Genomic DNA, 72,089 nt, shown 5'->3' on the forward strand with positions numbered 1-72,089 from the left:
ATCTTCAATTATAATTTATTATTTTGTTTTAACTTTTTTTTTGCTTGTTTTATTTTTGCATCAAAGAGCAAGAACAAACAGCAACAGAAAACAATATTATTTAATTGGATTAAAAATAATTTTTAAAAAGTTATTAAATTTTTTTGTTTAATTTCATTTTAAAATATTTAATGCATTTTAATATAATAGAATTGAATATAATGCAACATTTCCTTTTGGCCATGACCCTCAAAGTTAGATTTTTGTCCCTTCATATTAAAAAGCTAATATTTTACATACATATATATATATATATATATGTCTAAAGTAATAATAATTTAAAAAAACAATTTAATTAGTTTTTTAATGTGTTTTTAATTAGCTTTAATTTTAATTTATAATTAGATCATTTTGATATATCAAGATATGTTAAAGTCATCATGCGGCCCGTTGGAAATTTGCTGGGGCCCTCGGATAAGAATCACTTAAGTAAATTGTATAGTTTTACTTTGTGTATTTATTAATTTTTGTTATATATTGAATTTATGCTTTTAAAAAGGCACCACAGATGTTTCACATGGTGTTATTCTATTGACAAATGTCAAAAGTGCATTATTGTAACAGACATTTGTCATTAAAATTATACCATATAGGGAAGTATGCAAATTTGGAAGAAGGGATACCGTAAATTGCTGAATGCACCTTTAAGTGCACAAAAATATGTTCTAGTAGAGACTGTTGTGGGTATTTTAATTGGGGATAAAGCCGTGAGTCACCTGCGGGATATTATTGAAGAAAACAAGAACAACGTAATTAGACTCTAAACCCCGAAGCCTTCAAAAGCCCAAAGCCCCACTGAGAGCCAAGCTCTTCTTCTGCTTATTAATATAAACATGTGATTCATCTGTGAGAAGGAAACGTAAAACAGGTCAAAGAGCTTTTTACTGAACGTGTCTTCATGAACAGTTATATTTTATAGAAGTAACTTCAAAGAGTTACATTTTTTAAGGTCATCAGCAAGATCGAAATGTTGAACAAGCCCTTGTGTCCTTCAGGCAGATCAGAATATGCTGGAGAAGCGCTAATTGAGCAAAGTAATACAATTAAGGCTAAATCCTCCATTAACGAGGTGTTCAAGGTTGCTTACTCTGTGCAGAATTGACTCTTGGCTGGAGACCGTTATCATGCTGATTTCAAAGGAGCAGTGTGTTAACGAGCAATCAATTATGCCCCTCAAAGTGTAATTGTGTATGTTTGGCAGGGTGCATGCATGATGAAGGGTTAATGCATTTCAATTTACTACAAACCACTGGGGTGTCGATGCAGGAAATGTCAGTGGGCACAACAGAATTCACCGATTTGTCGCCTTCGTTTAGATGTTTCCATTCTGCTAACCTCGCCTGTAAAGTCATGTACACAGAAGATCCAGTTCTGCCTAGAGGTTTTTAGACAACTAGCATCTGTAGCACGTTTGCTTGTTGGTTGACCAGGTGATGCTGATTTATTCTTTACTTTGGTTTCTTTCATTTGATTGCCATAAATGTAGATGTTTTAGCCAGCAGGTGTCACCCTGCATCGTTTGCTGAGCAGACTTAAGACTGTGTGGTTGCAGTGATATTTTGCCCACAAATAAAAGATCTGTCAACATTTACCCTCATGTCGTTCCAAACCTTTATGAGTTTCTTTCTTCTGTGGAACAAGAAATCTTTTGAAAAATATTTTATTTGGTGTTCTGCATAAGATAAATTAATATGGGTTTGGATGGAATGAAATGAGGGTGAGTAAATGAGGACAGAATTAAAATTTTTCGGGTGATATTTAATATCCTTTTAGTGTAGTGGTTGTAAACCAGGGATCTGAGGCCCCATTGGGGGCCTTAAAAATTTTTTAATAGGGCCTCAAAATGACTTAAAAGGACAAGCATTAAAATGTTAAAGCAACAAGCTATTTCTTATCTTAATTCACCTTCTCAACAACTGTTTGTTTTTCTGTAAAGAATTAGAAAAATGCAATTTCTAGACCTGGAAAATCCATAAAAGGCATTTTTTGAGTGTGCAGTTATGTCAGACAGGAATAACTTGAGTAAAGATTATAAAAAAAAAAAACGTTAATACTTTAACCTAAATTCTTATCCGGTAAATCAGGAAAAATGGGAAAAGTCATAGGGCCTTTGAATGTTGTTGTGGACAACGGGAAGCCTTATGAGTCAAAAGGGTTGAGAACCAATGCTTTAGTAAATTATTCCTTTCTAATGCGATGTAATTGCTTGGCACAAGTGCAAAATTAGAATGGTTCAAAATAAGGATTTTGGAGCGCTTGTGATAATGAAGAAGAATGACATTTGGTAGATGTAGGGTTTAGGTTAATGACTAGTCAGGACTCTTCTTCTGCTATTCATCATTTTAATGGTTTCTCTGTAGCCAGTTATGATCAGATCCATTATAAGCAGACACATTAATAAATAACAATGAATTCAGATTTGTGTGTGAAAGTAGATATATTGGCTTGAGAAAATTGTGAATAGTGGGTTAAAAGACACTGAAAGTCACTATAGAGCAACAATGGGAGTAGTTTTTAGTTTATCACACTTATCTTGCAGAAGCTGTTCAGAAGATTTGGTTTCTGCTGATCATAAAACACATTTTGAACACTGAGCCCCTTCCATAGGCCTTTGCATTGCAGGATAGACAGTGAACAAGAGAACACTTTTGTCAAGAGAACTCTATTCTGCTCTGCTCCTTGCTTTTTTCTTTTTTTGATTACTTGTTTGCTTTCAATTTTAAAGATGTGAATGCTTAAGTGCAGTATCCAGCTACACTTCTGTCTGTTATCTCTGAAATCACAGCATTACCCTCCTTCTCAAAGTCGCAAAATGCATCACTAAGAAAGACAGTCTTTTGCCCTTTCAGTTCTTTGTAATTGTCTACACAAAAACAGTGTGAGAGAAAGAAAGAGAGTCAGTGGATCAGAAAGAAGTTGAGCCTGGTGTATTATTTCACTCATGACACTTCAAATGAATGCAGATGGTGGTTGGGTAAAATTACAACAAAGTGTGGGTTTCCCTTTTTTCTCAGGTCTGTGACTGATATGTGGATAAGATGTGTAACAATGAGCCTGCTGGTCCTGACGTTCTCTGTCTCTCTAAAAAAAGTCTTTGTCAATCAAATACCTACAGAGGTAGTGCACATGCTCAGGGTTATAGTGCTTCTGTGGGGACACAGCTCTGAAAGATGGTAGAAAAAAGTAGAACCATTTTACGTTATCTTGTGCTTCCATGTTCCAGATGTGTGACCAGGTAGCATTCAGCCATAAAAAATCTGCCAGGCATATTCTTTAGGCCCACATGGTATCTACATCTGCTGAGCTCCACAGAAAGCTTTGCAGATTTCCACAGAATTGGAATGGCTGCCAATCAAAAAATTCTTAAAATCCCTGTTCCCTTGCCTGAATGTTTATTAAATATTTTGGTTATTTAGTAATGCTTTAAGTTATAGTACTTCCGTCTACCACATTTTCCCTTAAAAACAGTGCAACATTTTTTCAAAAACAAAATTTCGGCTAAAATTTCTCGATTTTAATCAATCTTCATTTTGTTGACCTGTTATGGATTCCTAATTTCCAAGCACAATCTTAGTCTATGATGTTTTCTGTTGATGCATGAACAAAACGAAACATTACTTGTAGTGCGCCTGCCATCCAATTGTCACTTTTGATATGAAACCGTCTCAAAAATAAAAATAAAAACAAATGTAATGTACTGTAATGTTTTTTCACTCTTTAATATGACATTACAACATGATAGCTGTAGCAACATTTACTAAATATATGTACTATATTTCTACATATTCAATATATTTTTTACTTGACCTGCTAGTGAGGTCTTTATTATTAAATGTATGTCTTCGTTTGTTAATTTAAGTTTTTATTACAGCAACTTATAAATGTTTATATTACAATGTCAAATTGTAGTAGAAATATCTTTACATAATTAAAAAGTTGATAAACTGCCCAATGTGCAATTTAAATGTTCGTATAAAACTATTTTTATTTGAGTGTTGATTATAAATAAATTTGATTAATTTATTAATAAATAAGCCGAAAATTAATTTTTAGGTTTTTGGATGAATGAAAACTTTAATTTCAGTAAAACTTTTAATGCTTCAGTAAAAAGTTCATTTCAGTGCATATAGGATGTATATACTGTATATATTTTTAAACCAAGCACAATTGCAAGCAAGTGAACAGAACATATCAAAAAGTGTATAAAAATAGGAATAAAAAAAGGTAGGATTTAAACACGGAAATATGTAGATTCTGACTTTTAACTTTTTTAAATACAATTTTAATCATTTAATGATAATGATACTTCTTTTTGGAAATTGCATTCATAATCCACTCGTCTCAAAATGGTCTGTGTTTACGAATCATCTGCACACTTCTTTGTAGCACTCTCAAGGGGATGCTGGTAAAAAGATGAAGATGGGTGTGACTGGGTTCCCATGATTCCATTTATTCTACTTGGTATATAGAAGAGCCTCAGGCATCTACTGCATTCATGAGTTGCTGCTTAGTGGACAGCCTCTGATTCTTACTGATGTCATGAAAGAAGCGTGAGAGCATCAGCTGTCCATTAATGTCTCTTTAACACAGCCTGTGTTCATGAGAGAATGGTTCAACCAAATAATACCATTGATCTGCTCTCATAAGCTCGAGGTCCAACAACAACTGCCCTGTACAGGCTGACTCTATTATGTAAATCAGGTTTTTTTGTTTTTAATCATTAAGAAACTGAATCCGCTTTTTTTTCTGGGTGGATCCTAAAAATCACCCAAGTAACCACATAGAAACTCACTTAAATCACTCTGAACCCCTTTGCAAACACATAGCAAGGCTCAGGCAGCAGGCAAGCACTTCACTTTTCTTCAGGTGTAAATATCTACTAGCAGGTTTTAGTGTTTTCATGTGTCTAAATGTGCACTTAAAGGAATTTGATAGGTCAGTCTCATGCAGTGCATTACAGAAAGTCACATGTCCTCATACATACTAATGTGACTTCCTGTAGAAGGATATGGGAAACCAATATAAGGCCATTTTGTGTAATCACATATCTGTATTTGGCCATGTTTGATATTAGGGCTGCACCAGAATGACTGAAAAGAGTTTTCTTTAATGGCATATCAAATCCTATAATGTGAATTTGAATGTATACATTTGTATTATTGTTATTATTATTATAATTATTATTATCATTGTTGTTGTTTCCAACTAATTTGTAAAATTAGATAAATTATAAATGCAAATATAATTAAATAAATCTATAAAAATAAAAATATTTATACAAATATAATCCAGTAGAGAAAAATCCTTATTGTTAAGATCTAGATGGTAGAATAATGTGAAAACTTGACATACTGGCTAAGAAAATGTGCTGTTCCATTCCATACATTAATAAAGCCTAATAAAAACCTTGTTATTCTTTAATAGAAATGAAAACATGGGAGTGACATAAACAGCCAGATGGCGCTGTTGCCAAACAAAGAAATGCTAACGTAGTCTTTCCTCCTATTTTCAGCTTTAACAAATGAAGTAGAGCAGGACCGGCTTTCACCTTGGATTCTTTCTGTATAAATTCAAATATACATCATATGAGACCCAACACCTTAGTCTTCACAAAAGCTGTGAGTTCAACTGTAACTGGGCGATAATATAGCCAAGGTCTACATTAATAACAATTGTTGACTTTGTTGATAATTATTAAGGTACACACTACATTCTTTTATGTATATATATTAGTTAGACATATATTCTCTTTATTTTTATTAAAAAATGTTTAGTTATTGCTATCTTCTAAGTTCTCTCATTGTGATTTTGTGTAAACTTGAACCCATCTGTGCAGTTATGTATATATATTAGTTAGACATATATTCTCTTTATTTTTATTTAAAAATGTTTAGTTATTGCTATCTTCTAAGTTCTCTCATTGTGATTTTGTGTAAACTTGAACCCATCTGTGCAGTGTTCCAACATATAGACTGTATATCTGTATAACTGTATATCATTTGTGGTTACTACTAACTGACAAGATGGCATTATACCCTATAGCAGAGGTACATACTAGAGCTTCATCTAAGCTCACATCAAAGTCTAAAGAAAATATAGAGCATGGGGTGAGATGGGGTCATATCACCCCGTCTTCCCATAATAAAAGGTATCTCAGTGTATAACTATACCATGTTAATCTTAAGTTCAATTAAAGTGGTCATATGATGCGATTTCAATTTTCCCTTTCTCTTTGGAGTGTTACAAACTCTTGGTGCATAAAGAAGATCTGTAAAGTTGCAAAGACTAAAGTCTCAAATCCAAAGAGATATTCTTTATAAAAGTTAAGAGTCAACCACGCCTACCTAAAACGGCTCGTTCTAACACGCCCCCACATGTCTACGTCACGATGTGGGAAGATTTGCATACCGCCGCCCAAATGTTCACGCAAAGAAAGAAGGCGTAACTTTTATTCTCGCTGTAGTATTGTTGTTGCCGCGGCCATGTCGTGAAGGCACTGTGTGTTTCGTTGTGAAAGCTAATCTACTTTGTTTGGCCTTCCAAAAGAGGACGATATCCGCTTCGTCATGCCTAGAGCTGATCCGTGCTGGTCGCTGAGGAAATACATCAACTTAGTGCTGTGGATCGCCGGATCGGCTTTCACCGTGGATGAAGCGTCCAAGCGGTCGCCACATGTGGTTGCCGCAAGCCCGCCGCCTCTGCTCACTCAAGCCGGCCTCCGCTCACTCTAGCCCACCGTGTGTGACACTGTGTTTCGTTGTGAAAGCGAAACTACTTTGTTTGGCCTTCCAAAAGAGGACACGGCTAGAAATCAGTGGTTAAGTTGTATTTACAACAACTGTTCCAGAAAAATTCAACCCATATATTCCGATGTGTGCAGCGCATTTTATGGAGGACTGTTTCCTGATCCTGGTAGAGTAGACTACAATGCCGGCTGTTCTGACTCACCGACTGTAAGTACGTATTTTATATTTAAAGAATTTGCCACTGATGATTAAATCGTGAGTTTTGAGCAGTGTAGAGTAGGGCTTGTTGTTTGTCATTTCTCCGATCACAAATGCAGACATGGTTTTATGTTTATGCGGCGCAATGCAATGCAACACGTAAAAAGACAGTATAAGCCATTATAATCTTCCTCGGCAACCTCGGTCCTTCCTTGGCAACAAAAAGCCATATGGGATTTTCATAAGCTACCTCAAATAACCTTTATCAGTAGCCTTCCACCTCTATGCATTGTTGTGATTGACACATGGGTTTGTTAATGATTATTCCATGTTTCCATTGCTGTACCTCTGTGAGCTAATAATAACAGTTATCAGAATGTGCCACATTAGCCTATATAGGCCTGTTTGTTCCCTTCTTCCCTAATCCCTCCTGAAAAGAGTTCCGCTCTACAGCAAACTGCGCGCCTGCCGCCTTGCCGCAGGACTGACATGAGGGAACACATCCCATTAGCCACCTACGCTCGCTCTTCTCCTCATGGATAAACCAGCTGCACACCACCTCCAGTGCACCCCCAAACAATGGCACTCAAAAGGCACATTCTACTCTATTCATATGTTCTGTAGCCTCATAACACCGCCCATACTTTTCCCAATTCTTTGCATATTTATTATTAAGTATAGCTGGGCTTCCTCTGGACTGCTTGGGCAAAGCCTAAACAAGTCTTGTCATATGATGGCTTAAGTCCTGCTTATCATACACTTTCCCTCAGACTGTCATGGTTGGAGGAACTGAGACTAAAGCCAAACACCATTTCCAGTAAAGCCAATAGATTATGGAGAGAATAGGAGGACGTTATAATTGAGCTAAGGCTGAGCAGAAATATGATCTCTGCTGTAACACTATCTTCCTAAAGTACAATGCTGCGATATAAGAGATTGTTGTCATCAGGGGAGGCAATTAAACATAAAGAGAGAAGAAAAGAAATAGTTGAATTGAACTACGGTATATACCACTTCAATGTCAGTCGGCAAATCGGTGGAATCAAAGCTCCCCTGGGAGGAAGCCAACTCTATTTCAGATGCCGGTTTCGGCTGGTACAGTATATAGGTCTGGCATTAGTTTCCTCTTAAAGGAGTAGTTCACTCCAAAATAAATAAAAAAAAATTACAAACTTTCTTTGACTTTCTTTCTTGTGCAAAACATAAAAGAATATATTTTGAGGAATGTTTCAGCTGTTTTGTTGATATGATGAAAGTCAATGGGGTCCAAAACTGTCAAGCTCGAAAAAGAGAATCCACTGCCGTTCAACAGTGTTGGGTTGGCAAGATATATTTTTAATGTTTTTGTAGCTTGTGCTCACCAAGGCTGCATTTATTTGATCAAAAATACAGTAAAAACAATAATACTGTGAAATATTATTATTTAATTTAAAATAACAGTTTTCTGTTTTAGTCTCTTGTAAACCTTTTTACTGTAATGGCAAAGCTACATTTTCAGAAGCCTTCAGGTTACAGTGTTACATGATCATTCAGAAATGTGGTACTCAAGAAGCATTTCTTGTTATTGTCAATGTTAAAAGAAGTGCTGTTTGATAAATTTTGATACATTCTTTTCAGATACTTTAAAGATAAGAAAACTCAAAAGAACAGCATTTATTTGTAAATCATTTGCAATATACATAATAGAAATATAAATCATTTGTAACATTGTAAATGTCTTTACTTTTGGTTTTGATCGGAGGGGTGTTTGGGGTAGTGTAAATGTAGCATGTAGCATGAAATTAATCTCGGTCTTAGATAAGGATTAAATCCCTATCTTTTAATCTTAGTGTTTGTGTCACTTTGGAAAACTACAATAGCATCATGGATTCAATTCAAACTTCAAACTACTGTCCTTTTTGGAGCTTAAACATTTTGGATCCCATTAACTTTCATTGTATGGACAAAAGCAGGTGAAACATTCTTACAAATATCTTCTTTTATATTCTGCAGAAGAAAGAAAGTCATATATGTTTGGGACAGCATGAGGGTGAGTAAATGACGACATATTTTTCATTTTGGGGAGAACTATTCCTTTAAGGAGATATGTGAGTATCTCAACATGTTGGCAGTTTTGTATCAGTAGGCCATAGCAACTGGCCAAATGTCCTTGTCGATGTGAAATTCTATATTCTTATGTGTTGTAATTTACATTACATTATCAGGACCTGAGCTTTTAAGTTGGCAAACTTGGTCCATAGAAACTAAAAACAGGAGTGTATTTTGATTTAGGCCGATCCCTTCTTTACAAAGTCTTTTTTTTTCCAGGATTACCAAAGCCGTGGCCTGATTGAGAGAAAAATGCTAACATGTATAGGCAGGCGGTTTGACCCCTCCGCTGATTTTTGGGCACACACAGGTGTGGTGATATACAGGAAACTATCCAATGCTGAACAAAAGATCCAAATGCAACCCCAAAGCATAAATGCATCAGCATTCAGGAACACACTGTTGTCGTTCACCGTCCGTGGTTGACAAGCCTGCAACGTAGCTTTCAAATACTTTAAGCATTGAACTTTTTACCCCCTGTTTATACAGAACCAATGCATAATTCTTAATTATTATTAATAAGCTGTTCCCTGGTGGTCTTAAACGGCAAACAATGCAACAATGAAAGGCATGTACAGGATATCAGCCGTTTTAAAGCACTGTGCAATTACGATTATCATGATGGGAAACAATCAAACTTGTCGAGAGCTTTTAATACCCCGTTCTTTGTTGATGCTTCCTGCTAGTCACCCAGTCCCATTGCTGGGACATGTTTGCATAGTGCGACACCCTTATCGGGGCCTATCTACCAAAGCCGGCCGAGCCCAGCGAGTGACAGCAGGAGCACGTACAGTGGAGGGCAGATAAAGGCGGTGCTGTTTGAATAAAGAACGGCGGCAGTAAAGTGGGCTCGGAGGAAGGCCGCATTCTACCTCTAGTACAATGGAATCATTCTTCAGACCTGGGGACAGAATAATATTGCCCTTCTGAAGCGGGTGGCACAGGAAAAGGAGCCTCGAGGGAGTTACCCAAAACTCTCTGGCTTTATTTACAGCCGTCCGGTGACTGACGTACCGCTGGCACCCATGGGAGGGCTGCAGAATCAAAAGCACTGCACGACAAAACACCCTGGCTTCGAATAATGGGCCTTGACTCTGGAAATCTTTTCTTCAAGGCCTCGCAAGTGTGGCTGCCATAACTGAGGAATTGTTGTGCTGCAACAGGATCTTTTGATGGATTTACGGCTAATTGACATGTTTGCTTAAAGATTGTTTTGGAGTTTTATTGAGGAGTACAATGGCTGAGATGAAGATGTTCTTATATGCTTGTGTTTGAACATATAGTGTGTCTGAATTCATTTTAACACTAAATCTTCTGGTTTTCGGGGGTGAAAATGGCAGTTCAGGACTCTGACCAATGGATGGCGCTTATCCCTCATAAAGTTGCAGACTTATCACATCACTTCTAAAATGACTGTAAAGCTGAAAAGTAAGTAGCTATGTGATAAATTTCTTACAGTAGATGAGAATCAGCTTGGAGGGCGTAGGCATCATACATTAGTGTGATGTGAGTATTAGTGTGTATGAGTGTGCCTTATGTGATTAACAGTTTACTGTAAGACCATCTGTGACTAATCAATTTACACTAAACATTAATGCGCAACATACAGGAAGAGATAGGCAGCAAATAAACATCCTTTCCATGTAAATGGTTGTCATTGTGGATGAGAAAATACAACATTCTGTACTGAATTTGTCATGTTTTTTACCGGATCATGACCACCCTTTTCAATCTCAGTCTCTCACTTTTTTCAGAATATGGGAATTTTTTTTTTTTTACCACTGCAGGTGTCTTGCTCACTCTGAGCCAGAGGTGAAAATGAATGCTGGTAGTTCAATAGGGGTGTGAAACTGTTTCTTCACACTGATAATGAATTCTGCCCCATAGTGATTAAAAGAGGTTCTGAATACCCAGATGATTTCTGCATGTGTTTTACACTCACTTTCGATAATGAATGTGATGATGTAAGGCTGCCTTTCTAAGGCTTTCCCCCCCCCAGAACAGCATTCATAATATCTGAGTACTGCTGTATCTACTTTTCTGCATTTTAGCCTTAGATGATTCTGGGTAACATTAAACCTTTAGGTAACATTTTATAATTAGGTTCCATTCATTAGCATTAGTTAACACATTAGGTATTATGGCCTAACAATGCACATCAACATTTATTAAATAGGTTCAGTCAGGACCACTTCGCCAAAGTATATTTATTACAATTATATAGTATACAGTTAGTGTTGGCGGGATGGTTCTGTCCATGCAGTCAAACCCCCCTGGGGTACAGAACAGATCCAGTATATGCATACATAATTACAATTCACAATTCCATGAGTTGTAGAAAATACAAAATACATGATAGAGAATGCTTGTAATATAGTGAACTACGAGAAAAAAAATCTGATTAGATTACAGGTTCAATTAGGTGGGGCTGGAGTCGGGAGTTGATTTGCAAGCAGAGATGCTGGAGAATGGGAATTTAAATGAACCGCTGTGATAATTGTCAAACTGGATTGGTACACGTCAGGAACAGCTGACTATCAGCTGATGCGAGCTTGACTGAAGCGTTTGAATTGATTTAACAAGCAGAGATGCTGGAGAATGGGAATTTAAATGAACCGCTGTGATAATTGTCAAAACTGGATTGGTACACGTCAGGAACAGCTGACTATCAGCTGATGCGAGCTTGACTGAAGCGTTTGACTTGATTTAATGTTATTAAATGTTATTAATGTTTAGTTCATGTTTATTCATAATACATTAGCTGTTTAGTTAAGTTATAGAACTTGAAATGTTCTATGTTAAAATGTATACATATAAATTACCATTAAACAATAATAATAACATTATTCCCATTTCTCAGATGTTGTCAACTTTTTTTATTGCTGGGTAAATATCATCTACTTTAATTAAAACATTTTTTTTAGGCCTTTAATATATTTCTATGTGAGTTTGTGAAAATATTCTAGAGCTTCAAATATTAAAAAACAAAATAGAAAATCTGAAACACTGTTTTTTTTTTATTCTTTATCTGCTACCTGTTGTTATCTGCTACATTTTTGCTACTTTTACCATAATGTTTAATGCTTTTTTATATGATAATAATAACATGATTGATATTAGAAATGAATATTAACCAATAATAACAACAATAACAGTTATTATTGTTGTTATTATTATAAAATACTGAACATAGTTTAATGGTATTTATTAAAAATAATTAAGGTTAATTAATGTTGTTCATAATACATTAGCGAATGTTAATTTATATAACTTGAACTAAATAAAAAATAAATAATGCTGTTTAAGTATTGTTCATTGTTATTACACGTTATTTTAGCTATATAAGCTGTGGAAGAGACGGCCTATTCCTGGTAGTAACCAGGCTCTAGTTTTGTTTAGGGGCTGTTAATCACCTCTTGTTCGTTTTTTTTTTTTTTAGCCAAGCTTCCTTGACACATCATCATATGCAGTGGCTGTTTATAGGGCCACAGTGCCGCTGCAGTCCCTCTCCATGCATACAGTTCTGCAGTGACTACACTTCTGCAGCATGTCATTAACACACCACTGGTGTGACAAAATCACTAATTATTATTCTTAGACTGCAGTTAATGAACCCAGCTGCAACCAAGAGCTCTCTGCCATAGTGCCTAACCCACCTATTACCACCAAATAACTTCATCCACCACAACTATGACCAGCACCGATCTTCCCCCCACCGTTACAGGGCACATAATGGCCTATGGAATTAGAGACAGAACTGCGCTTGCACAGTTGGTTTAGTGTGTCACACTGTGTTTCTCTCTGGTCACCCTTTCCATTACAGCCCCCTGCTGCCGCTGCCGCCGCCCTCCGTAACCCCTCGTTCCATTTACAGGCTGCACCTTCTGTGGAGCGTCTCAGGTTAATTTCTAAGAACTTTGCATGTGTTATGAAAAGATTTGAAAAGATCCTTTTCTTTATAGTGGACACTCTTATATCATTGACCCATATGCAACTGACCTTCAAGACCACAATCTATACGGGATGTCGTGTCTGGCCCGACACCCTGTGAATGCTAACAGAAGGGTAGCAGGCACCTCAGCTAAGTGCATTTCCAGAAGTGTGACCTTTGTCATCTCCGGCAACAACAAATCCCTGCTTGACTCTTGCTGATAAACCTACTGTGCCTAGACTACAAGAGGAGACAGAGAGAAATCTAGAAATATGAAAAGGAGTGTGTGAGGCTCCATGACCCTGTATTCTGTGGAGCCAGCAGTGGCCTGGCTTATGTTGCAGCACCAAAGAGTGTAATTCAGAGTGAAGGGACGGTCCAAACCACAACGACGCCCTGAGGTGCACACAGGGGTGCAGGATTAGCACTCTGTTGGGGCTCCCGAGCCAAAAAGATAGTCTGATAAGATACAGGGGGTCTTGCAGGGGGCCTCACGTTGACTAAAAGGAAGACCGGGCGATCCAGTATCTGTTTTCCATTCAGCTTTAAGAGATAGACTGTGTAATGAGCCATGTCTCATCTCGAGTTATCTTGTGTTCTTATACTTTCACTACTTTGGCTACTTATCTGGATACAGTGCACAGTTTCAATCAAGGGCAGTTCACACAAAAATGCTGCTGCACAGGGCTATATTTACAATGGCTCATATAAATAGCTTCCAAATCCTGTGGCTGTTTAATCTCTTTTGGTACAAAGCATTTTACTTTGTGCTAGAAATAGAGCTGGAGAATAAGAAATAAATGAGGCAAAATATATATATATTTACCCAGGATGTGAATGCGAGTCATTGCCAGTGACTCTTATGAGCCGGTTCTTTTTAGTAATTCAAAAACATACAGCGTGACCAGTGTAGTCTGATTTCCGAATTAATGACTCTGAGTCGGATCTCAAAGCATAGTTCAAAAACACAAGTTACCGGTTTTAATGCAATCTGATGAATCCCTTACTGAATATAATTCATCAGAGCAATTAATAAATCAACATCCAATTCACCTTCTAAATTGCAAGTTATCATTATTTTCAATACTGTCTATTAAAAAGAACAAAGTTTTTGTAATAAATTAAGAAATATTAATATCAATATTCATGCATACATATGAATACACTTAATCAAATCCCATGAAAGGTTCCTTAAACTCTCTGTGAACCACTTCTTCAATTCTGAAACCCACAGCTGTGAACCTCCAGTGTACTGCTTATCATAGACTGCAGCCTTGTTCAATCGACTCATATCAATTGGCCGGGTGGAGAAATAAGGGCTGCGTTTCCATTCCAGTCGCACATTGTTTTGTCTCAAAATGTTTATTTAGATGTAAATCAGCCAGCAAAAGTGTTACATCCTGCCAGTGTATGGAGGGTGGGACTTCTGGCCCTCCAAGGAGGAAACTGGCTTGAAGAGATTGGGACCCTCTGAATGTCCGAGACAGAGTGCCATATTGCAGTTTGGGTGACATCATTCTCTCTTCCTGAGTTTAGCATCAGGGCATCCTGGGTGTTACACATCTTCAGCTCCTCTCAACACCCTCTGGCTTGGGCCTGTATGGCGCTTTTGTGATTGCACTGATTATTGTATTAATGTTAGCAACCACAAACACTGTACCGCACAGTATTGTGTCTAAAGATGTTTGGAAAAGTTCACACCCCGGGGTCTATAAGGAACACGCTGAATTTCCTTGCCGCCTTATCGACTGACTTCCACCCAGCCTTCATCAAAAGATCTAATTTAGATCAAATTAGAAGAACATGTATTTTTCCAGTCAAACTCAGATGATTGGAAGGGCGGGAAAGAGGAACCAAGGGGCGGAAACTGTTTGTGTGGGAGAGTTCTGAGAACTATGATTAGAGGTATGAGAAATATGATTGAAAGAACAGGGTGTATATTGTGGATTGAATTGTCATCACATTAATCACTGTGGTTATACAGAGAAACCCGTGACCACATGAGAAATAAAACATTTGGGTCTTTGTTTTTGGTGTCTTTGTTTATAATATTTGTTTGATTTTTTTTACAGGAGAAGATAAAAACAATAAAGATCTTAAAAGATATTAAAGCCTAAAGATATTGCTGAACATATGGTAGAAAAAGAATGTTCAAGCAAAAAAATATATATAATAATAATATATATATATTATTATTTTCATTCAAATACATCTGATGATTGATGACAATTAATCAATGAAAATAACAAAATGACATAAAATTATATGAAACTAGATTTTTTTCTAGTAAAAATCTGCCTTTCACTCCGAATGCTTGTATTTTGGATGAAAAAAAATTATGTTTAATTTTAAAAGGCATATAGACCCAGGAAAGTGTAAAATAATATATAATTCAGGAACTGCAAGCTAATTTCATGCTCTTTATGTCTGTAACCTTGACCTGGCAGACATATACTGTAGGTCCCTAGGTGATTTCCTCGGTGTAATTAGCAGTTCGCTCCACTTCTGCTGTCTCTGAAATCATGTCAAGCCATCAATAGAATATATTCTCCACCCGTTTATGATGAACCGACTAGATGATGTCATTTCTATATGTGAGAGCTGTGATCACAGACATCTAAAGCAGCCAAAGAAAAACTCTCACCCTACACAGAGGTGACAGTTTGCACTTTGTGTGCATGTAAAAAGATGGTGACAAACAAGCATCCTCCTCTCTGACTTCTTCATTGTTTGAACACTTATTTTATATCATTATTGACTCTTAAAATTTAAAATGTTTAACCTTTCAGCAGTTCCTCAGAGTCTCGATGCTTTAGTGCTGGAACCCCCAAGTGCATCACCTCAAGAATCAACCATTGAAGAAAAAGAAATGAAAGAAAAATAAATATGTTCAAGGAAGAAAGGATAAGCTTCTTCAGCTGGTTTTGATGAGACGTTAGCAGAAGCAGAAGGTCAGATAAGAAACCTGCACCCATCATAATACACACAGCTTACCTCTGCCTTTCTTAAGAAATCCATGTCAAATGCAGCATTCTGTTTCCTCAAACTACATTGAAACCACATGTTTAGATGTTCCGTCATAGATTACTGATGTTTTAAGGGCATCAGATAAGCAGAAAGATTTACTTTGCAATGGTAGATATTTTTTATGTTTTTGTGAGGGTAAAAGAATGAAATACTTCTGCTAGCCTATAAGATGGAATGCAGAAAAGCTGTGTCTAGAATGGAATACTGCTGCTAATCAGTGCTTGAAGTGGGCCGGTACGCACCAGTACGCAGTACAGGCACTTCAATATTTTAGTCTTTAGCGTACTGGCACTTTTTCGTGCGTACCGGCAGTTCTGACATGTAGCCGGTACTGAGTCAAAGCGTCAGTGTCTGGGTGATTAGAAATGACACTATAAAGCACACTACCCAGGAGGTCATTTGAAACCGGTAAACTTCTGGAAAGTTCAAGATTCCAGTAAGGGAATGCATTAGTAATAAGTAGTAATGCAGAGAAAACAAGGACGATTTCATCAGAGATGGCGGAGAGACTAGTGACTCGTGTCTAGATGGCAGTAAATTATTATTTTCAGCGTGTATTTGGCTTAAAATCACAAGTGTTTTATAATGAATGCCGGCTGAAGGTGTTTTAGATTATACGCTGGTCAGTGGTTTAATTATTCTGAATGGATCCATATAGTAACATGTACACTACAGTCAGGTTAAGGCAGCAGGTTTAGTGGTCTTTTGGCGTCTCCCTGTGGTCCTGTTTGGTATTGCAGCTTAACTGGGGCTTATTTGTATTATAAATTCAGTAGCGAACCGTGACTCTTGAACCTAGGCCCTCTCCCCCTACCCTCTTCGGAGGAAAGAACAAACTACCAGCCTAGCTTACGGTGTCCTTTTCTAAGGCCCAATCCCAATTCTACCCCTTAGCCCTTCCCCTTTTTTTGAAGGGGTAGGGGTGTCTCGATTCTCCTTTGGTTGGAGGGGTAGAGGTAAGGGGAAGGGCCAGATAGCCCTTCAAACGAAGATTTTTTGGGACCACACTTTAAACGAAGGGGTATGAATTATCTCAGCGTAAACCGGCTTCAGCGGCAACATAGCTGACTGAGCGAACAAAAAGACACATAAATGTAAGCATTGTTGGGCATTAATAAAGATTTTAATGAAAAGTAATCATTTTTTTATGTTACTTTCAATCGTGAGTTCATATTTACTGTCATGTTACTCAAAGAAATGTTTGCAAAAAATAGCTAAAGTTTGCTAACTAATGTCATATCATTACAGACTGCACGATAGTGCCACAACATATTTTCATGTTTGATCAGGGCGATAACCACCATAGACATTGAGGAGGCTAGTACCCCCAATAATTAGAAATCGCTAAACCCTTTTCTCAAATATTGCCAATTCGAGAGCGAGAGAGAGAGAGATGTAGGAGCTAGACGACGTATGATGACGTGTGACGTATAGTAGTGGTGTCCCAATTCTTAGGGGAATATTTTCACCCCTACCCCTTGACACTCTGTTTCAAGGGACAAAGGGGAAGGGGAAGGGGAATAAAACATAATTGGGATTGGGCCTAAAAGTCATCTTTGACAATTCCACCTCTGAAACAAGTCAGTCGCGGTCGCACACCGGAGGACAAGTTCAGCACTGCATCACGCCACACCATGTCTTTAATATTCGCACACATTGTTTTCTATGAGTGCATGCACACCGGCGGCGCCACCGGCAGCTGTCCGTGGATCCCAGCTGCGACTCCGGGCGCTGTTCATAATCCTGCCGTGCCACTCACATCAGCTTCCATTAAAATACATTATATTTGTCCCAAATTATTGTGAATGTACATAATGACTTCATTCTAGGCTGGAAGTGTATTGTGCATTTTTTCAGCAAAACGTTTGTCTTTCTGTGGCTCCAATACATTTTGTGATTCATTAGTGAGCTATAGATTGCTGTTTTTTCGATCCCCGAACTTTAAACTCATTGACACCACTTGCTCATTCTTGAAGTTAAGTTTTGACTGTTTGGTGACTAGATTAAATGTTGTGGACTGCCGTCTGTGTTGCACCGGGGCACTGCGCTTCTTGTCCGGTGTGCGACCACAACAAAACAGTACAGCGAGAGTGACTGATATTACCAAAATAAAACACCTAAATTTAAGTCAAATTAGTGACAGACATTTCACACACAAACAAGCAATGTTTATAATAAATATTATTGGCACAGCGGCCTAGTAAATGTCCTCACGTTATTTGTGGCTTAAGTTCTATCGTGACGTGAATAACAGCTAGTTAGTTTATCAGCGTAACGATAGAGATCCCACAGCGGGCGGAACTTGTCATAAAGTTAGTGATAACAAGGCCCGCCCATTTCGAGAAATTATATGATTGGTCAATTTTTCTGTCATTTGAAATTACTCTCCCATTGATTTACTATTGCTTGGCCTTCTGTCATTTCATAGCTGGACCTCAAATCACAGAGCCACAAACGCTAGGCGGAAACATTCTAATTTGGAGAAAATGGGCGGCGTTCATTTAACCATTCACTGAATAGGCAGATTTGGAGAGGCTGTTTTTTTTTCTCAGAGAAATTTTATTTAATTTATTTAGATGATGTTTGTCAAATTATGAATTGCTTACTTAAAATTAGTAATAATTATTTTTTATTTAAGATAAAATATTTTAAAACATTTATTTAAAAATTGTAAATATTGTTTTTACAGTAAGTTAGGCCCTCTCTGACGGTTCCCCACTGATTATATATACATTTGGAATTATGAAAATGTATATATTTATATATTGATGTGTTACGGTGGGAGCACTGCTGCTAATAAAAGTATAAAAGAATGTTTCGGACGCTACATTATTGTCACGTGACCTCATTACCTCACATAGGCTAATTCATATATAAAAGTTATTAAAATAAAATTATTTCACTTTTTTAATTCAGTTTTGTATAAAAACATCCAGTGGGTTGGCAGATGAACAAAATAGATGGGTCAAGATTGAGAAAGCTAAGAAGTTTATGAACTCAAATAAATACATATTTTTATATTATATTTTTGAATATTTTATATATAAACATTTTGTTGTTACTCACTATATAATGTATTACGTACAAAGTATTTAATTTCTTGTTAATTTACTCTTTTTCCACATATGGCCTACTACTACAGCCTTACATATTCATTTCCCAAAAGCTAATGCAATGGTTGAATAATTTATTTGTTCTGTCGAGAAAGGTGAGCGGTCAAATGAGACATTCAGGCATTTTTGGGCAGTGTAGGTTTCTTGAGAGATTTACTGAAAATGATTAAGTAGAGTTTTGGCGGTGTATTCAGCGAATCACGCGCTTCCTGAAGTTGGCGCGAAGTGTGAGGTAATGGCTGCACGAGCCGAGCACAGCACACCTGCTGTATCAGTGTTGCCAAGTTGCTGCCGCGGGTTGTTTGTTATGTCCGTGGGTTGAAGCGACCCCAATAACGTGGTATTTAGCCTCTGGAGTGTGAATTTTACCAGGGTAACTCTGCCAAAAACGCGTATTTTACCCCCGGAACGCGATTGTGCTAATTTTTGCCTAGTTTTGAGTAGCAATTCGGCGGGTTTTGTTGTGAAAACCTGGCAACCATGACCTGTTCCCGCGTCAGGCGCGCGCGCGGTAAAGGTGTGCGCTGAACATGGTATTGAGGCGACAGGGTCCGTAGTTTAACCTTTCAAAAATAAAGAAATAAATGTCATCATCCACCCCCAACTCTCGCTGACTGGCCGTTTTCTGCACCGCAGTCGAGCATTACTACAACGCAAAGACCAACAGCGTTCTTATTTTGCCCTTCACAGGCTTCCGTAGACATTTCCCCCTATTCTCCAGTAGTCTGCGGCTCTGTCATCTGAGGTGAGAAGTACCCGTGGGCAGCTATATCAAAGCCATGGAGCAGATCAATAATATTAAGGTGGTTCCTTGCACCAGCTCTAACTATCTGAGACCGTTTAGGGTGCATTATAACCAGGTGAGTCGCTATAGTTTAATCGCACGTTATCATCTGTCAGTGATGCGGTCACACCTCATCATTTTGCTGTCAGCAGCCCAACCCCCATTCAGTCTAGTAATTTCCTTTATCTACCAACATTGCGTCTAATGTTTCACTATAGGCATAACATACAGTGTGTCGTTCAATATGACAAACGATGTATTTCAAAGGAAATGTTGCTGATTTCGTGTAATGTCTTTTTAGCTTAACTAGCAAGACGCTAATAAGCCATAGACAGGAAAGCAGCCACTTTCCCTCGAGCACATGCTTTACATTACAAGCAGCACAGTCGGCTTAGGAACGCTTTATTAAAAGCCTGATGCACACAATATTGTACAGTAGGTACTGAGGAAACGCGATCTTGGACTGAACACGATGGAAACATGCTAAAACACAAGCTATGGTATTAAATCTATCTATCTGTCTGTCAAAACATATACATTATATATTATGTATATATATATATATATATATATATGTGTGTGTGTGTGTGTGTGAATATAATTTTTAATCAATTTTAAAATAAATTTTTCATATTTATATATACAGCAATGCACTACTTTGTATTTTGATAGGCATGGGTAAAGGCAATTATTAGGGACAACTCTCAGTAGAGGCCTTTTTGCTTTTATAAATATTACATTTAAATATAAGGATGAATTATTAAAACATTCATTCAAAAAAAATCATTCATAAAACAGCAAATTCATTAAGTAGCATCCTTCAACTCACTAGAATATATTTCTTGGCATAGCAGAATGTTGTTAGCAAAACAGTCCTCTGTGGTAGCTGTGCAGTCGGGTGGTGAACAGGTGTTTTTTTTATCATAGCTGTTACTCTTTCATTGTTGATTTTAGCATAGCTAGAATGCTACGGTATCGGCCAATCAGGCTGCAGTGATCCTTTTAATGTATATTATTTAGTGAGTTTATCAGAGTTTTTTTTTTACATTAGCTAGTAGCTATACATTAAACAACACTCACCGTAGGGAAAACAATACTGAAACACAATGGGATGTCACTACGAGGTCATTTTTTGTGTATATGTTTGAAATATAATTTTAAAATAATCTTTTAGGCGCTCTCAGTGTCTGAAACTGTGTTTATTTTTGTGACCCTGATCCTGGTTTTATCTTCTAACCTGTTTTGGGGTTGCGTTCCTTTTCTTAATTCTATGAACAGAGTGATAGCAAAAAGCCCATGTCAACACATCTGTAGACCTTGCAATTATATTCAAATAGCCTACGGGTATGGTTTAATCTTTTAACCTGTTGGTACTGACTGTTTTTTGGCATGCATCCCCATCCTTTTCTGTGAAACTGTGGTAGCAAATATGTCAACACATCCATAGTGTTTTCCTAAGTTGACGTCATTTTTCCTTCTGTTGTACTGGCATGCATTAAAACTTTTTTTTTTTTTTTGCAGGGCACCTGTGGGTGTTTCCTCTTTGATTGTTCTCCTCAAGCTGTGTGTATTTTTCGGAGTATAGTAATACTTCTTCCTGTTATAGTTTGACAAACGGACCCTGGGTCCACCGCATACATGAGGTGTCTTAGTCATCCACATCCTCTGCTCTGTGCGGGCATGGATGGAATGTACTGTGCTTTCTGTCCAGATTCTCTTGCTATTAGATTAAGTCTCTTAATATAAAAGTAAAGTAAAGTAAATAACAGCCAATTAATTCTCATGCCCTGCTCGGAGGCTTATTCGATGCTGTTTCAACAATTTGAAATTTCAACATTTCTAGGTTGGCATGGTACTGGCATATTTACGTTGTCTAAATCTGGTCTCAGTCTAGATTTGGACTCGACCCTTTTCCAGTCTTGGTTTTAAAAATAAAGGTTCCAGAATGAGGGCCATAAATGAATCATTCGGGGTTCTCCAAAGAACCTTTCAGAGAACAATTCTAAAGAACCATTTTTTCTTATTGTAATAATCTAAAGAACACTTTTCCCACTATAAACAGGGCTTAAAGTTCTCCGGCACTGTGCCAGATCTCCGGCGTGCAGCATTTGTCTACGGAAAAAATAGTCCTACATTTAAAAAAAAAAAAAAATCTTGTTGATTGATTTCACTTTCGAGTCCATGAGTTTGCCTACCAATGGTATGAGAGGAGCACAGCTTTCACTCTCAACCAGACTAACATTACTAGCCAATCAGAATGTTTTGCTCTTATGAACACGAGACGTGCATAATAGTTTCCAATTGCGGAGTCGCAGCCCTGATGAATGGAGAAGTGCGACAAAAAGCTGCGAGGGACAATGGTCAAAGATGTCCATCTAGCGCATATTTACATTGAATAACTAATTAAAAAGCAGCTGAGCTTTGTAAACAGCTCAGAGTAATCATGTCATCTCCATAAAACGATATGATTGCCTGAACAAATTTAGCGGGATTTTTGAAAAGGTCCTATTCACACATGATCTATTAATGGTAACTTACCGGTAATTTACCAGTACTGTATGTGTGAAAGGGGCTAAACTCTTCCTCTGCATATGCCGTGACTTTGAATTGCTTAACGTTCATCTGATGTATGTAATTTCAAAATAAAAGTTTCTGCATGTGGCCAAATATTAAAACTAAATGGATTTAAACATCGTTTAATCACGCTGTAAAGTGAAACGTCACCAGGCCATTGGCGCACTCTGCAGGTATTTATTTTAATACATAATGTACTTAAAGGATGGGTAAGCGATTTCTGGTAGCCAATGTTGACATTTGAAATCACCAAAACAAACACGCCCCTACCCCAAAAGGGTCTCACCCCTATTTTGATAGCTCCGCCCCACACATACGTACGCAGCCCAGGCAACGATTAGTTCTGTGAAACAAAGCAAAACCAATGTTACACCATGTCTACACCGGACACGAGTGGCGCGGCGTGACAAAATACTATGGAACTCATTCTAATCAGTGATGGTGTCTACACCATAGATATATATACATATCTATGGTCTACACTGGATGCGGCACAACATGACAAATCCCCGACAGAAAACTGCTGCTGCGTTCTATTTATGACGTATTGACACAAATTTCAAATGATTTTCAATGGCCGCTTTGTCCAGTGTACTAGACAGACTTTAGCTGTTGCGGCGCAGACACGGTGTTACTCACCTATCGAGAAGAAACAAAGCAACCTCGGCGTCCGATCGCAGGCCTTCCGCTCCTTGAGTTCTCTCCAGTGCTAGAAAGCTGATCCGATAATTACACGGGTCCTACTTCTTGCCTTATTGCCTTAACCCTTCTTTTGTTCTGCAGACGTTTTCCTCTTTTGTTTTTTATCCGCCATCTCTGTCTTTCTGTTGCTCGGCTCACTAATGTCCGTCATGTGCACTGAACGCTCTTTCCTCCACATCATGAGTAGACACCCTTTACTGCTGATTGGCTACAAGTTTATTTTGCTAGTTGGCCCAAATCAGTTTTCTAAAGCGTTTTTGAAAAATTGCTTACCCCACTTAAGTTGGTTATGTTCATATTATGTATAGGCATATTACTTTATGTATTTTAACAGTGTTGTTCAATACAATCCTGTAATTTCTTGGTTTTGATATTTTATTTGAGCCAATTATTATTGCCTCATCGTTAGTTTATATATAAATAGTCATACTAAAGCCTGGTTTTCATTTAGGTCTGTTTGTTACAAAAAATATCAGATTGCAGATCAGTAGATTACTTGATTACCAAAATAATCATTAGTTACAGCCCTAGATTAGTTAAAATATTTCTAAATACAACTGCATTGTTTTACTTTTTGTAATTAAAAGACAAATATTTTGTCTTAAAAATAGTATTAAAATATTGTCACATTCTAGTGAACCAAGTATCTGTATTTTGTCTCATCTCGTGAGCCAAGTGTATTGTCACACCCCTAGTGTCGATAAGCGGTTATATAGCTCATCATTTTCCAAGTTTATGATACAGCTTTCATTCTTCAGGTCAACCATATATTCATGAAAAAAAATCGTTTTGAATAAAGAAAGCAATAACTTTGCCATAGTATCCTTTCAAATGTTAAAGTTGCCACAGTCATTGCATGCTTTGCATGTGCTGCCCTGTCCCACCCCCGGAAAAAAGTTAAGGCTCAGGATTTTTTTTGCTTTAACCCCTGTTTAAAGTTACATTACAACAAAGGTGGCAATAAAAAAATCTTTGTTTCAGAGTCTTCAGGTCTCAGCTTGTACTTGGACGCTGAGCTGGTCTTGACTACAACACTGTTTGGCACCCTGGAGTATCCTGTAATGCCGAGTTCACACTGCACGATTTTCAAACTCGTCGGATCGCCGTTGTTTTCACACTGCATGACTATCTGGGGTAGCATTCAGTTGCTGCTGTGTTCACATTGCACGATGGATCGGCGACAGGGGGTTTCACATTGCATGACTTCACAATAGGAAGAATCGCCGACAGATCTGTCTGGTGCAGGGTTGCCAGGTTTTCGCTACAAAACCCGCCCAATTACTACTCAAAACTAGCCTGAAAATACCCCAATTGCTTTCGTTGGGGGGTGAAATACAAACTTTTTTGCCGGTGTCCTCCTGGTACAATTCACATTCCAGGGCCTAAATATCACCTTATTGGGGTGGCTTCAACCTGCTGACATAAAAAACAACCGGTGGCAATCGCAGATTTGGCAACACTGGTCCGCAAACTAAGTTTCATATAACTCCTCCCCGAATTTCCCGCTGCCCTGTATTTTGTTCTCTCATTGGTTGTAGGTCATCGCCGATGTGTTTTTCAGTCAGAACTAATTTCACACAGCGTGATTGTGAATCGCCAACAGCTCCAGATATTCAGCATGCCAAATATTTTGCGGGTGTCGGCGATTCCTTCAGATCGCATCTTTGATAATTCACACTGCGTGATTGTCACTCGCGTGAACGAGCACCGATTTGCCTCCGATTTCGGGCATTTGTCGGCGAGTGAAAAATCGGGCTAAAATCGTTCAGTGTGAACTCGGCATAATGTTGTACATATTTTTCCTAGTAAATAACATCTTTGCAAGTCCAACTTATAAATTAGAATTATAAAAAAATATTTTTGTGTTAATGATTTACAAGCACCATGCCAACTTGCAGTAGATAAAGGCATTTACGTCAACATTGTTTAATCAAGCTGTAAATTGAAACGTCACCAGGCCGTTGGCGCCCTCTGCAGGTATTTGTTATAATACATCATATACTTAAGTCGGTTATGTTCATATTATGTATAGGCATATTACTTTATGTATTTTAACAGTGTTGTTCAATACAATCCTGTAATTTCTTGGTTTTGATATTTTATTTGAGCCAATTATTATTGCCTCATCGTTAGTTTATATATAAATAGTCATACTAAAGCCTGGTTTTCATTTAGGTCTGTTTGTTACAAAAAATATCAGATTGCAGATCAGTAGATTACTTGATTACCAAAATAATCATTAGTTACAGCCCTAGATTAGTTAAAATATTTCTAAATACAACTGCATTGTTTTACTTTTTGTAATTAAAAGACAAATATTTTGTCTTAAAAATAGTATTAAAATATTGTCACATTCTAGTGAACCAAGTATCTGTATTTTGTCTCATCTCGTGAGCCAAGTGTATTGTCACACCCCTAGTGTCGATAAGCGGTTATATAGCTCATCATTTTCCAAGTTTATGATACAGCTTTCATTCTTCAGGTCAACCATATATTCATGAAAAAAAATCGTTTTGAATAAAGAAAGCAATAACTTTGCCATAGTATCCTTTCAAATGTTAAAGTTGCCACAGTCATTGCATGCTTTGCATGTGCTGCCCTGTCCCACCCCCGGAAAAAAGTTAAGGCTCAGGATTTTTTTTGCTTTAACCCCTGTTTAAAGTTACATTACAACAAAGGTGGCAATAAAAAAATCTTTGTTTCAGAGTCTTCAGGTCTCAGCTTGTACTTGGACGCTGAGCTGGTCTTGACTACAACACTGTTTGGCACCCTGGAGTATCCTGTAATGCCGAGTTCACACTGCACGATTTTCAAACTCGTCGGATCGCCGTTGTTTTCACACTGCGTGACTATCTGAGGTAGCAGTCAGTCGCTGCTGTGTTCACATTGCACGATGGATCGGCGACAGGGGGTTTCACATTGCATGACTTCACAATAGGAAGAATCGCCGACAGATCTGTCTGGTGCAGGGTTGCCAGGTTTTCGCTACAAAACCCGCCCAATTACTACTCAAAACTAGCCTGAAAATACCCCAATTGCTTTCGTTGGGGGGTGAAATACAAACTTTTTTGCCGGTGTCCTCCTGGTACAATTCACATTCCAGGGCCTAAATATCACCTTATTGGGGTGGCTTCAACCTGCTGACATAAAAAACAACCGGTGGCAATCGCAGATTTGGCAACACTGGTCCGCAAACTAAGTTTCATATAACTCCTCCCCGAATTTCCCGCTGCCCTGTATTTTGTTCTCTCATTGGTTGTAGGTCATCGCCGATGTGTTTTTCAGTCAGAACTAATTTCACACAGCGTGATTGTGAATCGCCAACAGCTCCAGATATTCAGCATGCCAAATATTTTGCGGGTGTCGGCGATTCCTTCAGATCGCATCTTTGATAATTCACACTGCGTGATTGTCACTCGCGTGAACGAGCACCGATTTGCCTCCGATTTCGGGCATTTGTCGGCGAGTGAAAAATCGGGCTAAAATCGTTCAGTGTGAACTCGGCATAATGTTGTACATATTTTTCCTAGTAAATAACATCTTTGCAAGTCCAACTTATAAATTAGAATTATAAAAAAATATTTTTGTGTTAATGATTTACAAGCACCATGCCAACTTGCAGTAGATAAAGGCATTTACGTCTTTTTTTTTTTTACGGGTATCCAGACAGTTGATTATTGGTAAAGATTTACCGATTTGATTAGATTTCTATTCACAAGCACATACGTATGCCCAAAATTAGGGCTGTGCGATATGCACAAAAAAAACCTATCGCGATTTCTTTGATCAATTTTGCGATTTCGATTTTAATCATGATTTTGACACACACAGACATGCTTTACAGTCATTAATGCATTCAGTGTGAATTTGAAACGTATTTCCAAAAGAAAACCAATTAGAGCTTTATCAAAAACCTCTAACATGTCTCTAGAACAGACATAAAGGTGTAACAAAATGTCTCTAGAATAGACATATGGCAGAAAAGAAAAAAATGCCATGCATTGGTCATAGAGCTCTTTGTGGCGTTGCCTCAGATGTTGAACTAGATTTGTTGTCAGGTTCACACGTACTCCGTCTGCAGTGCGTATACAGTATGTAATATAATTCATTCATGCATGACGGCGATTTAAACCTAATTCACTTCAATAAAGATAACTATACATGCTATTGTTGTCATGAGCATCAAGGTGTAGGGGCGCTGCGGTGCAAATTCCACTCATGTTTAGTACATGTTAACTCAAAGATTCGTAGAAAAAATATAAATGTTGGACTCTGTGGTCGATTCTGTGTTAAGGTAAGGCATGTTATTCGCAATTATGTGTTGTGGCTGGGTTGTTATAGGTCTGCTAGACTCTCGATGTCTTAGGCCTAATTGAACGGAGGAATTAGATTAGATGACCAGGAATTATGGTATTCTTCTGTAGCCTGACGACGAGTAACTTTAACCGTTGTTCATGTGAACTCAAAGACAGCCTGATGCTTTGTATATAGAAAATTTGTGGGTGGGTGGCTGTTTGTTGTTTCACCTATCAATTCGTGTCGATAAAGTATAATAGGGTAAATCCTAAATAGTGAGTTATCCTATATAGTGCTTGCATAAATCAAGTAGTGCATACACTTGTAGCTGTTATGTATCTTTGTAAGTCATTGTAAGCCCTCTTTTGAGGCACGCGCAAGCGCACAAACCCAATTTTTTTACTGCGAATAATGCAGTGCCACTTTAATTCAGGACGTGCAGCACAGCAGAAATAGATTCCGTGCGGAAACGATCGCAGCATGAACGCTGCAGATGCACCGCTCCTGGAGCGCACTGCCGGAGCACAATCACATACAGTGTGAACGATCTGATCCGTTAACATGGGCGCGGAAAAAATATGCACCACAGACGGAGTGTGTGAACCTGGCGTTACATTTGTATGCCGCACGGTCTGTTCTGTTCTCGTGCTCCATTTAGGTGCGCTGCATTCTGATTGGTTCGGATAGCATACTGCGGGAGGTCGGGGGCGTGGAAAATCGTGCTTTAAAGCGATTTAGAAATTGCACACGCTCAAATCGCGATTTTATGATGATTTCGATTAATCGCACAGCCCTACCCAAAATACATGGAACCTTCTAACTTGATACCTTTTTCTCCAATTTCTATGTTGGAATGACTGAGAAGTACCCTACCCTGTGAAAATTTGGCAGTGAAGGCATGCTCTAATTTTTTTGCCTTTGTGTTTTAAGGCTTTTATTGATTAAACACTTAAGCATTGCGGAATTAAGGATTCCGCTATGAAATTGATGCTATGGTAGGTCATAGTAATGCATGACATTTGAATAGATTTGCTTTGTGTTATAAATACGGCATAGGTCCATTAAAGTGAAAGAAAAAAATGTTTAGGCCAGTCAGTTCATAGATACAATTTATGTTAATAATTACAAAGTGTTGTCAGGATTGCAAGTGTATGAATTCAGGCCAGTTGAAAAGAATAATTAGGCCTTAATTGTCCTGCTTTTCCATTATGAATGATCGTAGGAGGTCTTAAATGCATTAAAAGTGAGTGCTTTAAAGTGCAGGTCAAAAAACAACTGGCACTTTTTCAGGTGCAACTGAAGATAAGTGCAATCTACGCACCCACACCTCCAGCCTTTGAGTTTTTTCAGCACCAGCCGCATCACTGAGTGACAGCGCTTTGCCACCCACACAGCCCTGCTGCCATGTAACAGTAGACCGTTGCTGCCAATCCATTCCGCCACCTGTACTTTTAAATATTGCCACCACCCAGCACACCTCTCACCTTGACACTACACCTTTTACTCAGTTTTCAGTGACTGTGAGAAAATGTATTTGTACAGTATGGCACTTTCCATCCTGCAAACTGTGTTCTGCTAAATAAACTTGCTCAGTCTCTGTTTAGAAAAAAATAATTCTTAATGTACAAAGTTAGAAGGTTCCATGGATGAGTGTTTTATGCACTGCTTTTCATTGTGTGGCAAAATAAAGTTTTGCACATGAATTCTTCCAAAGTGTGTCGTAGTCAAGACTAGCCCATTTGAGTCGAGAACTGTTTATACGCTTAATATATTGGCATCAATGGTTCCATGAAGAACCTTTAAAGGGGAGGTCTAATGCTATTTCATACATTCTGACTTATTTACACTGTTAAAGAGTTGGATTCTCATGCTAAACATGGCCAAAGTTTCAAAAAGCAAATTGTACATATGATAATGGAGTATTTTTGTGCCAAATACACTCCTTCAGGGTTCGTATAAGTTTTTTTTCCTTTTTTTTTCACTCTAAAGTTTTTTTTGGCAGAATCTGTGTGTTATGTCCCCTTTAACATCCATAGAACCTTTCGTTCCACAAAATATTCTTTATAGTGGAAAAAGTTTCTTTAGAATATTAAAATGTTCTTTACACTAAGAAAACACATTTCTTTTAAGAATTGCTTACTGAATTGCTGCGACACACCCTTTTGTAATTTTTTTTTTTTTGAGTCCAAACAGAACAGAAGAGGGTTGAGTCTGAGACAAGACCAATAGTGGAAGAGGGTCTAACCGAGTTCGTGACAAAACCAAGTCCATGAAAATGTGGTTTGGTCTCAAGTACTACAACACTAGTGCCAAATGATTTTTCGACTGTCTCTTATACGATATCTCTTATGGCAAGTTCTTGTATCGCAGGTTCCTGAATCTTAGGTACAGTAGTCATCCAGTGCTCTCCAATTGGATCCAATGGATTAAGCCTTAATTAATTAGTAGAGTGGTTGGATAATGAAATTTAGCCTGAGCCGGTTTCCATTGTTGTCCTTCTGCAGAGGCCAGAGTCACTCAGGTCCCGAGAACCAGCAGCTGAGCCAACATGGTCAACTGCTCCAGCTGCCAGGCTACTGCTTTAGCAGCAGGGGTCTTGGCTAGGAAAGGGGGGTATCAAAGGAGAGTGTATTGGGGAGAGGAGGGGTGTTGGATTAAAGCAGGGGTTGGTGGGCAGACAACAGTGTGCACTGGGTGGGGAAAAACAGATGAGGAACAATAGGGGCTGGGACGCTGGAGTGAGCAGAAGGGTGAGGAGGCCATGGGAAACGTGTGGCGGCCATAGCCCCAGCACCAGGCCACTGGGCGCGCTCAATAGACACAGGAAATGGGATTTACGTGAGGCAGATGTGCGCAAGAGAGGTAATGAATGCATTAGAGCCCAATGAGCAAGAAAAAGGTGAGAGCGACCAATGTGCGCTTCCCATGAAAGCCGTTAACCCTAACCCTCTGTGTAGACCACCTCTCTTTAGACAGCTTTTCAGAAACACTCTAAAACAAAGAGCACAAGGAGATGAAAAGAGAAAGAAAGGCTCTTGGGCCTTAAGTACTCTTTGTCGCCCAAGGCTGGCCTGTCATCGCGTGGTAAGTGTGTCACAGTGTAGCTTACTACGTTTCCAAACCCATAACACAACCGATGAAAGGACTCTGTCACTTTCCCAAGACTGTGCAGCCCTATATCTCCATTGAACTCCTCTCTTACAGATGTTGGTTTTTTTATGGTGAGAATCTGGAAGCGACTGCACCCAAGAACATTTTCCCACTGCATGGCATAGCTGCAATCTTGTGGCTAGAGGTTTTCAGCCGCAATTCAGGGCATTGTATTTATGTCCTGTATCATTTCCCTGTGAGATTGTGGATTGTTCATAGGAACAATGATGTGTGGTGCATTGAAAAGTTCATAAATCACTCACATAGTGGAGAATATAATATATGCTGCCGTCTTCCCTTACATGCTAGGGTTGTTTTCTGATGCTTGTTTTTCCCTAGTGAAAGCAAAGTTACAAGGATTACAAGTTGTTGTTTTTTTTAAGTAAAAAATACAGAAATTCAATTCGTACAGACAATGACTTGAATACACCCCTTTTATTAAAAGCATGTTTTGGATTTCTGAATTTAAAATATTATTTTGATTTCTAAATGTCCTTATGATAATAACCATGAGGAAAAATACTATTAAAAACAAGAAAAAGAAACTTGTCAAGTCATTTGGCATAGTCTTAGTTTATTTTTTGTAAAAAAAAAAAAAAAAAAAAATTAATTAAATTGTAATGTTTGAAGAAAAAAAGTAAAATAATAAATAATCATATTGCAACCAACATGCAGGGAGAAAACAACATAAAGCAGGAAATGACATCATGGAGAGGATCTTTGCAGATCTTAAAGACTGTTTGTCAAGAGTCAATAAGGCTCTTAAAGTATTGGATAATTTAACCTTTTTATGACAAGGCAAGGTTAATTCAGGTTGTAAAACACTGTTAAAGACAAAACCCCAAACCTAATTGTAATTATGAATTAATAACTCATGATATTTGTACAAAATAATAATAATTAAAAAAATACATTGAAAAAGATTTTATAAAGCAATAATAATAATCTAAAAACTTTAAATAATAAAGATGTGTACATTCATATTTCCAGTGTAAAGTAAATGTTATTTATGTCTTTTTGAACATTTGTATAATTTTTCTTTCTGTTTTTCTAAACCATATAAAACCAACATGAATACAAAGAGTACCTTTCTAAGATTTTGCGTTTAACTAGTTTTTTCCCTTTTACTTTTTGTGGACATGCTTATTTGTCATTGACAGATTACATTTAGAAAAGCCTGTCATAGTCTTCTATATCGTAAGGACCAAAGTTGTTTTTTTATCATCGGTCAACTGGCGGCGTAATCGAGGACCTTTATTTGCCTCCCCAGCAGTAGGCATTTGTAATGTAATGGTTGCAGGAACTTATAGCCCCAGGCTCAGAGGCATGAGCATTACTTAAGCCCAGCATGGGGCTTGAAGTGGGGGCGGGGATACATAGAGGGGGCAATTTGGGGAGGTAAGCTCACACCTGTCGGATGGAGGGGCAGAAGGAGAGTGGGGTCAATGAGGGGTAGAGGGTGCGGAGAAAGCAGATGGAGAGACAGAGGTTGAGCTCCCTCTGTTCTCCTATCTCTTTCATCCCTAACCTTGTGCTCTGAAGTGCAAAAGATGGAAAAAGAAGCAGCGACACAAAGCCATTTCAATTGGGCTAAAACTGCAATTGCTCTTAAAAAAGATGACAGACGAAGAGGAGCAACTGATGATGGTCACATCTGAGAGGCTGACAAGTTTCAGAGAAAAGAAACTTTCCTTAATGTGTTCAGTGCTTGTTTTGTCACTTGTGTTTTTTGTCGTAATTTATCGTGGGCCTCGTCCCATTGAGGCCCATGAGGGCAATCAGCATGTGTCCATGTCAGAGGGTGGGGTTTTGTTGTTTACACAGAAAGTGTTGTGTTTTGGTGGCTGGTGGGTTTGGTAACATTGTTTGTTCCAATGTAATGACGTCTTAGTGTTTACCTTTGAGATCATAAGTATGGTTGAGGACTCAATTAACCTCTGTACCCTTTGCGGGCAGGTGGCGCATAATTGCTTTCCCAAAGAAACGTATCTTTCATTTTAAGCACCAGTAGTAGATAATGATCATGTTGGGCTGATGTTCAGGTTCTAGAAGAAAATTAATGGGTAAGTGCAGTAAACAAGCACGTGATTTAAAAATAATGACTCCTTTTGCTCATTATCCCTTGTATTTCACACCAACGCACCCTGCCAGATCCAGACAGCATCTTTCTTACTATGAATATCAGCAGGGCTTGGCACATTATATCCTGGTGGGAATAATGTGTGATGAGGGCTTTATATCTTGGGAAGTTGAACGGCACATGGTGGGAATTAAAGGCCTTGATTTTAAATGGCAGCGTGACGGCAATTTAATTTTCAGCAGCTGTCGGGGTCACAGCATTATAAACTGCAAGCTGATGATAATTAGACTTTAAGCATGCAAAAGAACAAGGCCTGTCGCTCCTCCCTATTCACTCATAAGCCTTTATTGCGAGTAGGACTGAGGGGGCACAATAATTTCAAGGTCCTGCATCTCCTTCCACTCCCTGTAAGCTGTGTTGTAATCCATGTCGCTTGTGATTCCCAGGGTCCCAAAAGGCTTTTCTTGTTGACCTAGAGAGTGGCCCTGATAATGAGGGACCCCCACCATCTGTGTGCAAGACCAGGGACCCTAAACGCGCTCGGCCACACAGAATAGACCTATAGGGGGCAAACCATAAAAGCTGCAAGAACCTCACCAGGGCTTCTGGAGGCCATAAAATTGCATGATGTATTGAAAATATTTCTAGTGGACACTTAATTTGGTCTTTGTTGTCGCTTTAAAGCAATAGTTCACCCAACAATGAAAATTCAGTTGTTATTTACGCTAGTCTGGTGTTGTTTTAATGCCATATGACTTTGTCTTTTTCAGACCACAAAAGGAGAAAATTAAAAAATATAATGGCAGTGAATAGCAAACAGATTTAAGCTTTAAAGAAAAAGTTGGGAAAGTATCATGGAACCCGATGATTGTTGGTTCAAATTCTGGCTAGAACCCAGACAGATGTTGAATTAATGTTGTTCGTTATGATGTACTTCCGTGTACTTCAACATGCTTTACCATGAAAAGAAAACCAAGCGGTGCAGCCAAACTTGTACCACATTTCTCTTGAGAAGTGAAGCCTATAGTCCTTCACTAAACCAGAATTTCTTGTACCTCACAATCATTTATTCAACACAGTCATTTGACCTTGGGTTCAGCAGTATATGTTATGAGCCAGGAGCCTTATTTCTTTATTGCTATTGTTTATTGCTAATTGTTAGTTCATGTTAGCTAACACATTAAGTCATGTTAAAGGAGACCTTATTGTGTTGCTTTTTTCTTTGGTGTTACTGTTAAAAATTATTTTTCAGTAGATCATCTTGTGATGACCTCAGTGGTTGCTATAAATAAAACTGCCTTTAATGCATTTAACAGCCATAAGTAGTAGTAGTAGACTTTTTGAGTTAGGACGTTGTCTGTTTCTACAGGATTCACCTGCAGAGCAAATCTCTGAAATCTCTGATTTCACTTCCTCTGTTTAGATGAGATGCATTGCAGGCAATGTTCCCTCTAATTTTTTTTTCTTGCTGAGCAAAAATGTTCCCTATTGGGTGGACATTTCAGCCACCTGAGCAAAAACATTCTTTATATATAAAGAATACCAAAGTATACCAGACCTGTACAGCACGCACACAAAAAAGCGTGTAACTTTTAGCTTTAATGTGCTTTAATGTAATTGATGTAACTAAATGATGCACATTTTAGGTTACCTGAGAAAATTTTTTTTACAGTGCTGTTACTTTCCAAGAAATTCTATTAAAAATCCTTTTATGAATCCTAAAAAAATATCTCACACAGAATAGTTTAATTCTTTATAATAATATTATATAATATAATGTAATATGATATAGCTAATGAAACTCATTTATTGCTCATGAATTCCCTTTTTGAGGTCAATTATTTAGGCTTATATTATAATAGAAAAGAATGTAAAAAAACTAATATTTTCATGAAATATATATAAAAAAACTTATGTGAATTATTTTACAGTTATCTAAAACATCCCCATGTAGTAGAGTTGAGTGCGACTGTAAACTCACAAAAATGAGTTTTGTTACTGTTCTGTGCTCATCATCCACTATTTCCACCACTTAATCAAGCCACTCTTCTTTAAAACATGATGATGTTTTATTTCACATGTCATTGTGTTTGCGTTATCTCTCGCGTTGAGCTATTTCGTATTCAATTCTATAGAGACTGATTTGGCGCACATCATTCTCTTTCAATGAAACCCGTTAACCGCATTCACCGGTTCTAACCCTATAGCAACACCAGCTCTATAGCAGTTATCCCTAGCATTGCAATTATATTACATTTACTAGAATTCAATCTTTCCCCAACTCATTTTCGCCTCTGTCCTGTGCACGGCATATTATATTTATTCTGCGCGTTCGTGACGTAAGAGGTGCACGGCCGCAGACACGCACAGCTTAGAGGGAACATTGATTGCAGGATCTCAGAAAGCAACATCAAGAGCTTACAGCCATAAATAAAATCAATTACTTTGAAATGGTCTTTTATTGCGAAATATTGTTCTTTCCCATTCTAATAGTATTTTGCTCTCAGTTGCCTGTATGTTTACAGTAAATGCATTTTCTCAACAAATGTTGGCATCTGTGTACCTGCCTCAACCTGTTGCTTATTTCTCACATGGTATGTAAAGGCTTGTGGTGTTTAGATGCTATTTATTCAACTGCAGAGTTTATCTGCAGATGAGAATTGTGCACATTTTGTCCACCACTTTGGAATCAAGGCCATTTCTAGTATCACTTCTACAGTGTGGTGGCATGAATTTTAGAAACTATTAAAATTGATACATTTTATAAATCAGTTGGTCCATTTCAGATTTCATCTTTCTGACCTTCTAGACTATCATACACATCTCACACGTGATAGCACTCTTTTTATTAATGTTTGTACTCTATTGGAATTGAATCGATTTGTGAAATCAGTACCCAGCCATTACTGATAAAGTGTCATCCAGTAGAAACAGCCCTCATAAAACTGTTCGTGATGATGCAGGATGCTGGCTCCATGTGATTAGTCATGTTTACTGTTGACCGTTAGCTGGCCTAACAGGCTTTTCCCTGATTTGAAGTGGTTTTTTTTTTTGCACATTTATCTTCGAAATACTTAGCATTCCCTATGACAGCACTAGGATTACAAAGAGGCTGAAATCCCAGCACATTTTTTTTTATACTTCAGGATGTCATGGCAGTGATTATGTAAACAATAGACCTGGTGTCTGTGGTATGTGACTGCGCATCGTTGTCTGTTGAGCAACAAACATTAACTCTAATCTGTACCCTCATTTTAAAGCCTTTACTCTTTGCTCTTGTGTCTTACCCTGTAAGAGCTAATGCTCAATTTGAAGCGCTTTCACTTTTTGGGCTTGTCTTTGCGATGCATGAACTTGCATAGCCTCTCCCTCTCTGTGCTCTTTCAAATTGCTGATGTTTGGATTAATACTGGTGTTCAGACAAAGACTAAGGGTTTGCGTTCATGGAATGCAAGCTTTTTAGAAAACTGCGGGTCGTCTCTGCTTCATATACTTTAGTTGGCATCATCCCTTATGAACCAAAGAATGCTCAGATAATAGTAGTGTAAAGACTTTTGTTTTACAATCTAAAACTCGGCTTGTTACATCCCCCTTTACACATTAACATACCCACTTTCGCCTCCACAAGTATGTACTCAAGTATACACTTGCCATGAAAAGGCACTTTTTATCCCCACTTGTCTGACCCTGCGGGAAAGATTGAAGAATTTAGCACCTACACAAAAATGTTTGAATCATTGTTACATGATTAGGGAAGCGGGCACACACCTCTTTCCTGACTCAGGTGTTTTTAGAACACTTTTTGTAAGGTGAACAGCATCTTTTCTGCAGTGTATAAGTGTATATGTTTTAATATTGGGTAAAACTTCAATTATTTTTGTTCCCAAAACTTTGTTTTAAGGTTGTTGTTTTTTTTCATGGTTATGGAAAACCTGGGATAATTGGAAAGTCAAGGAAGTTCAGAAAAATTTCAATTGTTAATATACATTTTTTTTAGTTTGTTTTCTCCAAAATATTTAATCAGCTGGATACCTTGCTTGCAAGTATCATCTGATTTGTGAGTGAATCAGTAAACTGATTAAACCGGTTCACAGATCAGTCTAAATGATTAATTATAGCAGATCTGAATTACTTGTAAATTATTTTTCAGATCTTTAAACATAATCACAAATGACTGGAAATTCATTAGTCAAAAAGATGCAATATTTTCTTAACATTGACATTTCTTTCATGTAGCAAAGCAGCAGATGCTTGAGTATGAGAGGAAGGACCCTTCCAAGCATTTAACTAGCTGCTTTTGGTTTTCAATTGTTAATATACATTTTTTTTAGTTTGTTTTCTCCAAAATATTTAATCAGCTGGATACCTTGCTTGCAAGTATCATCTGATTTGTGAGTGAATCAGTAAACTGATTAAACCGGTTCACAGATCAGTCTAAATGATTAATTATAGCAGATCTGAATTACTTGTAAATTATTTTTCAGATCTTTAAACATAATCACAAATGACTGGAAATTCATTAGTTAAAAAGATGCAATATTTTCTTAACATTGACATTTCTTTCATGTAGCAAAGCAGCAGATGCTTGAGTATGAGAGGAAGGACCCTTCCAAGCATTTAACTAGCTGCTTTTGGATTAATGGAGCAGCTTTGACACCAACAGAGCTACAAGACTGAAGTTTGTTCCGCTCTCTCGGTCTTCCCTCCAAAACAGCCACGTTTTGGAGCCAAAAGATACAGGTCATTAGCACTAAAAGCGGCATTGCCCAAAGCAAACATGACCCCGTCGGATCCACTGACTGTGCTTGGTATGCAGGTTCACTTTCCACACTCTCGTTTTACACTGGTGCCTCAGGTAACCGATGACTGTTTCTGTTAATGGAGCTTTGCTTCTTATTAACAGACCTGCAACCATGATTAGGTAGGTCACACTTAAGCTGTTCAACTAGAAAAAGGTGCTGCATTTTTTAAATAGCACAGTGTCTGTTCATTGAGAGGTGTAATGACGCCTTTGATTATTTCTGGCTTTGTGCTTATACACCAAGCAGGCAGACTGCACTTAGATATTGAATAAGGACTCGGAGCATATTAAAAACTGTCAAATCCACATAAAAAAAGTGACCGTCATGTTGAGGGTTTAACTAGACCACAGTGAAATTCTGCATGGAAGTTGAGTAAACTACAACAAAATGATTTTAAAATCAGTCATTGTATAACTATATTAATATATTTCCATCTTCATACATTTTATTTGATTATTTTTTATAGAACCACATTCTGTATAATGAACATCACTTCAAACATTGAAAGTTGTCTCATGATGCTGCCTGTTATCATGATCCTTTAGCTGATGTAGGATATCATAACAGTCCTACAAGATGCCGAGATACGCTGAGCTATGCTTAATTTTTCAAAGTTCAGAGTGATGTGCAAATTCACTCTTTTATGGTGAGTGAATAGTTACTGTGGGTGTAAGCATAAAGAGCACCCATGAAAAGAAAATGATTAATTTCCAAAACCTTCTCCTTATTATAAAGGCTCTAGGCTACTTGTTCACAGCTATGACACATGATCTAGTATGTGTTGAGACAAATATCGGCTGCAAAGTCTCAGAGTTAAGCATATTCTGAATATCATTTGAATTGTTCTGTTTGGGAAAATGTGAGGCAGAGAACACGCTTCTGTGATGCCATTGCCAAGCATCTTACAGGGCGCATAACGTTGCATCACCTTTGATGAACAGCTTAACTGGTTGAGCTTTGACCATCCCAAACTACAAGTCAAACTGATCTAGAGGTATAAAGAAAAGGCAATATGTTTTACAAGCCTGTAGGTTAAACATGAGGTGATCCCCGTTCAAATAGAGTACAGGCGCACACACTGGGCTGATCCTCCATCATCTTGAGCAACACCAACAACCTTTTTCAGAAACATGTCAGTTCTTGTGAGATTCATGTCTCATAGAATCCCTGTCTTCAGGCACTGTGGTGATCAAAAGTGCTAGAGGTTTATATAAAAGGGTGAGTGAGACACTTAGTACTGTACATGCACTGTACACAAAACATAAGCCTGGGCTGTTACTACTAACCTTTTAAGAGCTACACACCCTTTGCCATTATTGCTGGGGAGTTTTGACAACTCAAATACATAAATCTACTTGTCTAGCTTGAATTCAAAAGTTGCGATTTAATAGTTGAATTAAGATTAAATGGCATCTCTTTAACCTTGGTATATTTTATTGTATTACCATGAGATCTTTAATGTGAACGTGCTCTTTCTTATAGCAATCCAGTGTGTTTTTTTTTCTTTTGGCTTAAAACAACAAAAACAGCTATTATTATTATTATTATATCTGTGGCTAATTTCTTTTTATATAATTTTGGGATGGATATCTGGTTGCCTAGCAACTACTCTAGCAATTACATTTGCACTGTTCAAAATATCAGCCCAGCTACCTCTTTTAACCTGGGAAATTGAAACTTTCCCATGATAGAAGTTACAGCATGAAAAAAAAATCTTGTCATTAGCCACTTTTCCAATGGAATAGAAGGTCATCTTTGGACATGGATGTGATGAGTTTGCAATAATAATAATTTTTTTAAATGTAAGACTCATTCAATGCAATGATTTATAGTTTTGAATATTGTCTATATCGATGTTTGTTTGTTTGCTTGACATATACCTGAATTATGTTATTTTAGAAATGTATGATCTTTTAATTTTGCTTTTTTCACAGAATGGAACAAAGAAGTCCTGGGACTTTATGCAAACCCATGATAGGTGAGGATGTGTCTTACTGTTGTTGTTGTTTTCTTTTTACCAACAATATAAGTTTAGAAGTAAACCTTCTTTTACTTATTTTGAATCTGGTTTATTTATTTACTGTCTTTGACTGTATCTCTTTCCTTTTGGAGTGTACCTAATTGGTACATTCTGGCTTAGTGAGAAATTAAGATTTTGGTTTTCCATATTCTCAAGAGGGATGCATTGAGCTGCATTTTTTTTTTAACACAAATACTTCAAGGCGACTGTAAACCTGGGAGGATTAGAGGCTTTTGGGGCTGGAATGTCTCACCACAGTGCAACAATAGGAAGTTGTCCCCTGCCCCAAAAGTCTTTGTGTGCACATCTTGATCTCTCTTCAGTTCTGTCTTTTACACGATCATGTCTCCATTGAGCTTTGCCACAATAAATCTGTCCCTTTTTTTCTCACTTTCATACACAGTCTTGTTTTTAGTAGGCTTAGGTAGGCGTTTGCAACCCTCCACCTGTCTTCAGTGAACTCGCTGATCCCTGACCAGGTTTGAAGTGTCCAAGAGAGAGTCAGAAGCAGTTGAACTTCAGTTCTGTTTCCCACCGACCCAAAGCCGGTTTTGGGTCATTACACACCTAAGAGGAGCCCCTTTGTACCTCTCCAGTTGTCAACTGCTGCCCTGAGATCACAGCTGACCTTTCATACAGGGTTCATTAAAGCTATCGGTAAGGATTGAGTACCTCTGTGCATTATGTGTCAATATTGCCAGACACTTTTATTTTCTCATGGAGCTGTATGGAGATTCAATCATTGTCAGTAAGAAAAACAAAACTACAAAGTCTCTGGCCAATAATATAGAAAGAGTTACAGCATGTCCCCTATATTATCAAGCGACAATGGGAAGAACAGAAACTCAAATTTACTGAAAAGATTTTCACAATATCAAACCACAGTGTCAAACTTGTTCTGGACAAGATGCAAGGACAAGACTGATTGGAGCTGAAGAAGACTTCCACTTACCACCAAAACCAAGGAGGTTTTGTTGTAAATCCATTGAAGGTGTTTCATATTGTTGAAAAATTATTTGAATGCGAGTGTTCATGTGGTATTATTTTGTACTCAATGTTATTGACAAGCACCACCGTTTAGGGCTGCACGATATATCGTTTCAGCATCGATATCGCCAGTGTTAGGTATAACGCATTACAAGTAACACGAGTTACGTAATCAGATTACTTTTTTCAAGTAACTAGTAAAGTAATGCATTACTTTTTAATTTACAAGAAAATATCTGAGTTACTTTTTCAAATAAGTAATGCAAGTTACTTTGTTTTCTCATGTATTGACTGACAGCTCTCCTGTCCTCATGTTGAGAGAAATCAGGAGTAAGTGCAGAGGCATTGTGTGTGCTGTGTGAACATGATGTTACTGTAGTTCTAGACTAAATGTCAACATGCATTTACTCATCTCACTTCCACAAAAACAGATTCAGTATTATTCAAAATGAAAAAAAAACGTCAACTCAAACTCAGGACATGACGCAAACATGTTAAATAACACAAATATTCTTTATGTATTTAATTCCGTGTTAACCAGTATCTTTGCTGCTGACTTTCGATTATCAACCATACTAATAAGCAAAAATGGCTTTAGATAAACATAACATTTGTTTTTTGTTTTTTTTTTCTGAAGAGAGAAAAATTAGGCAAAGGCAGATGAGAAAAAGTAACGCAAAAGTAACGTAACACATTACTTTCCATAAAAAGTAACTAAGTACCGTAATTAGGTACTTTTTAAGTAAGTAACGCGATATTGTAATGCATTACTTTTAAAAGTTACTTTCCCCAACACTGGATATCACGATGTGCGCATCCGCGATAGTCACATCGCAGGGTGTGTGATGTTTAGAAGGCACTGATCGTTATATTTATACTGATCGTTTTCTTTGCTCACACACAGCGCAAGCTCCCGAGCGCTTTGGAAAGAAGGAGAGAGAGGCTCGGCTGGCGTTTTCCACGCATTTTAGGGGCGACATGTGAACGGCCCCAAAGTCTATCTACACTGGATCATTTGAACTTTGTGTCAGTACGTCATAAACGAGGCATCAGTTTACTGAGGATTTGTCGTGTCGTGTTGCGCCGCATCCAGTGTAGACAGCATCACTGATTAAAATGAGTTCTATAGTATTTTGTCGCTCCGCTCGCGTCCGGTGTAGACACGGTGAGAGCAACGCAGATGCACGTGAACACCGAATTCCGTTCACTTCTGTGTCTATTTGTGCCTGAAATACTGTGCTCTGCAAGTATCCTTGTAAACACAGATGCTTATGGCTTAGGCAGGGCCGCATTAAGACTACACTGGGCCCCGGGGCTATGACTTACTGCAGGACCCCCCCATCACAATAATGATATATATAAAGCTTTAAATAGGATTTTTATCCCACATCAAAATTCTTGATGCACTGAAATTTCACAATTTTTGTTACCAATTTCAATATCACAAAAAAATAATACTAGCCTAAGTAAAAATAAGCTTACTGAAGACAAGTAAACAGTCACAAATTAAGCTACAACAGAACAAAGATCATAAGAAATCGGCCTACTTGAAAAACTTGAAAGCACTGAATAATATTATGATGTATAAAGAAAATTGAAAAATAGACTGAGTGGTCTTGACTTCACTGTATATATTCAATATACATTCATTCTTATTTATTTGACAAAAGTGATTCAGTCAAGAACAGTAAGTGATTTTCCTTCTGATGTTTGATTTACATTATTGACACAAATGGCAACAGCTATATTAGGCTGCTTTAGAGGAATAGTTCTCCCAAAAATGAAAATTCTGTTGTTGTTCTAAACCTGTATGAGATTCCTTGTGCTGTTGAATGCAAAATATTATATTTTGAACAATACTGGTTCATGGTTCAATAGTTGGGCCACCATGACTTTATGGAGAGAAAAAAACACTATTGGAGGCAATGGGGACCAGAAACTGGTTACAATCATTTTTCAAAATATCTTCTTTTATGTTGAGGAGAACAAAGAAATTCATAGAGGTTTAGAACAATTTGAGTTTAAGTATATGATGACAGGCTAGCTTCATTTTTGGGTGAACTATCCTTTTAAGACCTAATCATAGAGGCTAATCCAGGATCTCATATAGCCTAACACTACACATGCTTTATCTTTAACTATTAACGCTCATTTAAGACACAAATAACTGTGTTTACGAGGATACTCGCCGCAAAGGCGAAAATTTTGTCCGCGCGAATCAGGCTGAAACCGTCTTAATGCACGCATTTAGCAGAATGAATTCTGCCCCACTGCTTAATGTTCATTAACAGTTTAAAACATTTGTTTTAAAACCTGCTTAAAACGCGTTTAAATGATAAGCTTAGCCTACATCTTGACGAGCAAAACTATTAATACATTTCTACCGGATTATCTCCCAATCCTTAAATGAATATATAGAGTTTGTTCAAACACAAAAACAATAGGACATCCAGTTAATAATCAAACTAACCGTGTAGACGATGATGCTGTTTTTTTCCCATGTGCCCGGTTCACTTGCTGTTCCAACAACAGTTGATTGAAGTTACCGCCACTGCATCATCAGCTTTAGTAACCTGATAGGGGAGTTTACTAACTTATGTTTTTTTTCTGTTGTTTGTATTTGAAGTTTTTCATTTTTTGAGCCCTCATCTCTCTCAGAATTGCTGACATTTTTACTTCTAGAATATTGTTCTTTGCGCGAACATTTCCAGATTACTCCAGAACGAAGTGAAGAGTGGAGGTGAATGCAAACATAGGCTACTGGGCAGCGATCACCTGATAGATACGTGCACATGTCGTTCAAATGTCAAATATAGAATAAATGCATTAGATTGGTAAACCAAATTCAGACTTTAAGCTTCAATCTCAAATGTAATGCATGGAATTTACGGAAAAGCTCAACTAAATAACAGCGCTAATAAGTGGGGGGCGTGGTGACTTTGGCAATCGGCGCGCCAGTCTATTTACCCCACAGCCAATCACGGGCCCCGTCCTTGTTCGGGCCCCGAAGCTTCAGCCCCGCCTAGCCAATGGTTAATACGGCCCTGGGCTTAGGTGAAGGTAAACAATAGAGAAAGAAAATGGACGTGTAATAGTATATTGGTGAACGTTAATCAAACAACAAAACACAAAGAAAACTCACTTTTGTAGCTTTAACACAGATTTATTAGATTTAATTTATACAATGAAGGCTATGCAGTGTTATTTTACATTTGATTATTTAATTTCTGTACCTGAATACGTAAGATTTAGGCAACCTGAAAAATATAAAGCACTGCTTATTTAATTTGTATCTTTGTTCTGTTATTTATCTATGCTTATAATTTGTTTATTTTCTATGCTGATTTACTCGCCTACAAAATCACGCAAATCATTGATTATTTTTTTCCAAATAGAGCTATTGAAGTCATCTTCAATACTTCATATCGCAATATATATCGCAGAAAAAAAGTTTTTCCAGTATTGTGCAGCCCTACTACCATTCAAAAGTTTGAGGGCAGTAAGAATTTTTGAAGAAATTAATACTTTTGCTTGACAAAAACACATTGAATTGATCAAAAATGACAGTAAAGACATTTTCAAAAAATTGTTTCAAATAAATCTTGTTCTTTTAAAATTAATATTCATCTGAGAATCCTGAATAAAAAGAAATCACTTTTTTCACAAAGGCAGCACTACTGTTTTCAACATAGATAATAATAAGAAATGTATCTTGAGCACCAAATCAGCATATTAGAATGATTTCTGTAGGATCATGAGACACAGAAACCTGAAGTAATGGCTGCTGAAAATTCAGCTTTGCCATCACAGGATTAAATTGTACAAATATATTCAAATATAAAAGTTATTTTTCAAATTGTAAAAATAGTTTACAATATTACTGTTTTACTCTATTTTATTAAATAAATGCAACATAAACATCTTTCAAAAACATAAAAAAAAAAAAAAAAAAACTTACCAACCCCAAACTTTGTGTATGTTAAAATATACTTGTTAAAATATTTGATGTCACCGTATAACCTACTCATTGTTTGCACTGTTTGGTGGATTGATGAATGGGGTGATCTGTAGTTGAAAGGTAAAGCCATTAAGATCAGCATCTGTTCAGGTCATTAATGCCATTGCTACAGTCTATTGAGAGCTCTGCTGGTGTTTGTGAGGTTGAGTTGGTAGCCATTGTCTTTTGTGAGGACTTTCAAGAGTGTTGATGAGTGTTTATTGTTGTCTGTGTATGTGATGTTATTGGTTCTTATAATCACCAGCACCAGTCCTCTGCTTTCTTTGCTGCTGCTCCCATTGCATCGCATCCTGCAGCGAGCACCAAACACCCGTAATGGACAGCATGCTTAACGGTGTGTGACGCATCCTGCGTGACTTTGACAGGATTTTCAGAGACGAGAGGTGAAGCGGCGAGGAGCGCGCCATTCAGACATGCCTCAGCTCGCTGGGGCACTGACCTATCAGCTGCAGTTTTCAAGTTTTGACCCAGACTGCACTCTTCATTTGGGATAGTCCACAGCTCATCAACAGTGAAGAAAAAGGAGGATCTTATCTGATAGACACTGGATGTGTGCTACTTCCCCCTCAGGGCCCCTCTTAATAAGGCCTCAAACCATCAGATCATTGTGTCTCCAGATGATAGCGCTTCCTACCAAAAGTTTGTGTATGATCTGAGTCATGTCAATTCAGGAGTGTCTTCCTCATTGAAGAAGCTCTATCATTTTTTGATCAATGATTTTGACCCTCCAAAACCTTTTTCACTGAAACCGAAAATTAATTCATTTTTTTCCCCCCGTTTTGTCTATTTCCAGTTGCTGAAATTTTGGTGCATCACTAAACTCTTAGTGTTTTTAAAGATGAAATGTAAGAGACAAAGGTGGTCTAAGAATTCAATACAGAAAAAGAGTATGAACTAAAAAACAGAATTGATAAGTTAAAAAAGTCTATATCAGTTGATAACCAAAATGCTACTGATATACTTTGTTGTGCATCTCTTTGATAAGACTTTTATTTGTGTGTATAGCCATGTAAAAAAAAAACTCAGCAGAGAACAAATGCTTGTATGCGAATGCATATTGTGGGTAAGATTCAAGAGTGCGTGTAGGTGTATATTCAGTCTGTGGTAATCTCTGGCACGCATTCACCATGGGAAAGGCAGGGCAGGGCTTCCTGCCTCTACAGACATATCCGCTTTCACCACTCAAAGAGCCGTCTCTTTCCATTGCCATTGAAACAATCGCGCTAATACAACGTATTATAGCTTAGAATGAAATGAGGCCTGTGACAATCAACAAATCTTGCACTCTAAAGGTGCGGTCACATTTACTGTCATTTGCTGAATTTTGCAGGCAAAATCCAGTCATTTCAATAGGACGCCGTAAAACAATTGGGAATTTCATGTGAAGATTTGCCCAAACAGATTTCAAGTTGCCCACGCATTTGCCGTGTCGACCAATAGGAGGTTGCTTGTTTTGAAAGTGACTTCAAGCAGTGATTCATACTGTGCATTGCTATCCATTTGCAATGCGGAATATTTTGCCAAAATTGTATTAATGTGTCCACAAGTTAATGGAATAGATCACCCCAAAAAGATTAAGATTTGGAGACATTGAGCATTATGTTACTTGCTCACCGGTGGATCCTCTGTGAATGGGTGCCGTCAGAATGAGAGTCCAAGCAGCTGTTAAAAACATCATAATAACCTACAAGTAACCCACACAACTCTAGTCCATCAATTAAAGTTTTGTGAAAAGAAAAGCTTTGTGTTTATAAGAAATTAAATTAATCTATCATTAAAACATTTTTAACTTCAAACTGTTGTTTCCAGCTAAAATATGAGTCTTCTATCCATAATATTACTTTCTCCAGAGAAAACGTTGTCAGGAAAGAAATATGCATAACTTAAGCACAAATTAAGTGAAACGAGTTCTAAACAATTATTTTGATGTGAGAGGACTTTTTCACTGGAGGAAAATGGATTATGGACTCAAATTTTGGCTGATGGTTTAAAGTTAAAATGCCTTAATGTTTGATTTATTTCTTACAAACACACTCAGCTTTTTTCAGTTATCTGCACCCACTCACTGCAAAGGATCCATTGGTGAGCGAGTGATGTAATGCTAAATTTGTCCAAATCTGTTGCAATGAAGAAACAAACTCATCTACATCTTGGATGGCCTGAGGGTGTGTACATTTTCAGCAAATTTTCATTTTCCAGTGAACTATTCCTCGTTTATACCTACTATTAAGATCCATCTCTAGAAGTTCAAATTAATACAGCCGTTTGACTAAATACATTTGACTTTCAGCCTATTATCAATGAATTGTCTATTTAAAATCTCACATAAATGCTCGAGACAGATGTTATGTCATTGTGTTGTCAAGTCAAGTCACCTTTATTTATATAGCGCTTTTAACAATACAGATTGTGTCAAAGCAACAGCATTAATTAGGAAAATAGTGTGTCAATAATACAAAATGACAATAGTAAACACTAACTTTTCAGCATTTTGTCCTAGTTGAGTGGGGGAAGATGTCGCTTGTATGAGTGTGAAAGTGCTATACACTGTCCCCTGACCTCATGCCATGCTGAGCTATTAGCTTGCTTTCAGTCCAACAAGGCCCTGCTATCCCAGTATGATTCAGTGGATAAATCCTATTATACAGAGATCCTTAAAACACAGGGATTTATTCTCTTCTTCTTAATGCATTATGTTCAGTCTCAAACTGAGATAAAGTGAAAACCCAAGACCACATCCAAGGTGTTAATCCAGGGTGATTTGTTGGGGCTTGATGGAGCAAGGGTGTCCATGTGCCTCTCTCTCTAACACACATGCTCACATTCACTTTCTCTCTTTATCACTAAGCCTAGATGAGTTGTTGGATCAGTTGTGTTGTTGCTCTGGCAGGACTGGATGCATTAACAGTAAGGAAACTATTGTCGAGTACTCATCAACTGGAACTGTTTTTCGAAATGCCCACTAAACTTCTAAATCCATTGCTCTTTCCTTTCTTTCCTCTCTCCAGTGTCTCTGTGCTGATTTTCAACACCACCTCACACTGTTTCATCCTGGTCAAGCAGTTCCGCCCAGGTAACACCCTGCAGTCTTTGTTAATTCCTGATGTTTTTCCACAGTCTTTGATTCTTTGATTTTGCTCGATTTTAGTTGTAATCTTGTTTTCTTCACACCAACTTAATGAATGTTTTGTACAGCCTTTTTTTTTTTTACTTCCCTGAGACCTTCAGAAGGTTTAAGGCTGTAAGGTTTTTCAATTAGATATCAGGGTTGTGAAGGGAAATGAAGAAATGGCTCCCTTTCAGTTAATGAGTTGGAATTTAAATTGCATTGCAGTTCATTCCACTCCCTGTCATTCTAATGAAAAGAAATCCAGCACGGCTAATCCAATTCTGCTTCCTTAAATTAGCATATCAATGCTGCATCCGTTTGTTCATTCAAATTCAATTACAATTCTGAAATTGATTTTGAATTTAATAACCATTCTAAATTAAATTGGGAATTTTGCACAGCCTTGTTAGAAAAGCCTTGTTAAAAATCAAGAAGTAAGTCTTTTTACACCTAAACTAATATTTCCTGTTCGTTTCATATCTGTCTGTCTAACCTATACTCCTCTCATCCCACACAACCCAAGAGCCTGTGCGGGACAGATACATTCAAAACTTCCCTAAACCTTCTTTTAATATGTTATTCTCACTTTTTTGTAGCATGATTTGACAGCAGAACAACAGCTTGACACACTGTACAGTGATTTCACAAAGACTCATTTTCAAACACTTTCACACATACTTAATTTATACTGGATCTTGTTACAGAGTGACGTACAACACCCAGATCCCTCTGTTATCTCTACTTGAAAGAGATGATGAAATATCTTTTGTTCTGCTGCAGATTTTTAAAAACATCTGATATGTAACGGATATCAAGTGCCATTTTATAACTACTGTTAGAGAGTGTTGCTATGTTGAAAGGTTTGCCTAAGAATAACATGGATGATAAACATTTATAAACAATACCGTTTATAACCTTGCCACATCCATTCAGGTCATTTCTCTCAAATGGGTTGCACATTCTTGACTTTTCAAGCTTTTTTATTTGGTCTAGTGACCATCTTTAGTCGTTTCCAAATGAAACGTTCAATGTTTAGATTGCACATAGAGAAAACCACAAAAGCATTTATTGACCTACTGCAATGCAAAAAAACCTAAATCCAAAGCATTTACGTATTGGCCCATGTGATGCGAAGTCAAAATCTATTAGCATGATGTAGCTAGCTAGCAACATTGTGTTAATAAATGTCATCAAATTTCAGTCGGTTTGTGGTTAGAGGTTATTTCTTGCAAATGGTGTCGGATGTAATGTATTTTGGTGATGTCAGTGAGTATAAAATGCTGAAAGCTGCTGCTTTTTCTAATAATGGATGTGGGAAAATTGTTCTGGAAATTTAGCAGCTTTCAAGTGTGAAAGTGGCTAGTAATAACGCAAGCAGTCTCATCAGTGATACACTGATAATGAAACAAGTCATGAGGTTTATGCAGGCTTATTTATTTTCTTTATTAGATGTCTCTCTGGTATCTAATACTTGATTCTGATTGGTCAATCACATCTTTCTGCAGTCAGATATATTTGTAAAGTGACCCAGATATAAATGCATCATTCATTCATTCAGTCATTTTCACAAAATAGACCCCTTCGGGATTATATGGTTATATTTTTATCCTTTACACACAGTATATTAAGAAGAAACTATATATGTACTATTATACTACTATTACTATCAGTATGATTTTTTTGTTTTTGAAAGAAATTTTAATTGTTCTGGAAATTTAGCAGCTTTCAAGTGTGAAAGTGGCTAGTAATAACGCAAGCAGTCTCATCAGTGATACACTGATAATGAAACAAGTCATGAGGTTTTTGCAGGCTTATTTATTTTCTTTATTAGATGTCTCTCTGGTATCTAATACTTGATTCTGATTGGTCAATCACAGCTTTCTGCAGTCAGATATATTTGTAAAGTGACCCAGATATAAATGCATCATTCATTCATTCAGTCATTTTCACAAAATAGACCCCTTCAGGATTATATGGTTATATTTTTATCCTTTACACACAGTATATTAAGAAGAAACTATATATGTACTATTATACTACTATTACTATCAGTATGATTTTTTTGTTTTTGAAAGAAATGTAAAAAAAAATTCAGCAAGGAGGCATTAAAGGCACAATATGTAATTTTTGCCGCTAGAGGGCGCGTATTCAAAATAAACAAATAGACAAAGGTGTAGTTTGATGACGCCGTGACTGAGTGTGGAATCATGGGAGTTGTCTTCTTCATCCCCATAGGTGGGTGAGGCTGAAAGCCGTCGAAGCAAAACGAAAGCAGCAGAGCTTTTATTATGCCACAGTCGACTGCTTCCACTCCTTCCAGTCGTGTGTATGTGGGGAAAAAGCAGCGCTGTTTTATCACACTAGATACATTTGAAAGTTCTGTTATAATGCTACTCTGTGCGGTCGTCAACGGTCTAATAAAATGCACAACATATTAAAGCGTCTTTGGTGTTTCCATGTTTTCTACAAAACAAAACCGGAAATCGAGGGGTTATGAAGTCATTGGCAGGCGACACAATAACACTATGGACACGCTCTGTGTCACTAGTTAAAATTGCTTATTTCTCTGGATTTAAACATTCTTCGAAACATTTGGGATAATGTAAGTACACAAGTCAGCAAAATATATAACACTGTTCTAGTGTTTTTTGGATATTTTAATAAAAAAATCTTACATATTCTGCCTTTAATTTTGATCAGTCAGAAAGTGATAGTAAATATATTTATAATATAATTACAAATGTTTATAGTTACAAAAATTATTATTGAATAAATGCTGTTCTTTTTAATTTTCTATTCATCAAAGATTCAACAATTATAAAAAAAAATGTTTCTTGAGCAGCAAATCAGCATAGAATGATTTCTGAAGGATCATGTGACACTGAAGACTGGAGTAATGTCTGCTGAAAATTCAGCTTTGTCATGAGAGGAAATAAAATACTTTTTAAAATGTTTTTTAAAAACGTTATTTGAAATTGTAATAATGTTTCACACTATTACTGTTTTTTATTGTATGTTTGATCTAAGCCTTGGTGAGCATAAGAGACTTCTTTCAAAAGCATAAAAAAAATAATCGTAATCCCCACAAAATTTTGAACAGTAGAGTGTGTGTGTGAGAAAGGAATGTATAAATGTCTGGTAATACTGCACTATGTCATGGCTGACATACTTTTTTTTTTGTTATCTCAACTGATTTTTCTCTCCCTATTTAATATTTAACCTTCATCTCCATCATTACCAGCCCTAAACCCCCAGAGTAAAGAAACTCAGATAAAGTATCCAGGGGTTAAATGGGTCCCAATCTCATGTGTAAAAGTAGAAGAAACAGTGCTGCATTATGCTCTTATCAGTCTTCATTGACGAGACCGTCGTAAACCTCTGCCGCCTCACACCTGCCAGAGTCACACACCTGTGTGTGTGTGTGTGTGTGGGCCTGCAACATCTGCCTGGTGCTGTTTATTGTGACCTGTGCCACAGCCATCTCTGATTAGCTTAAATACCACATGGAGTCACAAAGGATCCTCCTCCCAAATGCACAGTGGCACACACAGACATGGTCAGACGCACCTGCCAACTGCACCATTCTAAACACCTGTGAACCTCACGCTGCACCTGCTGCTTTTATGGGCTGAGTAGGGACATAAAGGAATTACCTTCTTCTGCTTGATTGTGTTAAAAAGTGAAATGGTCTTTTTTTCCCCCCTCCTTTTCCACTTTTAGTTATTAGAAACAAGAGGGATCAGGAAATGTTGTGTAGAAGAGGGTGAGGAAATTACACATTGTCCATATGGGTATTTACACTAACCACTGGACCACAGCACCAACCAGATTGCTTTATAAATATGTCAACTTGGTTAAAGCAGCCAAAATGAACTTTCTCTCTCTCTCTTTCTGACATTGTTTATCACTTAATACAATTCTTAACCTTACAGTCTCTTATAGTCACCAAGGCTGCATTTTTTTTGTCAAAAATATGTTAAACTGGCCAGCTATCCAGTGTGTTGTGATTGGCCGAATACCTCAAGCGTGTGATGGAAATGTTACGCCCCTTGCCATATTCTGATGCCCTGTCATGCCGGAGCGACGAGACAAAAACATTAAAAGCCATTATAAACGAGGCATTTGTTGCATCCAGTGGGGACATAATTACGGATTATAATGACTTATACTGTCTTTTTACGTGTTGCATTGCATTGCGCCGCGTAAACATAAAACCATGTCTGCATTTGTGATCGGAGAAATGACAAACTACAAACGCTACTCTACACTGCCCAAAACTTGCGTTTGAATCATCAGTGGCAAATTCTTTAAATATAAAAAACGTACTTACAGTCTGTGAGTCAGAACAGCCAGCATTGTAGTCTACTCTACCAGGATCAGGAAACAGTCCTCCATAAAATGCGCTGGACACATAAAACCATATTTGGGTTGAACTGTTCTGAAACGGTGTTGTAAGTACAACTTAACCACTGATTTCTAGTCGTGTCGTCTTTTGGAAGACCAAACAAAGTAGTTTCGCTTCACAACGAAACACACAGCGCCTTCACGACATGGCAGCGGCGGCAACAACAATACTACAGCGAGAATAAAAGTTACGCCTTCTTTCTTTGCGTGAACATTTGGGTGGCGTTATGCAAATCTTCCCACATCGTGACGTAGACATGTGGGGGCGTGTTAGAGCGAGCCGTTTTAGGTAGGCGTGGTTGACTCTTAACTTTTATAAAGAATATCTCTTTGGATTTGAGACTTTAGTCTTTGCAACTTTGCAGATCTTATTTATGCACCAAGAGCTTGTAACACTCCAAAGAGAAAGGAAAAATTGAAATCGCATCATATGACCCCTCTTATATATTTTTTTAATGCAATTCATTCATGGCAAAGCTGAATCGTCAGTGTCACATGATCCTTCAGAAATCATACTAATATACTGATTTGATGCTCAAGAAGCATTTCTTGCTATGACGTTTGAAAACATTGAGCTGCATAATGTTTTGGTGGAAATTGTGATACTATTTTTTCAGGATTCTTTGATGAATAGAAAATTAAAAAAACCGCATTAATTTGAAATAGAATTCTTTTGAAACATTATAAATGTCTTTACTGTCACCTTTGATCAATGTAATATGTCCTTGCTGAATAAAAGCATTAACTGCTTTATAAAAATAAAATAAAAAACTGTCCCAAAGTGTTTAAGCACTGTGGCTCTATCAAAACATTGCTTATGTCATTATTTTTTCTGTTCTGTTTGGTGAAGCTAATATCACAGAAATTAAGCCAAGTTATTTTGGGCAGTACTGAAGGAATAGGAGTCATCTGAATTGAGCTTTCAATTTGCAAAATTAGCATCAGAATAATAGAGCCACACTGACATTTGTAGTGCTAAACTTTCTCCTAAAGAGAGGAGGATTCTATCTTCTGTGTTGAAAACATTATGAAACTGGAATTGTCCAAAGATTTAATAGAAATACCGTAGAAGTACTGTATCTTCTGGCCCCTTTAGAGCCGTTCAGAACAGTTCATTTGTAATTTCTTGTCTTTATTCTTCATGAGTGGGTGTCAGCATAGACCCCATTCCTCATTGTTAACATACACGGTGGAGTCCTGGAGATTCTCTTGAAATTCTTCCTCTCAAATGTAGAGTCATGTTTTGCAATGCACCCATTGTGGTTAAACTCATCCTAGAAAGTGATTGCCGGGGCTTATTCCATTTTTGCCTCCTCAGGCCATCATCCATCACTTCGATGGTGTGCAGGCAACACAGCCTTGTAATTTTCTTCCATATTTCATGAGCTCATTTAAAAAAATCTGTTTCAGACTACAAAATACTAGGAAAAGAAGGGGCTTTTAGAAACTTATTTTTACTCATGAGTTTTTTTTCATGAGTAAGTGCTTTTAATGGCTTTTAATTACACTTGCTGGTCATCTGGGTAACACCCCTGGGCAGCTAGTTTCTAGGTTGGTTATAATCTTGGAAGCGAAGTACAGTTCCTATCTGAATGGGGAAAGACAGAGATGTACCAAGCTGTTTGGCAAGATTACATTTCAAATCAGTAGTACAATTTGACAACAGTGGTATAGTAGCAGAAAATTCAACTTCTTAGCTCAGCTTCTTAATTATGTTAAAAATATAAGCTGTCTGTCAATGTTACATTTGAAGTCAGAAATAAAAGCTAATAGCAGTGTATTTAGCATTCGCATTTAGCAAAAATGTGGCTTTAACTTAAATCATGTTAAAATGCACTCCTTATCAAAGTTACAACACGAGGAATAAATAATCGGGAATAGACTCTTTAACAACTGTGTATGACATTAATATTGAGCAAAAATGTGACTACTTTAGCTTAAATCATGCTAAAAATGTGCTAACACTGATTTACATTTACATCTGCAAGACGTATTTTTTGAGTGTTTGCTCATCTGCAATACGTCTATAGGAGGTTTCCTATCAGATGTTTAGAAGATGTCCTTAAGATGGTTATGATTTAGAATGTAAATCTGACGTCTGAAAGACATCTATCAGATGTTTGTACACAGCAGATTCTTTCCAGATGAAGCGATCTTTAGCAGACGTACGTGTGCTATCTGGGAAGCTGTTTGTCAAGGTTACATTTCAAATCAGGAATAAAATTAACTAGAGTTGTATTTAGCATTAGCATTTAGCAACAATTTGGCTACTTTAGCTCAAATCATGCGAAAAAAAATTGCAGTTCAATAACATTCGAAATCAGAAATAAAATCTTAAGAGTTGTATTTAGCATTAGCATTTAGCAACAATTTGGCTACTTTAGCTCAAATCATGCGAAAAAAAATTGCAGTTCAATAACATTCGAAATCAGAAATAAAATCTTAAGAGTTGTATTTAGCATTAGCATTTATTTCGCTCAAATGTTGCTTCTTTAGCTTACATCTTGCGAAACAGAACATTCATAGTTGCATTCACAGTTTATAGCTGCAGTGTCTTATGAATGAAAACTGGGGCATCTCCTGGTTTCTGTGTTCTCGTATTGCTCTTTTTGGCTTGTTATTATCAAGTGTCCTGAGTCCCTTGTGCTTTCCTCCCCCACAGGTCAGGAGTCGGAGTGACTGGATCGAAGCAGACCATGTTCTACGCAGAGGTGTCCGAGGAGAATCGTGTCGGAGAGGGAGGAGGTAAACCCCAAGAGGGCGAATTGATCGAGGTGGTCAAAGTTCCCCTTCACGAAGCCATGACCTTTGCCTTTGATGAGAGCATCCCTAAAACGATGGGTGTCATTTTCAGCTTCATCTGGTTCCACAGCAACATGTCACCGAAGTACAAGATCTCCACCAACGTGTAACACAACGGTTCCAAGCCATCCAGAAATACAAGTCATTGCATACATTTTTATATATAATCAAAATGGTCACTAACTGTTAATTATTTTGTTATTTCTTACACTTTTATCTGTTTGTTGTGGTTCTAGCTATTGTCTTAAGCAGCACTTGTGTGCCATCCGCTGAAGAGGTTCATTGTGAGTTTGTTTCGTGTAACTGAATGCTTTGTTTTTAACATGTCAGGAATTTCAGCCAGCCATTTGAAATCACACCCCGGCCCTTAAAGACTTTGTAATGGTGATCTATTCCACTCTAATTTGAGAGGGTAAGATCTGAAAGACTGTGTTGATATCATCAGAGAGAGGATCATTCGTGATTGAAGCTGTACTTTGTGGTCAGAAAGTGAGACCTCTAGCCATATTCCCACCAGTTTTGCTGTCAGGCCATTTAGTAGAATGACATTCATTTTTAAATGTCAATAAGCAAGTAAATAATCACAATAATTAATGTAAATGATGTGACTAACACACAGGCAGCTACACAAATGAGAGAACTTGAGAGCCACTTCTTATAAAACAATCATTGACAAAGAAAATCTCAGGTCCAAAGCTGACTTTGGGACATTCAGGGTTAGTGATGATGCTGAAAAATACTGAGGTGTTTTTTAATTTATTTTTTATTGCCGCTTACCATTAAGTTGATATTCTGAGTATTTTGCACAGAATTTATTCATGAAATATCTACTACAAAAACCTAAAGTGTGAGTACAGTGCTAGTGCTACAGGTTTAACGCTGCTTTGCCATAATCATCATAACTATAACATTGTTCTGAATTCTTTCAGAACTTATGGAATAGAATATATTAGGGGTGCATGAGCTTGCCTGCTGAAGTAAAAAAAATATATAATAATAATAATAATATTTTCAAATACCATATATTGTCAGAGGACTGGTACCTCCTAAAGTCACAGCAACAAAGCATAGTGACTTTCCTGAAATCCCTTGAATATGATACTTGAAATAATTTGTATTACAGTTGCAGTTTACTGTATGAATATATAGGGTGATGACTATAAATGCTTGATTATAATCAATATACCCTCAATATTTTCCATGATACCTCGAAGATTTGAGAGGCTGCTTGTAATTTCACTTGCAAACATTTTATCAAGGTGAGCTGAAGCTTTCTGAATCAGATTGTCGCTCTGTTGTAGTTCAGTTCAGATTCTCTTATGCACAAAGAATTCCCTACCTTAATTCCAATTGATTAATCAGTCAGTTGTTTTTCTTAAATCTTGTTGGATTAATTTGTTTGTGAAGGTTATTGAAGTGCACAAACATTTGTTAATACTAGCTTTGTTTTTGTCATGACTATTATCAGCGTCACTTTAAATAAATTGAGTATTACCAGCTGATTGGATCTTATTGTAAAGAATTTCCTCTGTCCTATCACTGTACTCTGTAGTCTATATTCTATTGTGATTGTTTATCAGCTTTATCAATACATATGGTCAGTGTGCTAAAACACAAGTTACCATGGTCATATAATCAGTGAAAACGAGTGTTGTGGAAAAAGACAAACGGGTTTGGTTTGGTCCACAATGGGAGTGTTTTTAAACGTCAAGCGCTCCTTTTAAAGTATGCAAATGAGACATTTAAGAATTATGCATTTGATTTGGAAGCATTATTTCATATCACAATGCCTCAGATATCATTTTCTTTATCTCTTCTTATAAAAAAAATCTTTGAACTTGTTTGAGTGTTTTGTACGTTTATCTCAGGATAGGGCTTGATTTCTTTTAAAAATTTATAAATTGTTGATTTATTGTCATGTGCCACTGTTAGTAATGCTTGATTTTCAAACTTACTGATTGTTTTCATGTATGGCACCTCGAACGGATATATATATATATATATATATATATATATACACACACATACACACAATTAAGTATCTTTTGACATTTGAAAATATATATATATATTTCAAAAATGAAATATTGCATGTGCACTCTGTATTACATTGATCTGCATTCAGTTTAAATGAATAAAAAGGTTACTGCCTTAGGTCATGGAGTCTCTATTTGTGTCAGTTTCAGTCAGTATCCGTGCAAAATTATTATACATATGCAGAATTGTAGAGTGGTGTAATGACTGATAAACAACACTATTTTCCCAATGAAATCCAGAACTTGTTTCTCTGGGGTGCCGATTCCAAAAATAGTGCACTTTTCCACAAAAGATGTGCATTTTGAAGCATTTTTGCTTTCGACAACCATTTTTAAGGTGAAGAAGTATTGTATTACCCCTTAATCATCAGAAAATCTGCTGCAAAAAACATAGTTCCTATCTTCCTTTAAACCAGGTTACAACTATTTGTTCAATTCTCAGCCATTTTTCACATGAATGATTCTGAAGATGTTATGTAATACCCAATCCTGATTTCAAGGTTAGAATTATGTACATCGACAAAAGAAAATATACATATGACCAAGGTGTTTTCTGCTACATCCAAACAACAGATTGTTACAGATTTTGTGGGGGAAAAAACTAATGGAAAGTTCTCATTGATATTTTTGAACTTGGAATCATCAAATTAGGTAATATTAGGCCTTTGTTGCATATCATCCTATCAGCATTAAGCTTAATTTATGAACATGTTTATTTAAAGTTCTTTGACGTTATTAGAATTTTTTGTGATGTTACGTGATGTTTTCATCCAAAACTGAGGGACAATTTGTGAAGTCTTTCTCATCCAGAGCTCTCTAGGGGTCAGAGTGAGCTCTTCATTATGTAGAGCTTGGAGAGGAGTTGAGTTGTCAAGGTAATGTTTGTTTTCATCTCTGCTCTTTTTAGGCACATTGGTAATCATTAGACAGCCTTACTGAGGGATGTCCGGGGATTGTGGAGGAGGGACAGGTGGTTGGGTGAGGGGGTCACAAATAATAGCATTAAGTAACTGAGTGCAACTACCACCACTTAGCTATAGCAACCACACGCCTCACAACAAGACACAATGAGTGTGATCTGTGAGGCAGGGAAGAGGAGAAGACGTGGCAAGGGCACTTAAGCATGTTTTCTATGCTTCCTGATTTACTGATGGCTTTGTTCAGATGACCCAGAAAGGGCTTGTGTCAGATGTACTAAGCCCTTTTTTGGCTTTTCTTGTTGTGTGTTTAATGTAATGAAATGGGAACCGCTTCATTACATTTTTTTTATCATTAACCCTGTGATGCCTGACATGAAATAATAGATAATTTGATTGAAATGAAGTTTTTGAAATTTTATACAAAAAACTAAAATAATAATAAACAGTTTGCATGTGCTTTTGTTGACTATCATTTTTGATTTCCATACACTGGCTTATATAGTGAAAATATAGAGCTCATATTTGAATGATCCCTTTAACACCAGTTTATACACAATGGATTATGAATATTCCAGATGTTGTCTTTGTGAAGCCTGGCATCGGTTTGATTTGCAGAGGGAAATTCACTTTACAATGAAAATTATGTGTGGGAGACAAGTTGTGCTGCTTTGAGTTTGGTGCCAATCTCATAATTTTCTCTGTATACTTTAATCAAGCACAAAATATAATTGTGACTTTATACCTCAATTTATGCAACTTTATTGTAATTATGACTTTATTTCACAGTGTGACTCAAACTTCATTTGACAATTACAGTACCTTTTTAATAATTTTCTGTGAGGCAGAAACAGGCTTCCTGTGTTGAGCGAACATTACTAACGGGTCTCTTGAGGCTGCCAATTTCTTCAGTCATTTAGTATTTTGTAGTTTCACATAATTTGCATATATAATTTTGACTCTAGTCCACCTGTTAATATAAGCCTATCTGCTGAGCTTCTAGTAACAGTGTATGGAAAACCCGGAGAAAAGCTCTGTTATATGTGGAAATGCTGTTCAAAAGATTCTCTCATACAGAAGGTGTGGGTTTTGTTTTCCATTGCAACTAGTTACATTTCCTAACAAAACCTTTCTATTATTCCTTTTCTTAACTTACAGGCTGACTTGTAAGGAGTTGTTCACTCTTATTGTTATTCTTCACTGTCAGTACTTTCATAAACCATCTGCATGGAGGAAAATGTATCAACACAATGTTCTTGATGAGGAGGTGAGGTCAACATTTCAGCTCACGTTGAGCAGCACCTTCTACATTTCATGCAAGTTCCAATCTTTCCCGCCCCTAAAGAAAAGGGCACTTCCATTTCCCTGAAGTCCTGATCTGTCATCACTCCCCCATCCTGCTCCACACACCAAGCACAAGCTTATCAGTAAATCTGATAAGATTTACTGTAGATAATACGAGCTTAATGCATTAATGGTGCTGCTGAATGTTTGTATGCACTTGCCCCATCATCTAAAGTGCCGATTTTGCTTCTAGCAGTAGGCTACCATAGGACTGATTTGCTGTGAGCTTCAGAGGGGAATACCCAGACATCCTCCGGGAGCTCTGTCAGGCCAGGCAGGAGGGTGATTAATTAAGGCCTGTTTTGGGCCTTAAAGGGTTAGTTCACCCAGAAATGAAAATTAGGCCATTATTTACTCACCCTCAAGTCATCCTAGGTGTATATGACTTTCTTCTTTCAGACGAATCCAGTTGGAGGTATAGCCGCTTAACATTAAGTTGATATTCTGAGTATTTTGCACAGAATTTATTCATGAAATATCTACTACAAAAACCTAAAGTGTGAGTACAGTGCTAGTGCTACAGGTTTAACGCTGCTTTGCCATAATCATCATAACTATAACATTGTTCTGAATTCTTTCAGAACTTATGGAATAGAATATATTAGGGGTGCATGAGCTTGCCTGCTGAAGTAAAAAAAATATATAATAATAATAATAATATTTTCAAATACCATATATTGTCAGAGGACTGGTACCTCCTAAAGTCACAGCAACAAAGCATAGTGACTTTCCTGAAATCCCTTGAATATGATACTTGAAATAATTTGTATTACAGTTGCAGTTTACTGTATGAATATATAGGGTGATGACTATAAATGCTTGATTATAATCAAAATACCCTCAATATTTTCCATGATACCTCGAAGATTTGAGAGGCTGCTTGTAATTTCACTTGCAAACATTTTATCAAGGTGAGCTGAAGCTTTCTGAATCAGATTGTCGCTCTGTTGTAGTTCAGTTCAGATTCTCTTATGCACAAAGAATTCCCTACCTTAATTCCAATTGATTAATCAGTCAGTTGTTTTTCTTAAATCTTGTTGGATTAATTTGTTTGTGAAGGTTATTGAAGTGCACAAACATTTGTTAATACTAGCTTTGTTTTTGTCATGACTATTATCAGCGTCACTTTAAATAAATTGAGTATTACCAGCTGATTGGATCTTATTGTAAAGAATTTCCTCTGTCCTATCACTGTACTCTGTAGTCTATATTCTATTGTGATTGTTTATCAGCTTTATCAATACATATGGTCAGTGTGCTAAAACACAAGTTACCATGGTCATATAATCAGTGAAAACGAGTGTTGTGGAAAAAGACAAACGGGTTTGGTTTGGTCCACAATGGGAGTGTTTTTAAACGTCAAGCGCTCCTTTTAAAGTATGCAAATGAGACATTTAAGAATTATGCATTTGATTTGGAAGCATTATTTCATATCACAATGCCTCAGATATCATTTTCTTTATCTCTTCTTATAAAAAAAATCTTTGAACTTGTTTGAGTGTTTTGTACGTTTATCTCAGGATAGGGCTTGATTTCTTTTAAAAATTTATAAATTGTTGATTTATTGTCATGTGCCACTGTTAGTAATGCTTGATTTTCAAACTTACTGATTGTTTTCATGTATGGCACCTCGAACGGATATATATATATATATATATATATATATATATACACACACATACACACAATTAAGTATCTTTTGACATTTGAAAATATATATATATATTTCAAAAATGAAATATTGCATGTGCACTCTGTATTACATTGATCTGCATTCAGTTTAAATGAATAAAAAGGTTACTGCCTTAGGTCATGGAGTCTCTATTTGTGTCAGTTTCAGTCAGTATCCGTGCAAAATTATTATACATATGCAGAATTGTAGAGTGGTGTAATGACTGATAAACAACACTATTTTCCCAATGAAATCCAGAACTTGTTTCTCTGGGGTGCCGATTCCAAAAATAGTGCACTTTTCCACAAAAGATGTGCATTTTGAAGCATTTTTGCTTTCGACAACCATTTTTAAGGTGAAGAAGTATTGTATTACCCCTTAATCATCAGAAAATCTGCTGCAAAAAACATAGTTCCTATCTTCCTTTAAACCAGGTTACAACTATTTGTTCAATTCTCAGCCATTTTTCACATGAATGATTCTGAAGATGTTATGTAATACCCAATCCTGATTTCAAGGTTAGAATTATGTACATCGACAAAAGAAAATATACATATGACCAAGGTGTTTTCTGCTACATCCAAACAACAGATTGTTACAGATTTTGTGGGGGAAAAAACTAATGGAAAGTTCTCATTGATATTTTTGAACTTGGAATCATCAAATTAGGTAATATTAGGCCTTTGTTGCATATCATCCTATCAGCATTAAGCTTAATTTATGAACATGTTTATTTAAAGTTCTTTGACGTTATTAGAATTTTTTGTGATGTTACGTGATGTTTTCATCCAAAACTGAGGGACAATTTGTGAAGTCTTTCTCATCCAGAGCTCTCTAGGGGTCAGAGTGAGCTCTTCATTATGTAGAGCTTGGAGAGGAGTTGAGTTGTCAAGGTAATGTTTGTTTTCATCTCTGCTCTTTTTAGGCACATTGGTAATCATTAGACAGCCTTACTGAGGGATGTCCGGGGATTGTGGAGGAGGGACAGGTGGTTGGGTGAGGGGGTCACAAATAATAGCATTAAGTAACTGAGTGCAACTACCACCACTTAGCTATAGCAACCACACGCCTCACAACAAGACACAATGAGTGTGATCTGTGAGGCAGGGAAGAGGAGAAGACGTGGCAAGGGCACTTAAGCATGTTTTCTATGCTTCCTGATTTACTGATGGCTTTGTTCAGATGACCCAGAAAGGGCTTGTGTCAGATGTACTAAGCCCTTTTTTGGCTTTTCTTGTTGTGTGTTTAATGTAATGAAATGGGAACCGCTTCATTACATTTTTTTTTATCATTAACCCTGTGATGCCTGACATGAAATAATAGATCATTTGATTGAAATGAAGTTTTTGAAATTTTATACAAAAAACTAAAATAATAATAAACAGTTTGCATGTGCTTTTGTTGACTATCATTTTTGATTTCCATACACTGGCTTATATAGTGAAAATATAGAGCTCATATTTGAATGATCCCTTTAACACCAGTTTATACACAATGGATTATGAATATTCCAGATGTTGTCTTTGTGAAGCCTGGCATCGGTTTGATTTGCAGAGGGAAATTCACTTTACAATGAAAATTATGTGTGGGAGACAAGTTGTGCTGCTTTGAGTTTGGTGCCAATCTCATAATTTTCTCTGTATACTTTAATCAAGCACAAAATATAATTGTGACTTTATACCTCAATTTATGCAACTTTATTGTAATTATGACTTTATTTCACAGTGTGACTCAAACTTCATTTGACAATTACAGTACCTTTTTAATAATTTTCTGTGAGGCAGAAACAGGCTTCCTGTGTTGAGCGAACATTACTAACGGGTCTCTTGAGGCTGCCAATTTCTTCAGTCATTTAGTATTTTGTAGTTTCACATAATTTGCATATATAATTTTGACTCTAGTCCACCTGTTAATATAGGCCTATTTTCTGAGCTTCCAGTCAAATGATATGGAAATCTGGAGAAAAGCTCACTTATTTGTATCAGGAAAGTGTGGGTTTTGTTTCCCATTGCAACCAGTTACATTTCCTAAAACCTTTCTTTTATTTCATTTCTTAACTTACGGGCTGACTTGTAAGGAGTTGTTCACTCTTATTGTTATTCTTCACTGTCAGTACTTTCATAAACCATCTGCATGGAGGAAAATGTATCAACACAATGTTCTTGATGAGGAGGTGAGGTCAACATTTCAGCTCACGTTGAGCAGCACCTTCTACATTTCATGCAAGTTCCAATCTTTCCCGCCCCTAAAGAAAAGGGCACTTCCATTTCCCTGAAGTCCTGATCTGTCATCACTCCCCCATCCTGCTCCACACACCAAGCACAAGCTTATCAGTAAATCTGATAAGATTTACTGTAGATAATACGAGCTTAATGCATTAATGGAATGTTTGAATGTTTGTATGCACTTGCCCCATCATCTAAAGTGCCGATTTTGCTTCTAGCAGTAGGCTACCATAGGACTGTGAGCTTCTGAGCTTCAGAGGGGAATACCCAGACATCCTCCGGGAGCTCTGTCAGGCCAGGCAGGAGGGTGATTAATTAAGGCCTGTTTTGGGCCTTAAAGGGTTAGTTCACCCAGAAATGAAAATTAGCCCATTATTTACTCACCCTCAAGTCATCCTAGGTGTATATGACTTTCTTCTTTCAGACGAATCCAGTTGGAGGTATATTAAAAATTGTCTTTGATCTTTCAAGCTGTTTCATGGCACTCAGCGGGTGTTGCATGCATCCGTCCAAAAGAAGTTAAATAAAAAGCGCCCATCCATAAAAAAAAGTAGCGAATCGATGCGTTTTTGTAAGAAAAATATCCATATTCAAAATGTAATAATCACTTTAATGTAGCTTGCGCCAACTGTCCTACACGGAAGCAGCTCCGGGCTGATGACGTATGAGTTCAGTGTTGCGCATGCGCCGGTGAGTCTTGTGAAAACCAACGTTTGTTAACAGGAGCAAAGGAAGCATGTTTCCTTACTTTAGCAAAGGAAAACCAGTCTCCTCTTGGCTTATATTGAAATCCTCCGACATTCTTCTTTACAAATCCTCGTTTTGTACTTCTAATTCATGAACGTTGTTTTGTTTTGATCTCTCCCCTGCGCTTCCACATTTGTCACTTCTGAGCGGTGCATGCGCAAAGCCGACCTCCATACGTCATCAGCCCGGAACTGCTTCCGTTTACAACAGTGAGCGCAAGCTACATTAAAGTAATTATTACATTTTGAATATGGATATTTTTCTTACAAAAACGCATCGATTCACTACAGAAGGCCTTTGTTCACCCCCGGAACCGTGTGAGACACTTTCTTTTCGTCTGAAAGAAGAAAGTCATATACACCTAGGATGACTTGAGGGTGAGTAATTTATGGGCTAATTTTCATTTTTGGGTGAACTAACCCTTTAAAGGTAGAACGATAGCCCATATTGTTACTTATATGCAAGCCACAGATATGTCATTTTAACATATTAACTTACAGCCCACTGAGTTTGTTTGCAGAGCTGACTTGATCTTTAGTTGCCTAATGTATCACCTTTACACATGTATCCCCTTTGAATATTTATCGTGAGAAAGTACGTAAACTGAAATATTTCTAACATTTGGTGTGAATCTAGCTATCAGTTTCAGTTTTGATACATTATCACATTTGAGCTGTCTTGCCTATGACAACATGTACCCACTTTTGCTCTCCTTAAAAAAAAATTCACCCCTGCAATAGCAAACTGTAAACAATAGCAAACTGTCTTTTTCTTAACAGTGTATTTTGTTAATAACAAACATATCACACAACACAAAAACAGTTACAAGAAAATACCAAAAAAAACAGAAAATTTGAAATAAAATAATTTTTGTTCTTTATAAATCAAATGGATTTTACAAGGAGTCTAATTCATTTTTATTAAGGGGTAAAGATGGGATACAATTTGAAAAATTATTTAGCATATCTCAAATTTGACAACATACTCCAGGGGTTTCTTTTTAATCTCATTATAATAAAAAAATATATGTCTTTTTATGTGCCAAAATAGTGTGTAATACTGGCGGAATCATCAAATATATGAAAGCCAACAAGTGGTAATCTGGCGGCATTGCATCAGGTAGCCCGCCCACATTGAAATCTCATTGGACCAAAGTAGCATCAAACATGGACCGGGGCATGCTGATTGGTTGTAGACATTTAGAATGGGATTTTCTACGACAAAATGGATTGAGCGCGCAAACAAAGAGAAACTGTTTTGATTGGCTGTGTTATTGTGATTGATTGCTTCGCGCCACGCCCCACTCTCGGGTTCGGCTTGGACAGAGACAAGTTGCAGCTGGAGCCTCTTCGAGTCACTCCTGTTATGGAACACATTGTGGTAATTGTGATGATTTTGTTCACATATATTATCGACTTAATGTGAATTTTATGCCATCAGCTCATCATTCATTTACTTGTTTAATAATTGCATAAAATGTCAATAATTGAGACTGATTCAATAAGGCTAATTGTGTAGAATTTGATGTGCAGATGACACTAAAGCCAAGCTAAGTTGCCAGAACCAATACTTGTAATCAGCAGTAGCGCCTAGTCAGGGGAGGCACAGCTTCCCCATAATTTTGAGGTGAAAATGGGAGGAGGACGATTTAATGTTAATAAAATTCACAATTCATTTCAGTTCATGTCTGAAAATGTGTATTTTTTGTTTGTAATTTCACAGTTATTATACCATAACATGAAAGCGCCGCTTTTCTATCGCGAATGTGCCGAATCTGCTGATGTAATTACAACCGCTAAGTGGAGAAGGGGAGGGGGAGGCCGGGGAGAGCTGAGCTCTCGTACCTCTGTTGGTAAAAAAAATTAGCCAATCACCATCCAGTGTTGAGAAAAGAACCCTGGCATATCAACTGATATGGTCTGATATCAACCAATCAATCATCAGAGACATAAATTACATGATATTAGTTTGAACGCATACTGTTGATGCCGTGTCCGGCCGGAGCGACGAGACATAAACATTAAAACCCATTATAAACAAGGCATTTGTTGGATCCAGTGGGGACATAATTATTGGTTATAATGACTTATACTGTCTTTTTATGCGTTGCATTGCATCGCGCCGCGTAAACATAAAACTCTGTCTGCATTTGTGAACGGAGAAATGACAAACAACAAGCGCTACACTACTGCCCAAAACTCGCGTTTGAATCATCAGTGGCAACGAAAAACACAGCGGCCTAGTGTGAGGGGAAGCCCCGGCTTAGCGTGCGCTGAGGCCGGGATAGAGTGAGCTGAGGCGGGCTGGACTCCGCTTTGTCCATGGTGAAAGTTGATGTATTCCCTCAGCGACCAGCACAGATCAGCTCTAGGCATGATGAAGCGGATATCATCCTCTTTTGGAAGACCAAACAAAGTAGTTTCGCTTTCACAACGAAGCACATAGCTCTTCAGGACATGGCTGCAGCATCAACAATACTACAGTAAGACTAAAAATTACGCCTTCTTTCTTTGCGGGAACATTTGGGCGGTGTTATGCAAATCTTCCCACATCGTGACGTAGATATGTGGGGGCGTGTTAGAACGAGCCGTTTTAGGTAGGCGTGGTTGACTCTTAACTTTTATAAAGAATATCTCTTTGGTTTTGAGACTTTAGTCTTTGCAACTTTACAGATCTTCTTTATGCACCAAGAGCTTGTAACACTCCAAAGAGAAAGGAAAAATTGAAATCGCATCATATGACCCCTTTAAGAAGGGATGGATGTTTGCTTCAAGTGATAGGCCAGGTAAGTGAAGTTATATTATCTTGCTGTATGTATGTCGCTTTCTTTACGTTGACTGACTAAAAGCAGCCAAAAAGCCATTTTAAAGTGGTTAAGCAAATAATAATAATAATCGGCAGGGATCCCAGACCAATACAATTAGTGTGCCTCCTCTAATTTAAAACCCACGAGCCGCCACTGGTAATCAGTACACATGAGATTGCAGGTGTCAAGGGATTGTCCTCCCTTCCTGTTATTTCCTCCTAAGGCTAACCACTCAAACATAGCCTGTGGCATGAAATCTAGTCTTTTTGTAGTTAGCCCCATTTACCATCTGTCAGTGTCTAAAGAATTATTATCTAACCGTATAATCACAGTGCATCTGTGCATCAAAACTGCTCTTTTAATTCTTTAGTGTCAATGCATTTGAGCCTTTGGAGTAATAATCATATTTTCATTTCAGTTTTCATGGCATCATCATCTGCTTTGCCTGCTTGGAAGTAATTTTTCAAATTGTCCTGCTGAGACTGGTCCAGGTTTCCAGTAATTCCTGCTTTCACTTTCAATCTGCTTCCAATGCCTCAGGGCAGGGCACTCAAAATCTGACATGTAAGTGATCGTTTGTTTCCTCTTTCAAGCTACACCAGCTTCTGAGCATCTCATGATCAGCATGTGGGTTTGTGTTACAGATAGGGCTTCTTTTTCCACCGCCCTTGGCTGTGGATCACCTACACTGATGTGCTTGTGTTCAGATCTTCTTTAAGTATTTTGGGATTGCTCCTCACTGTACGCAAAGTTCCTTGAGGTGTATTACATTGATATGGATGCTGTGAGTTCCTGGGTTGAGGTACAGTACATACATACAGATGTTATCATTGCAGACCTGAAGGCTGAGTTTCTTGACTTCCAATCCACCTACAGCATTCCTCAAAAATTCTATAGTACAACCAGCGCTGCGTGAAAAACTTGTTGCCAGGGAACGAGATGGTAACAGGTCATGGAACACCCCCTCAGGGTTTTGTTCAACGAGATGCAAGTCTTCCTGTCAGTCTGTTTGCCTCTCAGTGCATTTGCTAACCTTCACCGTATCTTCTTAAGGGCTATGGTAGTATTCTTCAACAACTGAACATCAGTTATTGCACTTGCAAGCACATTTTTACTCATTTTGGTTTTATCAGTGCACATCAATTGCGTAATGTACATCAATTAAATTGTTCATCAATACGTTAAAAATGCAATGATGAGCATGTTTTTAATTTTTGAATTAAAATTAATTTTGATATTTTTGGGGGGCATAGACTGCTTATAAAAATGTTATACCATATTTTAGCCAAATTATGCATATTTATAATTGTGTGTATATAAAATAAAAAATCAAGTTTATATGTGGTTATATAAAGTCTCTATATATAAAGACTTTTTTTCATAAGCTATAAAAGTTTTATTTTTAAACCATATGAAACCAACATGAATACAAATAAGACATTTCAAAGAAGTCTTTAAAAGATGGTAGAAGTATGTAAGCTTCATTTTATCTCACAATTATAGCTTTTTTTTCTTTTTTTTATTTGTGCTGTAAAGAAGCTTACATACTTTGTTTACATCTCGCAATTCTGTGTTTTTTTTCTGTCATGCAGTAAAAATTCCATCTCACAATTCTGACTTATTTTCTCACAATTTCAAGTTTATATTTCACAATTCGTTTTTTCTTCTCAGAATCGCAAGTTTACATCTCGCTATTCTGAATTTATATCTCACAATTCTGACTTTTTTTCGAAGTAGTGCAAGATAAAATGTTGCCGTTATTTCTTTTTTTTGTCTTGTTGGGGAAACAAACTTCCGTAGTAAAAAGTTAGTTAGCGTAATGTAATGTTCGCAGGTAATGAGAAACCCTACCATACACCACACAAGCCCATCACAACATGATGTTTCCACTATATCACTACTGATGATTAAATAGTAATGAGCTCCTCTAGTAAATGGCTCCCAAATTCGTCCAGAGTTTTGCCAAGCACTTTCATATGTAACCCGACACATGGACCTCTTTCAGCTTGCCCATTGTGCTTTAGCGTAAGAGGCCATCTGTGCAGCTGGCTATGGTGCCTACTCCCTTTCTCAGAACACTCCCAGGTGTGACCGGCCTTTTGAAGAGCAGGGAGCATTGTGCCCACCTCTGGAGTTATGACTGGCAAACAAAGAGCAGGAGGACACACAATATGATTCCAATACACTGTCCATCTGTATGCTAAATGGTGTGCACACAGGGGCAGTGAAACAGGATATGGCTGCCCACACCGTGTCCTGAGAGGCTTTTGGCTTGGAAATGGTGGTCACCAAACATGGTGTGGCCAACAGGTGTCAAATTTTTGCTTTGTTTTTGCGGTTCAGTTCATGAATGAGAAATTGTAGCAGATCCATGTAAAGGAATCTCATGGATGATGGCATCATAATACTCTTAAAGGTATAGTTCACCCAAAAATGAAAATTACTCCATGATTTACTCACCCTCAAGCCATCCTAGGTGTACATGACTTTCTTCTTTCAGACAAATACAATCTGAGTTATATTTAAAAATCCATATTTAAAAGTTTTATAAACTGTACACTCTAGCTTCCGCTAACTGTTGTATGCGTGCTCATGAGAGAATGGCGTTCCAGCGGATGATGTAGGACATAGGCGCAGTGTAATCTCCGGTGAGAAGTGACGAATGCGGAAGCGGAGAGGAGAGAGCAAAACAAAACACTGTTCACAAATTATAAGTACAAAACGAGGATTTGTAAAGAAAAATGTCGGAGGATTTCGATATAAGCCAAGAGGAGACTGGTTTTCCTTTGCTGTAAACAAAAGTTGGTTCTCGCGAGACCAGCATGTTCTTACCGGAGCTTACGCTGCTCCTACGTCCTACATGATCCGCTGGAACACCACTCTCTAGTGCACGCGTGTATGACGCGTATAGTTAGCAGAAGCTAGAGATTATGGTTTATAAAGTTTTAAATATGGATATTTTTCTTACACAAATGCATCAATTTGCTTCAAAAGGCCTTTATTAACCCCCCAAAGCCTTGAGCATTTTTATGATGGATGGATGCACTTTATTGGACATCAAAATCTCAACACCCATTCACTGCCATTACAAAACTTGGAAGAGCCAAGACATTTTTTTAAGTTATGTTTATGGGCTTCTTATGCCTTTAATGTGAGAGGACAGTGGAGAGCTAACAGGAAAGTGTTTGGTGGAGAGAGGGGAGCGGGATCGGCATAGGACCTCGAAGGGGGAGTTGAACTTGGGTCGCCGTGAGCGCAGTTGCGCTATATGTTGACGCACTAACCACAAGGCTGTTGGCGCCGACGAGCCAGGATGTTTTTAATATAAATGATTGTATTCATCTGAAAGAATAAAGTCATATACCTAGGATGGCTTGAGGGTGAGTAAATCACGGGGAGTAAATCAATTTTCATTTTTGGGTGAACTATCCCTTTAAGCAGTTTCCTTCATCTTTTAATGAACAATAATAATAATATAAACAAATAAATGTTGTAAATAAAAATATTTTTTACTTAAAATAGGCCAAGTATTTTGTTGTGGATAAAATATAAAAGTATTTTATAACATTACTATTTTACAATATTTTTAATCAAATAAAGATTTGATGATCAAATAAATGCAGCTTTGGTGAGCAAGAGACTCAGAGAAACAAAGCATTTTGTTCATTCTATGTTTAGAAAAATATGGATTTTCTTTTTAATTAAAATAGTTCAAGTATTTTGTTGCAGATAAAATATCTAAATGCTATAGCCTCTAATGCATCAAATTATCATTGTGTCATTTTTATGCAGTCATGTCCTGGTCATTGTAGTTTATGAAGGGGTCACTCTTCACTGTTTCGGGTGACAGGAATGATGCATGTTTCGATTCAGAGTGAGGCAGAGAACCGGCTGTGAGAACATAAGGCTTATCACTCTGCTTATCATAGACATTGTACATATTTATGAGGCTTCACCGACTACATTCTCCTGCTGCTCTGTCTTCTACAAAGTGTGCTTCTTTCTCTCTTTCTCTCCCTGTCTTTCTATGTGGTGATAGGCAAGAAAGGAGTTTTGATTCCACAGTCTTCACTGTATACTCTTAGACTCAGTGAACCCTCTTTGAACCAGTGGACGGATGTGGAGCTTGGAATGGAGCAGAATAAAAACAAGCAAACAGGGGAGTCACCATTCCGACTCTGTTGTAGGATATCCTGGATGAGTGCATGTCGCTGCTGTTTTTGGGCAGCTGAAGCATGTAGAGTTTGATATGCTCAGCTCTCATGAGATTCAGAAGCCGGTGTGTGATGTCATAAACAGGACAGACATCCTGGACATTTCTAGCCCAAATATAACCATTTTGCATATGGAAAAAATGTCCTTCTGAAGTGGAGGTTGAGAAACAACCATGAATTGCGTAAGACACAAGCTCCAGATGTGATTATAACAGCATAATAGTCTCAGAAATCTATTGATTAGGATGCATAAATAGCACAGCTGAAATATAGTCGATAAAAATGAATAGAGGCAAGTAGTAAATATGGGTTGAGAATGGGATATTCAAATACTTGAAAATGGGGGATGTGAATGACAAACAGATATGTGCACCCCCCTCAAATTAATTTGACAACAAAATAATCCTCTGTGCAGATGTATTATGTCTTTAATGACACAAATAGCATAGGCATGTCCCTGCATTCTGCCCTCTTCAGAGACCCACATGAAACAAGGGTGAAGAGTCTCTTCATTACGCACAACTCATCAACATTCTCAAGTGAGCTCTAATTATATATTGTTAGCATAATTTATCATCAATTGCTGCTGCTCCTCATTAAACATGTCCAGGGTGAATTCAAAATTGTTTTGAAACAAATGTACAGCTACATTATGCACATTATTATGTACAAAATACATTAGAATATTACTGCAGTAAATTATGTATTTGGTTATCTGTATTATTTAAGTATATTTACAAAACTATCTATCTATCTATCTATCTATCTAATCGCTTGACAGGTTAGTTCTTTATCTGTGTTGTAGTATTTGTATTGCAGGCTGCTGTGAATCCGTGAGTTCTCTTTCCTTGGTACAGAGTGTCAAGGTTGATTGGGCCCATTGTATATGGTCTAATTGTAAAGATTATTGAGCAGAGCAATCTGCACCTGCTCTGAAGGAGCGAATCAGTCAGGGGTGTGTCGGGTCATTTTCAAGGGTAGACACAAGAAGCTTACACTGCAACTTGTCATGCTCATTCTCTTAACATTAAAAACAGCCCATTATTCTGGATAACGTATTTGTTCCTTCACCATGAGACATATCTGAAGCATTGTTTTTGTATTAAACTTAATTTCAATTTGAGCACTGAATAGTGTATCAAATTCCTATTTCCTAACATGAAATTTAAAAAAAAAAAATTACAGGCTGTATTTCACATATTTGGTAAGCACACAATGACTGAAGATGAGCTCTGTCTGTCCTAAGATGTATCCCTTG

At 37.4% G+C, this 72,089-nt stretch overlaps 1 protein-coding gene and 1 long non-coding RNA gene across 2 annotated transcripts; both read left to right on the forward strand.

The window, feature by feature from the left end:
- Positions 1-19,719: 19,719 nt before the first annotated feature.
- LOC107560374 (uridine diphosphate glucose pyrophosphatase-like) lies at positions 19,720-56,850 on the forward strand. The gene is made up of 5 exons (XM_016244531.1): positions 19,720-20,002; positions 39,465-39,508; positions 47,564-47,628; positions 49,900-49,903; positions 54,731-56,850. The coding sequence occupies exons 1-5, from the start codon at positions 19,922-19,924 to the stop codon at positions 54,978-54,980; spliced, it is 444 nt and encodes a 147-aa protein (XP_016100017.1). The 5' UTR covers positions 19,720-19,921; the 3' UTR covers positions 54,981-56,850.
- An 8,266-nt stretch (positions 56,851-65,116) lies between these two features.
- Positions 65,117-67,744, forward strand: LOC107560387 (uncharacterized). The gene is made up of 3 exons (XR_001605723.1): positions 65,117-65,191; positions 67,036-67,181; positions 67,262-67,744. It is a non-coding gene; the product is annotated as an uncharacterized lncRNA (long non-coding RNA).
- Positions 67,745-72,089: the final 4,345 nt, after the last annotated feature.

Source organism: Sinocyclocheilus grahami, unplaced genomic scaffold (genome assembly GCF_001515645.1).
Source record: "Sinocyclocheilus grahami isolate Dianchi unplaced genomic scaffold, SAMN03320097.WGS_v1.1 scaffold722.1, whole genome shotgun sequence".
In the NCBI taxonomy this organism is placed as follows: Eukaryota; Metazoa; Chordata; class Actinopteri; order Cypriniformes; family Cyprinidae; genus Sinocyclocheilus; species Sinocyclocheilus grahami.

Excerpts from the sequence above, each read along its gene's own strand:
- LOC107560374 (XM_016244531.1), top strand. The coding sequence starts at position 19,922 with ATGGAGCAGATCAATAATATTAAGGTGGTTCCTTGCACCAGCTCTAAC. Across the intron at positions 20,003-39,464 it reads TTAGGGTGCATTATAACCAG|AATGGAACAAAGAAGTCCTG; the intron begins GTGAGTCGCTAT and ends CTTTTTTCACAG. Across the intron at positions 39,509-47,563 it reads TTTATGCAAACCCATGATAG|TGTCTCTGTGCTGATTTTCA; the intron begins GTGAGGATGTGT and ends TCCTCTCTCCAG.